Source organism: Thamnophis elegans, chromosome 13, assembly GCF_009769535.1.
Source record: "Thamnophis elegans isolate rThaEle1 chromosome 13, rThaEle1.pri, whole genome shotgun sequence".
NCBI classification, from domain to species: Eukaryota; Metazoa; Chordata; class Lepidosauria; order Squamata; family Colubridae; genus Thamnophis; species Thamnophis elegans.
This window is the reverse complement of record NC_045553.1, coordinates 31,928,562-31,999,702: the sequence shown is the minus strand read 5'-3', so window position 1 is coordinate 31,999,702 and position 71,141 is coordinate 31,928,562. Positions and strand designations below refer to the sequence as shown.

The window sequence follows — 71,141 nt, the reverse complement described above, 5'->3', positions numbered from 1 at the left end:
TGAAAAGAAAGAAACATGTTTTAAAAGACAGAATAGTTGCCTGTAGCTTCCTGCCCATCCCCACTGTTAATGGGCCATTAAGACGGCCAAGCTAGTCCACTTTACATAATAAAGACTTCTCCACCAGCTACAGGAAAGCGTAATATTGGCCCTTTACTCTACTTACTCTACTCACCACATGGCATCTGAGAACTCATCCATACCTGGATTCAAAACACAGCCTAGAGAATTGCCCCTGCATGGCCCCATGGGAGTCTGACAACCAATCAGAAAACATTTCTTACACAGGAACAGGAAACAGAGAGATGGGACTGAACAGGTTATAAAAAGCCTAGCAAGCCCCTCCCTCAGCCCTTCTCTTCTTCTCCACCAACACTGAAGCATGTGATCACCTTTTCTGTTCAGGACTCAAGCCATGTGGTCCTGTCCACCAATAAATCATCTTTCCAAGCAGCCTCCATGTCTCCAGTGTCTTTTCCCCCACTTGGAGCCGAACCCAGAAGGACATTTCTTTCATCACGATTATCTATGTCCTTAGCTTCTTATGACTATAACTATGTTTGTATCTTATGATTTATGTTGATTGCTATTGCTTTTGTTTGGTATCCCATGACTATCATTGAGTGTTGTGTCATGATTTATGATGATTGAATTTTATGATCATGATTTATCACTTGTTGCTTGCACGTACACTGAGAGCTTATGTACCCGAGATAAATTCCTTCCATCACATTTGGCCAATAAAGAATACTATTCTATTCTATTACCCAAGTAGGTAATGCCATCAATAATCCCAATTATGTTACCTAATTTGGGTGATGAAAGATCTGGAAGAAAAAACCATCCAAGTCAGAGAGTACCAGGGACTCCTTAGAGCTGATAACAGGCCTCATAACCTCAGCCAAGCTTGTTGGCCAAAGCTATCTGCCGCTTAGCCAACTTGTGTGAATGCAGATATTGTGGTTTTGCAAAGAATTATGGAGATTGTGACCTTCCCAACAGTTAACTGGGGCTTTATTCAAGCAGGTTTATTTATATCTATATCATCTATTCCAATTAAAGAGATGGTCTATAGCAGTGGTCAGTTTCAATTTTTTTTAGAACCTCTTCTGTAGGTGTGGCCTGCTTTGTGGGAGTGGCTTGGTGGTCATGTGACTGGGTGGGCGTGGCCAACTTGTAAAATGTGGTGAAACCCACTTAACAATGCTCTTGCTTAGCAACCAAAATGTTGTCTAAGAAACTCTGGCATTTGAAGCACTCAAGTCTTAAAGCTGTCAAGTTACAAGACCCTTGCACCCCTAACCCTTTAGAAAAAAAAAACCAGGGATGTTCAAACTTAAGACTTTAGATAGGACTCTGATAGGTGGGCGGGGCGATTGGTGAGCCAGTCAATCAGTGAGTGGTGGGCGTGGTAAGCGTGGTGCGGACGGGCGGGGGGAGGGAGCTGGAACCGGTAGATTTGTGGAACCTCTTCTATAGAAGAGGTTGGAACTGGCAGGAACCCACCCCTGGTCTATAGCTCCAGGGATGAACTGTGGAGTTCTTGGTGCCCTTTGAACTTAGTTGTTGACTTGGAGATGTTTCATTACCTGATACGATAACATCAGAGCAAGTGAGGGTGGGGTTTGCTATAATGAAATGACTGATCAACTCCATAAATGTGCAGGTTACAACAGTTCATTTAGTGATGGTCAAAGTTACAATGGCACTAAAAAAAGTAACTTATGACCATTTTTCATTCTTACTACCTTTGTAACATCCCCACGATTATCTGATCAAAATTCAGATGCTTGGTAAATGGTTCATATTTATGACCATTACTATGTCCCAAGATCATGTGGTCCCCTTTTGCGACCTTTTGACAAGCAAAATAAATGGGGAAGCCAGATTCACTCAATAACTGTGTTACTAACTTATCCACTGCAGTGATTCACTTAACATCTGTAGCAAGAAAGGTAATAAAATGGGGCAAACCTCAATTAAAAAGGTCTCATTTAACAACAGAAATTTTGGGCTCAATAGTGGTCGTAAGTCAAGGACTCCCTGTATACAGTAGTAGCCTCTCTCGTTGATAATCCATGGTTAACCAGAATACTACCCGAAAGGGGCAACAATCCATTGACCACTAGGTGGCCCTATTGACATTGCATAAAGCAGTGTTTCTCAACCTTGGCAACTTTAAGTCCTATGGACTGCAGCTCCCAGAATTCTGGGAGTTGAAGTCCACAGGACTTAAAGTTGCCAAGATTGAGAAACACTGACATAAAGGAAGAGAGAACCTACAGCTTCACCTGGTGGATCCAAGGTCAGGGAGGGAAGGAAGCTCTAATTCCGGCAACATCTGAAAAGCCAGTCTGGCATTTAGTTTTGTTGCAGCTGTTGCTGAGATGGCACTTCTCTTCTTCGGAGTTAATCAAATACTAAATTCATGATCTGTGCCTGATTTCAGTAGGTGGTAGCATCTGGTCTTCTATGTCTGAACTCAAGACCTAAATAGGGTTAGATTCTTTCTAAAAGCAGCATTCAGAATTGCAGTTTCCTTATAGTCTGAATTGGTCTAATACATTTAATATGGGCTTCTTAAAATCTTTTATTGCAAGGAATTGAAATCCTGATGTATTTTAACCACTCTTTGGAAGTGACCCACCCCATTTTATTCACAACACATATAGTTTGGACAGAAGTCAGAGAAGCACTATTCTAATTTCTAATTAACGGTTGACTGCCAAGCATCTTTGCCATTTATCTAAAAAGTATTGATGTCTTTGGGGGAAAAAAGGAATTGTATGTGTCTATTACTTTTGCTTTGAACCTAGATTTCTTATACGCAAACGCTCGTGGTACTATATTCCATACTGATTTCTGTCACAACTGACCACTGTCAAGGTGTCTCCTATTCTTCTTTGTGCAGGTAGTCCTCATCTTACAACAGTTCATTTAATGACCTTTCAAAGTTACAATGGCACTGAAAAAAATGATTTATGACTGTTTTTCACACTTCCGACTGTTGCAGCATCCCCATGGTTACATGATCAAAATTCAGATGCTTGGAAACTGGTTCATACTTATGACCATTGCTGTGTCCCAAGGTCATGTGATCAGGTCATCTTCTGACAAGCAAAGTCAATGCTTGTCTTAATAACCTTAACAACCATGGTATTAACTTAGCAATTGCAACAAGTCACTTAACAATGGTGGCAAGAAAAGTCATCCAATGGGACAAGAGAAAATTCATTTAACAGCTGTCTCATTTAGCAACAGAAGTTTTTGGCTCAATTGTTGCCATAAGTCAAGGACTACTTGTAGTATCTTTCCAGCTGGATGACTTCAACAAGCCAAACTGGGCTGATCTCATGAAAGCTAACATTCAGATATGGTGAATAGGAGATGGGATGGGAGATCACCAAGGAATGGGATGGGAAATTATCAAAGACTCTGATAGGTTACACTAGAAAGTAGAATAGAATAAAATAACAGTGTTGGAAGGGACCTTGAAGGTCTTCTAGCCCAACCCCCTGCTTAGGCTGGAAACCCTACACCACTTCAGACAAATGGTTATCCAATATCTGCTTTCAAATGGTTGACATCAGATTTTATAATCAAATGTAAAAAAATATAACCCATAACATCACTGTTATTACATGCAGACCACTATTGGGTCCTTGGTGCTCTCTGAGCTTGCTGGCTTTCTTGCATATGTTTCATTACTAAGCTAGGTAACATCATGCTAGCATTGATAATGTTACCTATCTTGGTCAATTAAACAATTGAACAATTGCAAGAAAACCACCAAGTTCAGAGAGTACCAAGGGCCCCCCAGTTCAATCCTGAGCTGCAAATATTCTCTTATATCAGTATCCAGACCACTGCTTTTCAAGTACAATAAATGAAGATGGCAGATGAGGAGGTCTTTGGTAGAAAATGGGGCCCATGCCAAATAACTCAAAGTGTTTGCTTGTGTCTTCTTTGTGGTGTATCTAATGGATGCTATTCCACTGAGTACTTAAGAGATAATGGTTCAGTTAATGGGAAGGAAAGTTCTAGCCAATGAAGACTCTGATCAGAAAGACAAGATTATTGGGTACCTTTGTCAATAAAGCCATCCTATTATGATGGATGGAAAATGAAGAATCAGGCTTTCTATTACCTACACAAAAAAGCTCAAAGCAAATATCAGTGAGGCATCCACTTATGGACAATTTGTAGGAGAGGGTTTAAAAGGGATGTCTCTTTTATATGGCCAAATCATAGTCCATGAAAACTTCTCTAGTCCCTGATGGTTGCTAATATTTATTGTAAACTGAGTTGATGCATTGCACTAAATCAAATTTTTCTATAACTGTTACGGTATTTATTGATTGCATCACGATCGATTGGATTTGCATAAGGCCGTGAGCCAAAAGCAGACTAATCCCAAGATGATCATTCATAACCTGGCCAAGTTAATCAAGCATTGTGGTCTACAAGTTGAGAATTATGGTCTGCTTTGTGACAATTGGTTCATGCCACATTTGGCTGTGATATTTAAATTAACCAAATGGATGGTATGGATACCACAATATTTTATGTCCAAAATATTAAGATCAACCTTGGCCTGATCTCAAACAGCAGGGTAAGACTTGGTTACGATTCGGAGAGGAGCTGTAGGCTGACCTGAGAATTTGAAAGAATATCTGGCATAATTCATTGGCAAATCACTTGTGGTCAAGAAAACTATAGAGATGTCCATGAAGTCCCAATGCCCTGAGAAAGGTAAAGCTTTCCATTTTAAAGATCTAAAAGTTAAGACCAGTGAAAAGAACATGATTGAGAAGGAAAATAGAAGTCTATAGTTTTCTTTAAAACCTGAGCAGTTTGTTTTCAGGATCCACCTCTCTTTCATCCCTTAAACAGGACAGTTCTGGATCAGATGAAGATCTGATTTTGAGCCTTCCCAATTTATTATCATTTAAGTTAAAGGAAAAGTATATATATATATATATATATATATATATATATATATATATATATATATATATATATATATATATATATATATAACATATTTAAATATATATATAACATATTTAAATATAAATATAACATATAGTATTACAGTGCGATGCTTTGTAATAGGAAGTATTGTAATATAATGAAATACTTTGTAAGGTTTGGCAAAGTAGTACAATACAAAGTGTATCTTTTGTACTCCAAGTGCATTTCTAATGTGCATGAAATTGTATTTGGAGATTAAAACAAAAAAATTGCAGTCTTTTCCATCTCTTGGGGGTAAGTTAGAAAAACATTAGTTGTGATGGAAATAAAAAGAAGTAGAAGCATTGCCTGCAAAGATGGTTTTCTTAAAGGGTGTTTTTTCTTCCCTTTTTATTGATAACTATGGTGGAGCTTCTGTTCACATGTAGAAATCTAATGAATAAATTTAGGATTAATGAGAGCACCATTATTATTCATTTTTATTCTTAATTTCACTGGATCTGAGGAGACTATCCCATCTTGGTTTAGACTAGTGATAAAGTAATTTCATCTTACAGATAGACCTCAGGCTTGGAACAAAAACTGCCCCTTGTCTTATTTTTACAAACTCAGTTGTAGTATATAATATATTGTGATTTATAAATTAGTATGGCATTCAATATGCCATGCATAAAATAACTTAATATGAGTTTTGAATCTAGCTACTCATCTGTAGTTTATATTTGTTATTTATTGGTGTTATGCCTTTTTTAACTTTACTATTTTATTTTCAAGCCACCTAGAGTCATGTGGTTGATATTGGCATATATACATATACATGTACATGTACATATAATTAAGGTGACCAGATGTCCCGCTTTTGGCAGGACAGTCACGATTTTGCACAATTTGTCCCGCGGCGTTCTTAAAAAGTCCCGATTTTTAAAATATTTTTATCTTTACCAATGTAAAGAGGCTGCAAGGCCGTGCCAGATACGGGCTGCCAGCGGGTCTTACTGATTTTCTAGAATACATACAAGTTGCCCACTACATCCTCCATATTCGGGGAGAGACACTTGCTCCCGCGCAGCACAATCACGCCACAGGTTTTCAAAGCCACACTCTTGATTGGCTCGCAAATGGCCGGATGGTATTTTGTCCCTTCTGTCTCCCCGTTGCTCAGAAAAGCAACTTCGGGAAGGTCCTTTGCTAGCAGGCAGGTTCTAGGATGAAGGACCTTCCCGGAGTTGCTTTTCTGAGCAACGGGGAGACAGAAGGGACAAAGTACTGTCCGTTTTCCCCGTGCCACGAGGGCAGCAGGAAGACTAGGACAGGGATCTCCTCTCAGATTCAGCCTGGGAGAGAAGCAGCAGAGAAAGGTAAATCAGCATTTTATATTTTATTTGCTTTCGGCCCAAGCGGGGCGGGGAAGACACCTTGCCAGAGGCTGCTGGAGAACTCTTTCCGAAGAGAGGGTTTGGGAACTGGGCGGGCGAGATTGGATCAGGCAAGCAGGAAGTGCACTTGCTCCCCTTTCCCATGGCCCACCTTTCCCCACGGAGTCTGTGGACGTGGCTGCTGGCTGTGCAGGTGGCTTGGAGGGAAGCCCCGAACCTCCTGGCATGGACCTGGCATTGGAGATCCGCGTTTCCAAAGTGTAGCATTATTTCACTCCTCTCCCGTTTTCTAGGGGGGGGAGAGCTACGAGAAGTGGGTGGTGGCCACTTGGGGAATATTTGTGTCCGGGGAGATCTGCTCTTCCCCGCCCCTTACCTCTGAAGGGGAGGCCAGGCATAGGAGAGAGTGCTAATGATAATGACCGATTCCCTCCTGTTTCTGTGGGTTTGGGACGGGGGAGAGAAGGTAATTGCAGAGCCTGGACTGAAGTTAGGAGGCTGACTCGCTACAATAAGCGGTGACCATTATTTGGAGGAAGAAAAAGCTTAGACGTGCGACGGAGATTCGCTCTTTCAGAACCTGCATCATCTTTTTTTTCCAAATTAAAAAACAAAAAGCCTTTTAAACATTCTTATTCCTAAAGGCAAAAAAACCCTATGAAGCTTGCTGGAGAACAGAGCGGAGGTGACGTGTGAGGGGGAGGCGGGCTGCCGTGATGGGGCGAGATGTTGCTGAAATAATTCAATCTGTCAGGAACTCGGAGGTGGGGAGGGAGGTCAGTGGGAAGCCTTTGCTGGCCTGACGCCAGCTGTAGCTCTGAAGTTGCTTTCCTTTCTACTGAAGCAACAGATGTTTCCCTTGCTTAACATCTCGGTGTTTTTCGCATCGGGGTAGGCTGCAAGAGGGAGTGAGTGAAGACCTTTTCCGGATTGCTGGTGGTGGGGTGCGGGCCCGTCACCCCCGCTCAGCAAAGCAAGTCCGGGGAAGTCCTTTGCGCCAGCTAGAAAAGGTCTTCACTCCCTCCCTCTTACAGCACGCCCTGATGCGAAAAATGCCGAGATCGGCGCACTTGGGGCTGCTGCTGCTGCGACATCTAGGGAGGCTCCGCTGATCTGGAACCCAGCCACGGGGGGGGGGGAGGGATCCCCCTTGTGTTACTCGTCTTCCCAGATGGGCTGGTAAGGGGATAGAAAAGTTTTTTCTCCAGTCCCAGGTTTCAGCTTCTTGGCTTCAGTATCTCTTTCCAGCTTCTTTTGTTGAGCCTGTAATTAAAGTTCTTTTTTATGTCTTAGGAAAGATCACCTGGTTAAAAAGAAGGAAGAGGCTCCGCTGGTCCGGAGCCCATCTGCAGGTTGGGAGGGAGGGAGAGACAGACAGAAAGACAGACAGACAGAGACACAGACACAGACACACACACACACACACACACAGAGTGAGTGATTGAGTGAGTGAGTGAGTGAGTGAGAGGCAGACAGACAGACACACACACACATATACACACAGAGTGACAGAGAGAGAGGATGTGAGGGGAGAAAGATAGAGAGATAGAGAGAGAGGGGGAGGGAGAGAGACAGAGAGGGACACACACAGAGTGAATGATTAAGTGAGTGAGAGACAGACAGACAGACAGACACACATGCACAGAGTGACAGAGAGAAAGGAAGGGAGGGGAGAGAGATAGAGAGAGAGGGAGGGAGAGAGCTTTCAATTTGTAGGGATGTAACCTTGCTGTTTTTGCCTGCTCTCAAAAAGATGAGCAGGGTTGAACCTGGCTAATAATTGGAGGGGAACCCACCTGGGAATCTCAGTACTGTATATTTAATAGGAAAATATTAAAAATTGTCCAAAAGCAACAATGACAATTTCCATACTACTGCTAAGAAAATTATGACACATCAATAAAATTATAGGAGCTGAGTTTAACTCAAGAGAAACTTGTCTAAAGGTAGACAGTTATATAACAATTCCACAATTCTGAAAGAACAAGCTTGTTCTATATGAAATTTAATGCTACAGCAGAATGAAGTAACACTGAAGATAAGTGCAGGTAGTCCTCAATGCATGACCACAATTGAGCCCAAAATTTATGTTGTTAAGTGAGAAATTTATTGAGTTTTGCCGCATTTTACAATTTTTCTTGCCACATTTGTTAAGTGAATCATTGCAGTTAAATTAGTAACATGGTTGTTGAGTGAATCTGCTTTCCCCATTCTTTGCTTGTCAGAGGGCCGCGAAAGGGAATCACATGAGTCTGGAAAACTGCAACTGTCATAAATCTGTGTCAGTTGCCAAGCATCCGAATGTCAATCTCGTGACCATGGGGATGCTACAATGCTCATAAGTGTGAAAAACAGTAGAAATCCTTTTTCTGTGCCATTGTAACTTTGAACTCTCACTAAATGAACTGTTATATATTGAGGACTGCCTATATTACATTTTATTTTTAAAAAATAGCCAATAATTTATATCCTTGAATAAGACTGCATTTAATTCATATAATTATATTTTATGATTATTTACATAGAGATAAATCTTACTAATTATTATGCTTATAAACCAAGGCAGAGGAACTTGTACTATACTCCCTTTCACAGCAACATTCCCTTGGAAGTAGATTAACTTGAGACCTAATGAGGTAAAGGCATCTGGAGTGAGTTGGTAGTTAAATGACTACATTTTATTTCTTCATAGCTTCACTATCATGGCAAACAGGTCTATTGGTAAACTGTAAACATTTTGCTAATTGGTGCCATTTTTAAGAAAATATACACAGGATTGAAGTACTAGAGAAAATTTTTATTAGAACTCCAATAAGAACAATAATACTGCATTATGTTTTTATTTTTGTTTTTTTAAAGTGACAAGTAATGTGAAATTAATCTCATCAGACAATACATATTTAATTCCCATGGTATGGCAAACATTAATACTAGATTTGTTACTTGTATCTCATTAGAATATAAAATACATATTTTGGTGGAGGGGCTTGTATAGAAATTTTAAATATTTACAAATGAAAGACACCAGACTATTTTGAAGTATTTAAAAGCAAGTCATCCTCCAAAATTAATGACATAGCCCTCCTAACAGGACCCTTTTAAAAAACAAATATATAAGTATTATTGTTGTACACAGAAAAATTTACAAAATGTTTGAAAATCATAAAATGACATCATAAAGCAGTTTGTCATTGTCAGTAAGTATACTTTGTCACTGTGCACACAACTGTACTGCTGATATTGAAGAATACTGTGTCTCACATATTCCTGTGAAATACCAAGATTGGCAGAATCTCCCTTTGAGTGATTTAATTGCCCTGAATCCATTCATCAGCTTGATAGCAATAGCAGTAGACTTATATACCTCTTCATAGGGCTTTCAGCCCTCTCTAAGCGGTTTACAGAGAGTCAGCATATTGCCCCCAACAATCTGGGTCCTCATTTTACCCACCTCGGAAGGATGGAAGGCTGAGTCAACCCTGAGCCGGTGAGATTTGAACCGCTGAACTGCTGATCTAGCAGTAGCCTGCAGTGCTGCATTTAACCACTGCACCACCTTGGCTCTTATTGCAACATTCACTTCATTTTTGATCATACAAATCAGCTCTTTCTGGTTCACCATATTTATATTTTTGGCCCAGCAATAATTATACTTATGGCAACATAATCATCACCATAAAGAAGCTGCTTTCAGCAGTGAATTTCAGTTGAAGCGACTTCAGCACTCAAAAATTCAGTTGTGGCACGTTGCTTAAAGCATGCTTGAGAACCTGTCACAGCCTTCCATTTCACAACAATAGCAACCCAATGTTTTTTCAAAACTACTTCTCAACAATCAAGACGGAAATATGTTTCAGCATTTCTGACATGTCAGTACTACCTTTTATGGCAATTGACAACCTCGGAGCCATTATTTTTCACTCAATCCTTACACTATGTAAGCGGAGATCAAATAAATACAACAGGCAGGAGGGTAGGAAAGGTGATAATTCTGAGGGAAAAAATGCCTGGGTCAACATTAATTTAAGAAGCAGCTATGATCCTGCCATGAGATGCTAGTACAACATTTCTTTGGTGTTTTACACAATCCATGTTCAGCTGACACATGTATTACATTTGCCTGTTTTGCCCACTTTGAGCCATCCACTAACACACTGGTAAACTCCACACAACACTGATCCAAGATTGCATAGTGTGAGAACAGAGTGCACTGCTATTTATACAAAGCAGGTGCACAGCTTTAGTGCACATATAACACCCATATGGATGTTTATATGCCTACAAGCAGTGTTTAATACAGCATCACTCTATTTCAAGTGTTTGAAAAGCAATTTTTTAAATTTTCAGCCCCACTCCAAGAACCTTCCCACCTCAGATCCCAAGCTACTGTTCAGTTATATATAGAATTGTCAGTCACATGCTTCCGTTTGAAGGAGACATCTTCATCCTCCCCCTCCTCAGTCAGCACCTCTAGTCTAAGGTGACCAGACGTCCCGCTTTTGGCAGGACAGTCCCGATTTTGAACAATTTGTCCTGCGTCCTGCAGCGTTTTAAGAAAGTCCTGATTTTTTTTTAAAAAAATTAATCAACCCCCCACCCCCCCGTTCAATGGTGTCGCTCTTTACCAATGTTAAAATCTGGTCACCTTAATATGCATATGCATATGCATATGCATATGCATATACATATACATATACATATACATATACATATACATATACATATACATATACATATACATATACATATACATATACATATACATATACATATACATGCATATTAAATGGAGATCTGAAAAAAAAGACAACCAAGCTGTGTTCCTAATCATCCAGAAATCTTTGAGTAGATCCCAGTCTGCCTTCCTGCATAGATCTACAGTAATTTCTCTAAGCTGCCTTCTAAAATTCTACCATTTATGCCTGGGCATCAATTATAATTCCCAGAGATGTCATTTGCATAACTGATACCAAGTGATGCAAGTTATGTAATGCTCATCATATGTGCAATTAGTATGGTGCACATGATAGCAGTTGCCTGTCTTCTTTCCCTGATAATATATGTCAATCACTAGTACAGGGCGGGGCATAACCTTTTCCTAGGGGGTCACAGCAACACTTGTAATAACAACACAAATAATTCATACACCATTCGAAAGCCCATCAAAAACTGAGTTTATTGACACGATTTAATAGTCAGTATGACCACCATTAGCCCTTCGAACAGCATTCAAACGAGGTGGATAAGAACACAACAAATCTTCAAACAGTTCCGTTCGATTTTCCAGATTTTTCAACACAGTTTCCAAATTCATTCTCAAAGTTTCAACCGAATATCGATTTTGACCTTGCTCCTGAATCATCAGAGCTTCCACTTCATCCTTAATTATGGCCCCAATGTTCTCTGCCGGATTGAGATCTGGCGAATTTCCCGGCCAGACGTCATTGCCCCAAAATTCGACATTGTTTTCCTTTAACAATTGCTGAGTCGCATTTGCACGCATGCAAGGAGCTTTGTCATGAAGAAAGACAGCCTCACCAACCACCAAGACATTGTCTGGATCACTGAGAAATGGAATGACATTCTCCAATAAAATTTTCTCACGGAAATAACTGCCATCCCAGGATTCCCCTTTATCCTTCAAAACCCAATGCAGTTTCTTGGCTGTGAAAATGACGAAAATCCCGATGCAAGTCGGATTGCGAACGATTTGTCGATATCGTTCATGTTTGGCGATGTCGTCGACGTCTTTAGCCCAAATTCGATCGTTCTGGAAATTCGGTTTTCGAATGGCATAAACGAAGAATTCGTCAGATGGTGCCAAATGAAGAAAATCTTCCTCGGTCCATTCAGACAACCAATCGCACAACCAAAGCCGATCTTGAACGTGTGTTTGAGTTTTCAATGGTTTGCAAATGACGTGGAATGGCTTCAAACCTTCTCGTTCTCGATATCGGCCGATTGTCCTTTGATCAACTCGTTTTCCACGAATTTGAAGGATTTCTTGGGCCACTTTTCGGTTTCCTTTTTGTTGTTTGCGACTGCCAGTTGCAATGATGGCTTTGCTTTCTTGGGACAGTTGCAGAGGACGCCCTTCTCCAAATTTTGTGAAACATTCTTGGGCTGTTTTGTTCCAATTATCAGTAACCCAATCCGGATGACGTTTCAATTTGTTTGCAATCCATTTTCGATTGATAAACGTCGCTCCAGCATCGCGAGCCTCTCGAAAGGCAATGCATTTTATTCTGTCAATGATCCTTTGTTCTTCCGAATTGAATTTTCCAGCCATTCTTAAAGCAAATTTAACATTTAATAGCTCATTCAATTCAGTTTTTTATGGGCTTTAAAATGAGGTGTCGCGGAAGTTGTAAACTGCTGTCGATCTTGCTGTGACCCCCTAGGAAAAGGTTATGCCCCACCCTGTACATGATGAAACTTGATAATATAAATTATCTATCTATCCATCCCATCCATCCCTCCATCCATCCATCCATCCATCCATCCATCCATCCATCTATTTGCCATTATTATTTTCATAAATAACTATATTATATTGTATTATACCTTAAATAAATATGGCAAATATTAATTGCAGACTAACTAGACACATCTATAAGTTGGCTATAGTTTTTACACACGATACAGTGAGATATAGTTACACTAATAGAACTGCACATATCTATAAATCAAATAAGAGATATAACATTAATATGACATGGTATTGTCCAAATATGTGTCAGCATACATTTTCAATATAATAACACATGATTAATAGTTTCAGATGTGCCTAGAAAGAGAAATATTTCAAATGTAATTCCACAGGGACCTTGATTGACAAAGCTGAAAGGCTGGTTAAAGATAACCTTGATTTTTCTGACATTAGTTAAACCACAGTTCTCCATATCATGCACACATTTACAACCCTGTGCATTTATAGCACACACTTTTTCCTCCGTTGTGGGGAGCAGAATGGGGAAGCTGATGGTTGAATGAAAATTGGAAATGTCTGCATATAATTGACTAATCATTTCCCTATCTGTAGAAATTCAAGCATGGGGAAGGAAGCTTTGCTATTTGCAAATCTCCTCTTTGGTTTTGATCGGGCTTTCTCCCATACTCTACTGTAAGCTAAGAATGGAGTAAGCCACAAGGCACATTATTAGAATTTGACTGAAGTAATGGGCACTGCTAACATTCAAAGATCTTGGGCATGGCAGGGCGCATGATTCATTGGCACACAAGTGACTGATCACATGCCACATAACCCTCTTCCTGGGATTGCTTGCATTCTTCCCATCAGGCAGGCTCAAGTTGCTCGAAGTGATGATGAAGTCAACACATTCCTCCATTTGAGTTTCTCTGCTCTCATTAAGCCAGAGGGGCAAAGAACAGTTGGGGTAGAAAACTCCATTGGGAAACTCCTTGGCATTATCCCTGTAAAAAATGGTGTCATTGGCCTCCAAGCTCATGTTTTCAATCATTGCACTGCCATAGCAAAGATTTTCCAGCGTGGTGGAATTTTTCTTGACATTTTTGAAGACCTTCCTCCACATCCTCCTCCTATGTAAGTTGCTCCACCTCACGCAGAGACCAACATCGCTGCAGAGGTCTGCAAGGAAGACCGCAACCAGCAGATGCTTCCACATTGCAAAGTCTTTGGGGGAAAAAAGATAGGCGCTCAAATATTGCATAAATAGCAGTACTGAAAAAGTATTATGCCTAAATAAATGCGGCAAATATTAATTGTAGACTAACTAGACACATCTATAAGTTGGCCATAGTTTTTACATTTTTACATTTGATACAGTGAGATATAGTTACAATAATAGAACTGCAAATATCTATGAATCAAATAAGAGATATGTGATTGAGATGTCGTGGGATTATTCAAGTATATATCAGCATAAATTTGCAATATAGTAAAACATACTTAATAGTTTCAGATCCCTGTGCATTTACAGCACATACTTTTTCCTCTGTTGTGGGGAGCAGAATGGGGAAGCTGATGGTTGAATGAAAATTGGAAATGTCGGTACATAATTGACTAATTGTTTCCCTATCCAACATATTGCATAATTAACAGTTCTGAAGAAATTTGGAAACCATTGCAATTGTAAGAATTTCATAGAAATTGCCTTGCATGAACCTTATTCCGGCAACGGATATTAGTTTAATCCTTGTTCTGCCTGCTAAAGAAAAAGAAACTTTCTTTGGCATGCAAGAACAGTACTAGACAAGAGCCAACAGAAACTCAATTTTCACTAAGATTCACATTCAAATAGATTCTTCTGCACTACTCAACCAAGATTAAATTAAAACCCTTTTACATTTTAGCCATAAAAAAAAAACCTTGTGTGTGTCGGCTCCAAAAATCAAAAAAGACCTCGTGATTCTTTTCAACAGATTTTTTTAATTTTCACTAACTCATAGACAGAAAGGATGCTAACAGTTGCTTAAGGCATATACTCTGGAAACTTAGGGACAAACTGTCTTCACCCTGCGTCTCTCACACAAACTCTCTGACCTGAGTTCTCTCTTGCTTCTCTGGAATGCCCTCCCTCAACTGGCAATCCTGACTATATCCCAGTGTGCTTGTGTTTGAAGGGAGGAGTGAGACTGAAAAGCAGATAACAGCAAAGACATAGATGAAATTTTGTATTTATTTTTTGGTCTAAAATAACAGAAAAGAAAAGGAATAAACACAGATGTAATTACGATGCAATTTTCTAGAATAGAAAATTGTTTTTTTTTTAAGTGAAAAAATGCAAGAGGAAAAAGGAATCAAGGCATAAGATATTGATAAAACAGTCAACAGTTACAAATCTACATATATTTATCTAATGCAAATATTATCCAAGTGCATACATACCCTGTTTCCTTGAAAATAAGCCCTCCCCAGATAATCAGCCATCCCCTAAAATAATTAAATTCACCTGCAGCGGGTCCCTGCCATTTCCTGGGGGTGGAATAACATGCTCCACATGCCCCTGCCATTCTCCCGCAAATGCTAGCTACCACGCCCCTTCTCTTAGTGGCGGCTGCAAAAAGTGCGGCAGGCCCAGTGATACTAGCGCTTGCAAGAGTGGGCCAGAAACAGAGACAGAACTTCCGGCCCTCTCAGGATCAGCTGATCCGCAGGCTGCGGGCTGAGGTTAAGGGGCCTCCTGCATCTCACAAATAACAAGACCTCCCCAAAAATAAAGCCAAGCGCTTATTTCAGCAGCCCCCAAAAAAGGATCTCTCTTATTTTTGGGGAAACATAGTATTTATTTCTAATACAGTTATATAACTATTTTTAATCTACCGTATTTTGCAGAAATGCATTCCTTGTTTCAATATACTTGTCCACACAAAGCCTATGTCTATAGCCAATCTGCTCATAGGTGGCCATTGCAATCAGGTCTTCAATAAATTGAGTGAATGGGACCATACATTTATTTTTCTACCGTGTTTTCCCGAAAATACGACAGGGTCTTATTTTCTTTTTACTTACAAAATATGGCATTGGGCTTATTATAGGGGAGGGCTTATTGTTTTGGGGTTGCCGGGCAACTGCTCCCTTGCGAACTGCTCCTGAAGAGCTGGGCACAGCCTCAGGGGCGAAGCAGCCATGAGGTGACCAAGCTCACAAGCAACCGCCCGGCCAAACCCCCTCTCCAGCCGGGCAGAGCGCCATTCACTGACCTAGGGGGTATCCCTAAAGTGCCAGCTCCCGTGAGCTGGCACTTTAGGGATACCCCCTAGGTCAGTGAATGATGCTCTGCCCAGCTGGAGAGGGGGTTTGCCGGGCAATTGCTCGTGAGCGTGGTCACCTCATGGCTGCTTCGGCCCTGAGGCTTTGCCCGGCTCTTCGGGAGCCAGTTCGCAAGGGAGTAGCTGCCCAGCAACTCCCCCCTCTGGCCAGGCAGAACGCCATTCCCCAACCTAGCGGTATCCTGAAGGCGCCAAGCAATGTGAGTGCCTTTCTCCCTGGCTCCTGCGGCTTGGTGCCTTCAGGATACCATTAGGTCAGTGAGCGGTGCTCCACCTGGCCGGAGGGGGGGCTGTCCAGGGGATTTATTTTCAGGCTTATATTTTTGCCCACGTGAAAAATGTGGCAAGGCTTTCATTTCAGGACAGGTTGTATTTTGGGGGAAACACGGTAGTACTGCAATATCAGTCTGTTGGCCACAGTAGGCGTCTAGAGAATCCATTTACAGTGTCCACTAATCAAATTCCATCTCCTAGGCCTGCAATTCAAGATAATATCATTTGACACCTTTAGCTTTTGTAACACAAATGCATTTATATAGTCCAACCCTTTTTCTCAACACTTAATAAATGTTAGACATTGTTAGTTTCCTCAGCATTTTGTTAAGATTACATGTAGCTCTTAATTAAACTCCATCTGAAGATGCCAATCACAATGATCAGCAACGTATCAGAAAATCTGTTGTCTAGATCACGGTGATGAAACCCTGACATTCAGCACTCCAACAGATACCAGCCATGAAAACCTACCCAGTTTCACTATTTTATATACTTTTATCTTTTTCAGTTGGACATTTCTTTTTTTAATACTTTAGCCCTTGAATTGTTGGCTTAAAAATGATCTCAAAGGTAAAAGCATTGTAACTTGAAGAACAGAATCTAAAAAGAGATCATATCTTTTCCTGGAACAAGCCAGCAGACACACCCAAAGCTAACCAGCTAAAAATGGATCCTTATCTAATAGGCAAAGAACTAAAGATCCTTATGGAAACTTTTCTATCCGCTAATAGATTTGCTGTGCTGGGCTCTCAGCCTTTATCTACAGTTCTAACAAATTCTGCATGATCTCTTCCTCCAAATGTTGGAAGAAAGCTCTCTACAACCACCTTTGGAAACTCACCATGGAGGTATGTTTGTAAATGCATTCTTTTATTCAGCAGAAAGAGTTATTTCTTTTCTTTGAGAAGCTTCAGATAAGTCAACAAGAAACTTGGTTGCTTTGAAAAGTTGATTGGCATCCTGGGAGAGAGTCTTCATAGGTATTCATTTGATTCTCCAGATAATTTTACTTGTTTGTTTCTGGCTAGGCTCCCAAATGGTGTAATAAATCATTTAGCAAAAGTTCCTAAACTGCACACAGTCAGAATGGATAGCTTTATTCATACTATCTGGGGATGAAAAAGAATTGTAGTCCAGCCTATCCAGGGAGGAAGGCTGCTACAATGCTGTTTAAGCACTATAAAGGCTGAATATCTTGGGAGTAACTTACCCCTCAGTAGGAATTATTCCTGGTGGGCTTCTCCGGAGGTCTGTTCTTTGGAAAGGCAAGTCTCTCTATGCCTGAGGATTGATCTCTCCTGAAATTTATAATGGCAGGAGGGGTACTTTAATTGCCAAGTATGGCTAATATCCCAGAGGATCTGCCATCCCTGAACTCTGCAGTTACCATATTGTGATTCATTTGTTAGTTGAATTTTTTTTTTCTAGTGGGAAGTTCCAATACAGGGGAAAGAAACCCCTGAAGCCCATCACAGACTTCAGGCAGAAGTTGTGTTTTTAGTGATGATTGCAAAGAAAAAATATAGAATAAATTGCACCCCTTAACATTAGTTTTAAAACTAGGAGTCTATGTTCATTACTCAGGAGTGTCTGAAGGTCTTTTAGTTGAAGTGCATATGCCTCTGAATACAATTCTAGCAAAGTCAGATTGATACAATATGATGTCAGCCCAACCAGCTAGATCTGACTAAGAAATCAGTATATGTATAAATCAGGATCTTTTATTGTAACAGCTATAGTAATTGATTCCAGCATGTTGACAAAAAAGCTGGAACATTCAGTCACATTTTTCATTCGTCCTGAAACTTCAGCAAGCAGATGTCCGTTGCTATGGAAACTTTTTCCTCGGTAAATAAAACAGAATAAAACTAAAGCCATTGTTCTTCTCCCAATTGAATTATAGTGGAGAAAAGAGATGCAGATGGATATTTTGGTACCAATCAATTGTTTTCTTTTCTGTTTCTGGAAAGGATATTTGCAAAGAAGTGATACATCCCTTCACATATATGATTCTGAAGAAAAATAGCAGGCTGGGAGGCACAGTAGGAGGGTGATAACATCCTGGTGAGCTAAAAAGTAAACCTGAATTTAAAAATTGCCAACAGAAGGAAGAAAAAACAATTCCATTTATTGATAGTTGCTGAATTTCTTTTACCCATGCAAGATTCGGTGCATCATTTAAATTACTTTAATGCTCCCAGGATCAGTCCAGGTGGACATTGGCTGCACTAAAATGAACCTTTTTAAAAGATACAGTATTCAACTTTATATTCAGAAGCTAATATTGAAAGGGTAGGTTTAGCTAGAAGCTACTGAGCCATCTGCTTTTCCTCAAAAGGCTGGGAATTACTCATCGAAATATCTGATTTCCAAATCCATTTAGCAGAATGGTAACCTGTTTCAAAGGCGGCTCTTATTTGTTTTGCTTTCCAAGCTAAGCCATATTTGACACTGAACATGCACCACTGAATTTGACACTGAATGTAATCCAATACCTGCTTATTATCAGACAGTTGGATAAATATATAGGGGGCCACAAACGTCAACTAGATTAGTTGATCGTCTGTAGAGATTCTCAGTCATCCAGGTCATGGTTGTCCTAAAGGTGCTTTTTCAGGAGGCAACTGGACTTTCTTGTTTTTTTCTTTTGAAGACTTTCCGCTTCTTATACAAGGAGCTTCTTCAGCTCTGAATGGATGGTGGGAAATGGAAAGATTTATATTCCTTGCAGACATCTGGTCATTTTCATCCTTTTAGAGGGTCATTGAAGCACTTGGAGGTTTGTCTGTGTCCTCAGGGTCACCTTGAGATTATAGATGATCTAATGCAGTTGCCCCAATAACTTACTTTCTATGATTATTACTATTGTGGCTTTGCTGAGATGAAATTGGGAATGTTACATGGTCAAGTTGAAATCATATCCATAATTGTAATTTGTGTTCTGTTCCTCAGATTGGACGAAGGAGAAGAAAAAAATAGAAAATTTGCACCGGCTGTAGATACGAAGCACATCTTCATATATGCGAGGCATTGATGTTTGGAAAAAGAGTGATTAATTTCATACTAAGAGACAGAATCCAGAAATGGAATCAGATGTTCTCTCATCTGTCAAACACTCAATGGATGTTTGGCAGATGACCCAAAACATTTGCATCATTAGAAACAGAATCCAGAGGCAAATGTTTTCTGCTTTGTCACAGCACTCAAGCCTTCTCATTTTCTAATCCAATTAGTAGAATGTGGTGCAGAGCTTTTATGGCAAATTTGCAGTCATAAACAATGGTCTCTTGTTTACACCAAACATGCCACACCCACTTTTAAAGAAGAGAACTGAATTTGAGGATGCTCACTTTAGAAGGAGACAGGCAGGGAAACTGACTCCAATCCAATCCAATCAAAGTGGATGTAGCTACTAGATTGACAAGAAACCCCACTCTCCCCCTGCATTACCTGCTTCCCCTGCCCATCTTTTAATCTCATATTACGGTATTTTTATTATTTCATTGTTTTATTGTTTCACTATGTTGTTACTGTTACATTTTCCTTTTTATTCCTTGATTTTTACCGTGTAAGTCACCTAGAGTAGCTCCATGGCGAGATACATAGAAAATAAATTCAACAAATAATAAAAGCAAGCAAAAGTAATACAAATAGTAATAGGTGTCTTGGGTGCAATCCCAAAACAACGGGAGCATCACTTGAATGTTATTGGCATTGACAAATTCACCATCAATCAATTACAAAAGGTGGTTTTATTTAGAATAGCTGATATCCTACAGTGATATCTTAACACTATCAAACATCCACATCTGCCTCTCCAAGTTCCTTGGAAAATACTACTTAGGAAAGGTGCCAAATCCAGTCCAAACATCTGGCTGACTAAATAAAATTCCAAAACAACATGGGCATCACTTGAACATCATCGGCATTGACAGATTTATCATTAGTCAATTGCAAAAAGGCAGCTTTACTTGGAACATCTTATATTCTGTGATAATATCTTAATACCATTAAATATTTACATCTGTTTATCCCAGTTCCTTGAAAAGGACTCAATAGGTGAACAAAAATGCCAAATCCAGTCTGAACATCTGTCTGATTGTGCAATAAATCATCATAATAAAATTATTCCTGAGGCTTTACACATTACATTAGAACACTCAGAATTATTATATCTTGAGTAATTTAATATCCTTTGCCGAGAATAAGGTTCATGCAAGGCAATTTCTATGGAATCAGGAGTTTGCAGGGACTTGTTAATTTTCTTTGGGAGTGGTAGGAATTAATTAAACCTTTTATTCTTTTGAAGGTATCAGCAAATACACACACACACACACACACACACACAGACACAAATACACACACACACACAGATACTGTGAATGTTTCTAGGGTGAAGAAATGTATACCATATGGGTGGAAGCCCAGTTTTATTTCTGAACTCGAATATGAGTGTTTAGAATTGGAGGGGCCTTGTACCACTGTTGACATATATGGCAGATTGCAGAATAAGTGAAACCAACCACACCCCTGATTTATTTGTAGTCTGACTTCAAAGAAGAAAAGAGACAATGGACTGGGGGAGACAAATGAGGCGAAGGTTACAAATGCTGAATATGAACAAGCTTTTGTAATGCTAGTTACATTGGAAATCCATCTAAGCAGTATGGGAAAGCTGCATGAGAGCCACTGTACTGGTTAAGGTATCAGGCTAGAAACCAGAAGACCATGATTCTAGTCTGGATGAATACTGCCTCCAGTTTTGGTCACCACACTATAAAAAAGAAGTAAAGAGAAGAGCAACCAGGATGATTAGGGAACTGGAGGCTAAAACATACAATGAATGGTTGCAGGAACTGGGCATGGCTAGTCTAGTGAAGAGAAGTGTTGAAAGAGAAGTCCTTCTGGGTTCAACTCCAAGTGGGGAAAAAGACACTGGAGACATGGAGGCTGCTTGGAAATATGGTTTAATGTGGGGGCCAGGACCACATGGCTTGAGTCCTGAACAGAAAAGCTGCAGGGAGCTACTTTGTCTTTAAAACATGTTTTTCCCTTTCCACATCCAGGGAAATATAATATTCTGCCTTTTCAATATTTCCTAGGATATTTCATTTTTCTAGGAGAGGGACAGGTTTTAACTTCCTACAGAAGGACCAGGGGAGACAGGATAGCAGTCTTCCAATATTTGAGGGGCTGCTACAAAGAGGAGGGAGGGTGTCAAGGTATTTTTCTAAGACACCTGAAGGCCAGACAAGGAATAATGGATAGAAACTGATCAAGGAGAGATTCGAACTAGAAATAAGTAGACATTTTCTGACAGTGAGAACTATCAACCAGTGGAAGAGCTTGCCTTCAGAAGTTGTGGGAGCTTCATTACTGGAGATTTTCAAGAAAAGATTGGGCTCCCATTTGTCAGAAAAGGTGTAGGGTCTCCTGCTTTGGATGTGGGGCTGGATTAGATGACCTATAAGGTCCTTTCCAATTCTATTAATCTGTAAAGTCTGAGTTAGTCTCAGGCACAAATCCAGGTTGGTACCTTGGGCCAGTCATTCCCTCAACTTCAGGAAAGAGACAATAGCAAACCACTTCTGAAAAACTGCTGTTGCCAGGAATCAGAAAAAGCACCCTCTCCTACAACACACAATGGCAGATGGTACCGCTTCCTGCCAATGTAAAGATCTGCATTTTTAGAAGGGACAACATTGGCACCTCTAAGATTTGATATTCTAGGGCAGTACCTACCTAGTCATGGCCAAAAGCTGTCCATGACCATGACTAAAATTTATGTTGGGACCATGCACATTTTACTCCAATACCTCTGGAGAATCTCAGAGTGAAGTTTCTTCTGTTTTTAAGCAACAGCAGTGCAACATGTTTAAAAACTGGTATGCATACTAAATGTGTATGGGCTTGGACTTCTATCCCGATGGATGGGATAGTCACGGGATTATTCACTTTCTTGTAGAGTCAGATGACAGAATCCTAATATATTTCCCTCTATATACCGTATTTTCCGGTGTGTAAGATGACTTTTTAAACCCCCCAAAAATATTTCAAAAATTGGGGGTCGACTTATATGCTGGGTATAAGAAAAGCCATTCCAAAAAACGAAAACAAAACCATCAACCGGTGTATAAAAAATAAAAGAATGATATTAACGTTGATTAAAAATGTGTTCATTTGAATGAGGTTGCTTGAGGGAAAAAATGGCTGCCCTTCTCAGCTCGCCATTCGCTCCTCCTCCGCTCCGTCATCCCTGCCAACCTGCACCGTGCCTTGGGGACCCAAGCACCACCTCACTGCCTGGCTGAGCTGTTGTGCTGCAGCTAGCAGGTGGAGAAGCCGACGGACTGAGTGCTGGTGCGGGTTTGGAGCGCTCCGCTGCTGCTGGTCCACCTTGTGCTTTGCCACCCCCTTCCTCTTTGCAGGGGCCCAGCAGGGAAAATGGGGTGCTCATGGCCTTGGAGAGGAGTGCAGTAGAAGGGGTCCCACCCTTAGAAAGCATAAGACTCGGATGTCTTCCCAGAGGAGACCTGACGTTGCGATGTCACTACGTGCAATCTTGGTGCTCTGAGATTGCAGTTGAATTTCTGCTACTGGATGGTCCATTTGGATCTAAATTGTCCCGCAGAGATGGTGGTTGAGAAGGACACCTCCTGCTGACACCGCAAAGTCCCTGAAAGATCCAGGAATAGTCCTTTTTTCCGGCAACAGAAACACAGCTAATGAAGCTGCTGAAGTTGGGACAGCTCCGGAATGGGAAGAAAGCAGAAAGAGAAAGTGTATCGAATTGGTGAGGAAATTTTATTATTAGAGGAAGAGACTACCCAAGAAAAAAAAGTTAACCTAAGTTAAGATTGAAGACAGAAGACTGTAGGCGGTGAGATTGATCTGTATTTAACTTAGTGTGTTATCCAGTTTCTAATTTTTTTTCACGGATGGAACTTTTGCAGGGGTTCTCTATTTTTAAACTGAATGGATTAGTTCTTTCTTCTTTTTTCACTTTTGCTTATACCTATGGATTAAAATTCTCCTTTTTTATAATGCTGGATTTAATTGATTGGATTGTTTTTGATCTCCATTTAAGAGTTTTCTTCTTTCTTAAGCTTGGAATATAAAGAAGATGAGAAGGATTATAAAGAGGGTTGTAACAACAGGAGGAAAAGCAGTTACACTGCCACTTAGAGGCTGGAGGCTGGATACATTGTTTTTTTTCTTTCTCTTTGATCACTTGAGATTCAAGGTTCTTTCAGTTTGTTTACTGACAGTGATAGTAGGAAGAGCACAAGTTGTTTATACAGGTGCCTTTTGAAAGTTCTATCACTAGCTATTGGAGGGAAGACAACATTTTGACTTGAAAGATAATAAATGAACCTGTTTGAAGTCTATTAAAATAGCCTTGAACCCTATAGTGGCAGTGTCTGCAAAATTGAAAGAATGGCTCAGCAGGAAAAAGAAACTGTAACATTGCAAATGATTATGTTTGAAATTCAAAATCTATTACTTGTGACAGAAAGAATTGAAAAGATATTGGAGAATATGGAATACAAAACAGAAAAATCTGATGGAGAAACTGAGGATGTTTACCAAATGAAGAAAGTGGAGGACAGAGTTCAAAAGATGGAAGAAGAAATATGAGCAAAGAGATAAGAAATGTGTGGATAGTGACAACAAAGTGAGCGTGGTTGGTAATGGCAAGACCGGAATATGGAAAGGGGAGATAGATGGATTGGAACTCTACCCCAGACTTTAAAGCACAGAAGAAGAAAAGAGAGAAAAATTGACGGAGATAAGGAGAGAAATCTTGACAGAAGCACTAGCGATAACCAAAGATAAGCTGATGGAAAGAACAGATGTTGGGTTTCAAGCTTTTATGAGATATGAAAGGAATAACATGTTGCCAAGAGAAGTTTATACAAGATTTATTAAGAAAGTAACTAGAACATTAATGCTACAAATGGCAAGAGATATAAGACCGTTCTATTACTGGAAAGATACAAGTTGATGTAATGAAAATGTATAATAAAAAATTAAGCTAAATTTAGTTTACTAGTAGTATATATAAAATGAAGCGACAATAGCTATAGTTAAATAATGATTAATAATGATAACTATATATATATATATATATATATATATATATATATATATATATATATATATATATATATATATAAGTTTGATAATATGAAATTTTATGTAAATTGCACATGGAGATTATGAGAGGAGTTTTAAAAGTTTTATATAGAATATGTTATAAAGATGTATTGTGATTGGATGAATTTAGGATGATTTAATGGAATGTTATCATATAATCCTATTCTAGATTTTGAATATTATATATAAAAGGATGTAAAAACAATTATAGTCAAATTAAGATTGAGCTGTAATAATTGTGATATACATGAATATAGGGGAATTTAAAATATGTGATTTGATATGAAAAGCAGGTGGTGACTATGGCGGGCCTGTTTTCACATTAAAAGTTTGGTGACTGAAATAATAGGCAAGGAGAGTTTGGCCAGGGATTAAAAATGAACAAGCTGAACTTTCTCCTATAGTGGAATTTCATAGATAATCAAAACAGCCTTTCCTGATCTGCTCTGTCTTCACATTAAAAGTTTGGTGACTGAAATAATAGGCAAGGAGAGTTGGGCCAGGGATTAAAAAGGAACAAGCTGAACTTTCTCCTATAGTGGAATCAAAACAGCCTTTCCTGATCTGCTTTTGGGACCTGCGTGACACAATACAGCTGGAAGGTACAGGTAGGCTTCCACTTACAACAGTTCCTTTAGTAACCATTCAAACTTCCATCCTCACTGGAAAAAAAATGAGTTCTGACCATTTTTTCAAAGTTACAATCTTTGCAGCATCCCCCATGGTCAAGGGATCAAAATTCAGATGCTTGGCAACTGGCATAGTGCCTCATATTCTGTTTTTTGGGCATATAAGAGACAGAATCCAGTCTAGTAGCCTGGGAAGCCCTATAATACAGGCAATGCTCGTAGCCTTGGTGGTTTGTGGGCCTTTCACTTCTTGAGCGAGGAAACCCGCTATTTGGTGGGAGTGGGGAGTATCCACATCCTGGCATTTCCTTTGGCTCCCTGCCTTTTTCCCTGTCAGCTGAGGCAGTGGGGAAAGTTGCTGGGCAGGGAGAATGCTTGCAGTGGCTTCTCTCTCCGAAGCACTGGGAAAAGCCCTCTGGGTATGAATGGTGGCCTGGAGCCGCCTTTGCGTTCAAAGCAGTGATGCGGATATTTGTCCTGAATTGGACTGAAGCCTGTTTCCCCCACCTCACCCCCGTTGCCAGAAGAAGCCAAGCCGACTCATCTGGGGTCCAGTTTGGGGAAGGGGAGTGTTGGAAGGAAAAACCACCTGGTTCAGTTCCAAGCTAGGAGAAAGGCAATAAAATGGAGGCTGATTGGTTATTTGGTGTGCCACAGAAGAGGGGTAGTCTTATACGGCGGGTATAGCCCAAACCCTTTATTTTAACAGGAAAAGTAGGGTCTTATACACCCAGTTGCCTTATATGTCAGAAAATTTGGTATTATACACTCTCTATAACAGGGTTTACTTAATGTCATTCAGAGACATATATTAAGTCTGCTTAGGCATCCACACACAATCTTTCATAGCCAGTGGGGGTATGTATCCATTTCCACTCTGGCATTGCTTGCCTGAGAGCATGGCAACTAAGTAAGAATCAGCACACCATATTGGTGCATTGTGGAGAACCCTAAGAGAACCTTCCACACATTCACTCAGTGGACCAACCCTTAATCCTAAACCTAATCTTTTATCCCCAAAATTGACCCCTATCTAGAGCTCTACCTTTAATGGTTTAACCAAAACCGTGGTTCTTCATGGCCTACCTGAAACAAGTAATCCAGAAACATAGTAGAACAAGATAAAGATGTCTCTCTGAAGACACACAACGAAAGAGGGACCACAACCCTCACCCATACTTAACCATTCTTGGATTCAAGGAGTTAGTGTAACTGTACTTACTACTGAGGTGGTCTCACTTCAGAGTTCTACTCAATCCAGAGAGACATTCCATGACCCAATCATGAATCATCCTCAAAGTACCAAATACTTTGCTACTTGTAGTGAAGCTGAGGATTACTCTCTTGTTTAAAGATCCAACAGGATTGGCTGTTGCATTTTCAGTCTTGGCCATAACAATTTCTTCTTTCTCTGAAAAAAGGCAATAGGCTACTTGCTAGGCATAAGGCAGGCTATAGAACACAATTTACTTCTCTAATGCCTTTCAGTTTCTACTCCTGTCTATCATATACTGCATAATAATTTTGTTGACTCTGCTAATTTAACAGAAAATAACTTGATGTAATGGAAGTCCTGGAAGATTGCCAGTCTCCTTCAATAACACTATTCTTCAGTGGAACTCCACAAGAGTATAAGCAACTGTTATTGTGCAATAGCCTATTCTGATTATTTGGATTGGTTCTCAATCTACCACATTCAGCTTTTGGGATATCTCCAGACTGATAAAATCCAGTAAACAACCATGCTAGATTGAAGTGTGAATACCACAAGAATACATGTCAGAGGTTGGTTAGAAAGACCAATAATAACTTATGGATTTTGAATAAATTCATAGCACAAAAGCTAATTATAATTTTAGAGAGGAATGGAAAGAAAGGGAAAGCTGTCAGTAAATGATAAGTAATGGTCATTTCATTCTAATTCCTTCCAGATTTACAAGTCTCTGCCATCTGGAGAGTTTGGAACACAGTATTACAGATTGTATCACGGGACCTGGAGAATGAGGCATATGGGTAGTTCTTGGGTTAGGACCACAGTTGAGCCCAAAATTTCTGTTGCTAAACAAGACAGTTGTTAAAATGAGTTTTGGCCATTTGATGACATTTCTTGCCACATTTGTTTAAGTGGATCACTGCAGTTGTTAAGTCAGCAACATGGTGGTTAATTGAACTTGGCTTCCCCATTGCTTGTGAGAAGATTGCAAAAAGGAATCACATGAGCCTGAGACACTGCTACCATCATGAGTCTGTTGCCAAGCATCTGATTTGTGAACATCTGTTCATGGGGATGATGCAATGATCATAAGTGAAAAAAAAATGGCAATAGCAATAGCAATAGTTAGACTTATATACTGCTTCATAGGGCTTTCAGCCCTCTCTAAGCGGTTTACAGAGTCAGCATATTGCCCCCAACAACAATCCGGGTCCTCATTTTACCCACCTCGGAAGGATGGAAGGCTGAGTCAACCCTGAGCCTGGTGGGATTTGAACAGCTGAACTGCTGAACTGCAGTCAGCTGAAGTAGCCTGCAGTGCTGCATTTAACCACTGCGCCACCTTGGCTCTAAAATGGTCGTAAGTCATCTCTTTCAGTGTCATTGTAACTTCAAACGGTCCCTATGCAAAGATTTGCAAGTCGAGGTCTACCTGCATTAAAACTATTCATTTGAAAACTGCGTAACAGCCTGCTGTACATCAAGGTGGGGAACCTGTGATCTTTAAGATGTTAATGAATATAATTTCCAACTGCCTCATCCCCAACCATAATAGTATAGAAGGCAATGAAGTTGGTCTTGTGAAAAATAGCTGCAGTTAGACGTTTTCCCCATGCATTCATTAACTCACAACTCTACTCACAAGCATTCAAGGGTTGCAGCTGCTTATGATATTTCAGCCGCACCCTGGTGTTTTCAAGAACACGCTGATGTTCAGAGGCAGCGTCACCCTGTCGAGCCCCACAGCTTACTAAAGCAAACTGTAAGACTTTGTGGGAAAAAGCGGCTGTAGAAAAACATGGTAAACAAATGGCAGAGAATTGGGGAAGTGCAGATAACGTCTGGAGATTAACAGCTATTAACAATCAGACAAGAGGACTATTATTCAACTGCCAGAACCACAAGGTACGGGAAGCAGCAAATGCTGTTGGTAATCTGGTTGGAGCTTTGCCAAAAGCTTGATAGTAATCCAGAAAGGAATGGAAACAGCACCTCATCCCAACTAGTACAAGAACTTTTGGGAAAAAGCAAAGGTTGTATGCAAGTTTGAGATTTTTGTTTGAACCCAGTATTAAAAAAAACTACGGTAAGTCATCCCAAGCATGCTTTTTCAAAAGGCAACTAGACTTTGTTTTCTCTTTAAGATGTTTCGGTCTCATCCAAGAAGCTTCTTGAGCTCTGATGAAGCTTCTTGGATGAGAAGCAAAATGTCTTCAAGGAAAAACAAAGTCCAGTTGCCTTTTGAAAAAGCACCTACGTCACTGAGAATCTCCATAAACATTTAAAAGACTTAGTATAAAGGAATGAGTATTCCAGAGATGCTGAGGTGACAACATCGCTTTGTAAAATCTAGAAGGGCAGAATTGACCCAGAATAATACCCTGTAGTTGGGGTAGGGGTGGGCTGTAAACAGTGCGTACAGATTTACTACGTTGTGGTATGTCCAGTCCTTGGAAACCAAAAAACTTTCAAAAATGGCTAAGTTGGTTGCAACATTATGCAAAAGCTTGGATGACTATGGTTCTTGTAAACCAGGAATAGGGGCCATGCCTGTTCACTAATCACTCCATTGTCTGTCTATCATCACAAACTGTTCTTGTAGTTTATTTCACAGGTGATAAACATTTTTCTTGTGGTTGTTTTGGAATACAAAAAAAAAGAAGACAACTAATTAAGATGCTTTGTAGGCTTCATAGTGGGGATTTCTCTAATCCTTTAAAGTTGCTGTCAGGCCTGCAGCCAGTTCTTTTTGGGATCTTTGGCCTGCCACACTAATATTCTATTCTACTATGCTGTTTCATTAGTGGGGAATGGGAGGGGGAATAATAAGGAGTAGAATGTGATGCTGTCAAAATAAAATTCCTGTCTAGAATCCAAGCTCATCCTTTGCCTCTACACCTCTGCACCTGACTGGAACTGGATGGGTGGAACTGCCAGTATGGCAGTGGAGATTGGGCCATGTGATGGACTTCTGTGGGGCCAGTATCTTCAACTTCCAACTGGGTGGGGAAAGCCAGGAAGCTTTCAGATTTGGGTTTTCCCAGATGTGCCAGCATGGCTTTCTTAATAAATTGGAACTTTGAGCAAAACTTTGCCTTGGACTCTGATTTAATTTTGGATGTTATTTGGAACCCTGACAGTTTCATTTTATAGGGACTTCAGAATAGAAACCAGCAATCGACTAGTTACTGCAGGAGTTCTCCTGTTTTGTCTCCTAAAATGAGAAATGAATTTGAGCAAACATTTCATAGGTTAAATTTAATTATTTCATTAGATTAGGTTTGGTCCAGAAATCAATTTACCACCTACTTTTAATGTTTACAATTTAATCTATTTTTGTAGATGTTCTCAAGCTTTACATGCTTGCACAGGTAAAACTCAGAGTAAATATTAATAGTGCTCAAACTTTCCCGATCAGATTTCAAATATTTTAGCAATTCTCCCTCTAAATTGTTCACAAAATCCTGGGGTTTATCACCATAGCTTAGGAACATTGAGATTTATCAATATGTCCCAGTCATAGCTCAAGGAATATTTTTTCAAGCCACACCTGCCCTCCTGAAAATGGGCTTGATAACATTTATCATTAGATTGGTCAACACTACAGGTAAAGAAATGGCAGTTTCAAACAAACCATCCCTCTTTCCACAAGTCCACCCTTTAAAGCATGGGTCGTCAACCTGGTCCCTACCACCCACTAGTGGGCATTTCGGGATTCCAGGTGGACAGTAGGGACTTCAGAGGTTAAAACCCCCTTTTGAGCGAGTGCGCGTGCACTGAAACAAGCAAACACGTGGGAAGAGGAAGGGGAGGAATGGAAACTGATAGCAGAGACAGGCAGAAGCGGAGCAGAGCAGTTGCAAAATAGGAGAAAGAAAAGTTATAGGCAGGAGAGTGCGTGCACGCAAACAAGCAAACATGTGGGAAGAGGAAGGGGAAGAGTGGAAACTGATAGCAGGGACAGGCAGAAGCTACCACATATCTTGTAGAATCAGGCTTTAGTGCTGTTAATCATATTATGAGCAAACAGAGAAACCATCTGAATATCACCGAAAGAGGAGACCTTCGTTTGTTCCTTACGAAAATCGAACCAGATATCAAATATTTAGTCTTGCAGCATCAGCCTCAAAGATCTCATTAATCACTAGTAAGGCTAATTTCAATTTACTTTATTGTTTCCTAATTAAACTTTATAAAGTTAAAAACATTATTAACATGCATAAAGTAGAAATAAAAAGATAAATGTATGACATTTCTTTTTTTTAAAAAACACCCTCCTTTCTAAAAAATATTCTGCACTTGTGCAAAAACTGGTGGGTGGTAAGGAAATTTTTCCATCAAGAAAGATCCATTAGTGGGCGGTAGGTAGAAAAAGGTTGACTACCACTGCTTTAAAACAATAAACCACGAGTACAGATATTCCCCTACGTATGACCACAACTAAGCCCAAACTTTCCACTGCTAAACAAGACAGTCTTGCCTCATTTTATTATCTTTCTTGCTCTGGTTAAGTGAACCACTGCAGTTGTTAACCTAATAACATGGTTGTTAAGTGAGTCTGGCTTCCCCATTGACTTTGCTTTCCAGAAGGTTGTCAAAGGTGTTTCACATGACCCTGGGACACTGCAACCGGCATAAAGACATGTCAGTCGCCAAGTGTCTGTATTTTGATCATGTGACCTAGTCACATGATTTGGTCATGCAACAGTTCTAAGTGTGAAAAACAGTCATAAGTCACCTTTTTCAGCATCGTTGCAACTTTGGATGGTCACTGAACGAATTGTTGTAAGTTGTGGACTACCTCTAGACAGCCCAGCAAGAGTAGTCACCATTATGCTGAGCCAAGGAGGTTCCCCCTCCTTCTCGGCAATCCCACGAATAAGATGCATTTGTTCCTCTTTTGGGTAGTCGCAATCAGTTTTTTGACATGGTGGTTTCACATTGCTCCTCCAATTTGTTCATGGTAGAGATGATTGAAGCTATTATGGATTCATCGTTTGAATTTTGAGGAGGCTGCTGTATTTGCTATGTCAGAACTTAGATCTGGGATGGAAAAGAAAGGCAGCCCGAGTTTAAAATATGGATGCCGAAATATTTGAAACAACAAGCAATTTAGTCTTGGAAGGAGGACCTCTTGTAAAAGTATTTCTCTCTCTGAGAAAGAAGATTGCTCTATAACCTATCTGTTGCCTTCCTTTCTCTTTGTAAGCTGATATATATTGCCAGTCATAAATAGAATATTTGCCACTTCTACTGCTCAAATAAAATATTTGCAATAGTGTTTGATTTGCTAATCTGCACATATTCATCTTGAATGCTCCACAAATGTCTATAAAAAGACATCTCTTATTTGAATAAACTGCATTTGTTTTATTTTTTCCTTTCCCAATACGTAAGGTCATTTTTCTAGATATAAATGCCACATTTTGTGCACGAATGTATTAAAGCAGTCATGTAGCCCTGGATATTTTGAATTACAATAGTACACGAAAATCAGCAGAGATGGCATTTAGTAATATTTTGCAGAATTCATGTTTCTTTCAGCGAGATTTTATACAAAGAAGCTAATTTTAGATTATGCACGTGCTCACATTTGCGAACCAATAGTGAAGGTAAGTTGATTTCACCCCTGCTGAAGACCCTCTGCAGAGAGATTAGTGGGCTTCCATGTGCAGTTGATTGACCACTGTGGGAACAAACTGCTGGACTAAATGGGCCAGAGGTCAAAAGCAACAAACCACTGCTTATGTGAGTCAAAACTGGAAAATAAAATAATACAGGCAGTTCTCGACTTACAACCACAATTGAGACCAAAATGTACGTAATTAAGTCAGACTTTCGTTACGTGAGTTTTGTCCCCTTTTGCAACCTTTCTTGCTGCAGTTGTTAAGTGAATCACTGCAAATGTTAAGTTAGTAACATGGTTGTTAAATGACTTCCCAATTAACTTTGCTTGTCAGACTGTCGCAAAAGCTGATCACTGGGACACTGCAACCGTCATAAATACATGCCAGTTGCCAAGCATCTGAATGTTGTTCACGTAATCATGGGGATGCTTCAAGTGTGAAAAATGGTCATAAATTACTCTCAATGAAGGCAAACCTCTTTTTTTCAGTGCTGTCGCACCTTTGAACGGTCCCTAAATTAACTGCTGTAAGTTGAAGACCACCCATAATAACATGATTGGATAAGGCTAATGGAGATGGTAGCAATTGAACGATCTTACCTTAATTCTGCAGAAGAGAAACTTCCATCGTCTTTTCTGGCTATTGCTGGCTACAGCTGCCGTTTCTGAGTATGTTTTGGGCATCAGCTCCTTTTATTAACCCTCCTTCTAGATTTTCCTGAAGCTTAGAGTCAGAGCTTAGAAACACAGTAAAAGGTCAAAGGCCCTTAAAGTTGAAAAATGGTCACTTTCCCTCTTGTGGTGAATGAAAATCTCTCCTTTCCTTTCTATCTTCTGTTTCAAATTCAGAAGGAAGGCTGGAAGTCTTGGCTATATGCCCAGGACTGTTAAAAGATTTCCTGCCCTTTCTGGGAACAGCCCCCCTAGAATGTGTCATTTCTTCATTCAATACAACAGAGGGGTTGGTTCAGAGGCGGTTCTCAAATTGCGTAGATTCTGGTATAAACAACAGTCCATAATAGGCACTGAACATGCTCCACCTACTGTTAGCCACAGCATCTGGAGATTTGCGGAGTTGAAAAAGAACACGACCAGCTCTTTGAGAAAACAGAGTCTCCAAACAGCCTCTCCTCAATTTGTCGACACACGGGTAAGTTTCTTTCATTGATTCACAACAATTAAATGCATAAATGCAGACACGGCAGCCCTGTTAGAGAAGCCACGGGGTTCCTATTTGGGTAAAACGCCTCTGCCTTGTTTGCTGGGAAGGAGCATGTTTCCATTCATGTTATACAATTCTCTTAAGGTTATAAACTGCCTGGCAGAGCGGAGATGATTTCATGGGATCCAGAGGAATTCTGGAGGCTATTTTTTCACTCGGAGGACATTGTGTTCTCCTTACATAATGCCATAGAGGAAAAGCGGGTGGAAGCATCTGAAACTTCTACCCAGGGTGCTCTGCAATTAAGGGCAATCAAAACAGGCACTTCTATTAAAAAGGCTTTTTGGCTGTCTTTGATCTGGTATATTTTCTTACTAGCAGCCGCTATATTTTGGAATTTCCCCTGCCCAGAGAAGCAGAGACTGTTTTGATAGATAGATGTTCCGGTTGCCTGCACTCTGTCTTTTTGATAGAGCAAAACTACTCTTAGATGAAAGGGAAATGGAGGAAGAAAAGAATCACAACATCAAAAGTAGTTCTGGGTGGGATGCAGACATGTTCTTAAGATTTCTGTGTATGTGTGTTTACAAACCGGCCTGTCAAGATGCTTCTAAGTGTTGAGGAAAGAAGGAGCACCCTCTCCCCTTTTATATACAAATAATTTCATGGGGGAGACAATGTTTTCATTGGGTTGATGGAACATAGAATAACAGGCTTGGAAAGCACCTTGGAGGTCTTCTAGTTCAACCCTACATCATTCTGAAATGAAATGAAGTTGGCATTTAGTTTGCATGATTTGGCACAGTGATATGATCAGCAACGGTATTAGGCAGGAAACGGATGGCTGCCTTTATCAATACATCTATAGCTTGGATCAAATCCACTGCAGATTTTTTTTATTTTCTTTTTTTTTAATAAAGATTTTTATTGACAAAGATGTAAAATACACACACACAAAAGTTAGACGTACACCACATTTATACAATACAGTGCAAACAGGAACTTCCTGTTTTTTTATATAATAGTAATCATCAATCGATACCGCTCACCTTATATTATTTCCCCTTCTATTGTATTTTATTTGGATTTTACCATTCTTAACCCTCTTATTTTACTCATAACTATTATTTTTGAGTTTTGTTATATTCTTTCATTGATTTTTGTTTCTTTCTTCCATCCATTTATTCCATATCTGGTAGAATTCTGATTCTTCCTTTCCCTGGATTTCTTTAGTTAGTTTATCCATTTCGGCACAGTCCATAATCTTTCTTATTATTTCATCTTCACCTGGGATTAATTTGTTTTTCCATTTCTGGGCAAAGGCAATCCTTGCCACCGTAGTTATATGTAGTATTAAATACTGGATTTCTTTTTTGTATTTCACCAACATAATTCCTAATTTATTCCCCCAAAATTTTCCCATTTGTCTAATTCAATATTATAGCCAAAGTTCTGTGCCCATTTTATCATTTGTTCTTTCACAATTTCCTCTTCCATTTTATACTTCAGGAGGAATTTATATATTCTCCCTATCATCTTTCTATCTGGGCTTTGAATAATTTTATCCAATTAGTGTGGTTCTGTTACAATGTCATGTAATTTAGTATCTTTATTGTATTTAGTTTTGATTTGGAGGTAAGTTAGCCAGTCAACTTTCATGCTCTGATCTGCCAATTGTTCAATTGTTTTTAAGTTTCCTTGTTTATCAGTTAAGTCTCTGTATCTTAGGATTTTGTTCCAATCTGTAAAATTTGGGTGAGTCATCCTTTCTGTCGGTGATAGCCAATTTGGGATTTTCACATAGTGGATTTTTTTGAGTTTGAGCCATTTTTGCAATAACGCTCTTCTGATTATATGATTTTGAAAGTATTTGTGCGTTTGTACAGGAATGTATGCCAGCCTGCCTGCAGGTCATGGCCTTCTAAGGTCAACATTATTTTGTTCTTTAGCTCTATCCAATCCTTCACCAATGTTATTGTTACTGCTGATGCATATAAATCCCAATTTGGTAGTGCTAAGCCTCCCCTCTCCTTGCTGTCTTGCATTGACTTTAGTTTAATCCTCGGTTTTCGTCCCTGCCAAATGAACCTAGCGGTTATTTTATTTAATTCTTGAAAGAATTTTTTACCTGGATTAATAGGTGTGGCTTGCAACAGGAATAGGATTCTTGGTAAGATATTCATTTTAATTGTTGCTATATGTCCCATGAGTGATAACTGGATATTTTTCCAATTTTCTAAATCTTTCTTTATTTGTATCATTAATTTATTATGATTATCGTCTTTATTTTCTATCTAGTTGTTCTACCTGATAATTCTGAGGTGATGAAAATGGGAGCAAGTTGGTACAGGCCATTTTGAGGAATCTTCCCTACCATGTACTAGCCACACCCATGGATGACTATGCTACATAGCATGTACTTTTACAAACCTTGGTGGATCCCTTTCAAATGAATTGTCTTTGAAGGAATTGCCTAAACCTAAAAACTTAACATTGAAACCTGGTCAAAAACTGAGTGTGCAGCCTTGCATGGGGTGGGGGAGATACAGAGGCCCACACAATTGTGGGGCTAGTTGGCCCCATAAGAACCCCCCACCCCCACCCCATCTGTTTTAACAGCTGCTAATCTCCACTTTGGAATGTTTCACCTTTTGAAATTTTATCATGTTATTTTTAAAATAATTTTACACTTTTTAACCTTAAATTATTCTGATTTTACTTTTACTTTTAATTTGGTTATATTATACATTGCCCAGAGCCTCTCTCTGAGCGATGTAAGTGGTAAAGAAATATGAAAAATAAATGCATAAATAAATAAGATAAAAAATAATTTCAGTGGCAGGATCTTCATTGAAACATGCAAAATAATTTGAGGAGAACAGTTTTCCATAATGCTTAGTTGCTCTATACTCACTAAGCATATCATGGATAGGATAGGATAGGATAGTACAATGTCCACTGTAACTGCAGAAGGTGTGCTAAAGAGTGCTAGAAGGACCAGTCCTTCAATATCATCTAATTGTTGGCATAATAACCTACCGTTTGGGTTGTTTGATTTACTTTATTTTTTGTGGAAAATGTACACAGCTCAAGCTATAATTTCTTTTTGTAAATTCTTTATAAAATAAATTAAATTCTTCCTATGTATTCTTTGGGGATAGGAAGATGCCTCTCCTTGTTCTTAAAGTTGCACTGAGATTGGCATTTAGTCCATTTTCAAAACTTTAGAGAATTTAATCTAGTTCAATGTCATAACCTTTATATATATATATATATATATATATATATATATATATATATATATATATATATATATATATATATATGAATGTATGTGTGTGTGTGTGTGTGTGTGTGTGTGTGTGTGTATGTATGTATGTATGTATGTATGTATATATATATATATATATATATATATATATATATATATATATATATATATATATTAGTGTCACAACCCCTGGTAACCCCCAATTATGGGAGGAAGCTAACTGCTTCCAACATCTGTCAATCGGCTCGTCACAAGAGTCCATCACGACAGAAACCCAATATTTTTACTGTTGCCTTTGTTACACAAATAAAAACACACACACACACACACACACACACACACACATATATAAAATTTTTGATTTTTGATTTTTGAATAAACACAGACAAACAAAACCATCTTCCATTACAAATTGTAGAATGTGTATCAATTGGTTACAAAAAACTTTTGTGCATCCCTTCCACAGTCATCACCTACAATTCATATCAAGTTATATATTTTATATATATATTTTATATTCAAATATATTTATATATATTACTATCATCAAACCTGAACTTTCATTTGACTATAATTGTTTTTACGTCCTTTTATATAAAATATTCCAAAATTTAAAGAAAAATCTCATAATGGCATTCTGTTAACTGTTTCCATTATCATCCAGTAACATTATATCTTTATGACATGTTCTAAATAAAAAAATGATTATATTTAATAACAAAGTCTAGACCTCCTTTATTAATCACGGTTTACAATTTATATCCAATTTCCTTTCATCAAACCAGTAGATATGTATACATTGTTATCATTATCAATTATTTATCTAGCTATATCCATTATCACTTCATTTTTTTACATAATGCTCTAAATTTAATTACACTTGACTAATTTTTTATTATAAGCTTTCATATATCAACCTGTGTCTTTCCAGTAATAGTGCAGTCTTATGTCTTTTGCCATTTATGAGATTAGTCTTCTGGTTGTTTCCTTAATAAAATTTGTATGGACTTCTCTTTGCAACTTGTTGCTTGTTGCATATCTTATATAATCTGGAAACCCCCCATCTGCTTCTTTAATCTTATCTTTGGTTATCAATAGTGCTTCTGACAAAATTTCTCTCCTTAGATCCATCAATTCTTCTCTTTCTTCTTCTTCTATACCTTGAAATCTGGGGTAGAGTTCCTGTCCATCTATCTTCCCATTCCATATTCCACTCTTTCCATTTCCAACCACGCTCAGTTCACTGTTGGAATCAACAATTCTCTTGTCTCTTTGTTCATTTTTCCCTTCAGTTTTTAGGACTCTAATCTCCCCTTTTTCCATTTGATGAACATCTTCAATTTATCCATTAAATTTTAATGTTTTACAATCTATGTTTTTCAATCTCTTCTCAATTTTCTCTGTTACTTCTAATAATTTTTGAATTTCAAACATAATCTTTTGCAATGTTAAGGTTTCTTTTTGATGTCGAGCCATTCTTCCAACTGGCAAACACTGCCACTCTAGCATTCAAAAGTTTTTATTAAATTTGACGCAAGTTCATTTATAATCTTTCAAAACAAGGCTTTGTTTTCACTTCTCTCCAGCTGCCAATGAAGCTTCCAAAGAACACCTGTATAAACAACCCATGCTCTTCTCCTTATTACTCTATATAAACAAGCTGAGGAACCTTGAAGTGCAAAGTCAAAATGATCCAAGCGAAAAAGGAAAGGGCAATGTTTCCAGGACTTAAGCCTCCAGCCTCCAAGTGGCAGTGTTACCTCCTTTGGACAGAGAGGAGTGCTGGTTTGAAAAAGGTTTAAAGAGTCCATCTATGTCAAAATTGAACAGTCCTCTCTCAACAGGGGGGGAAGGGATATGACATCCTCTATCTCCAATCTACAACACAGGTCTTTCAACAGTTCTAAGAAGGCTCCACAGCAATTTGCACCACTGGGGGTACGGGACCCTGATGACACAGATAAACCTCCAGCTGGCCTTAATGACTTGCTAAAAGAATACAAATGAACAGCTGACTTCAAGGAGTATAAATCTTTTCATTCCGCACAATCCAGTCAGAGCTGAAGAAGCTTCTTGGATGAGAAGCTAAATGTCTTCAAATAAAAAACAAAGTCTAATCGCTTCTTGAAAAAGCACCTTTGGGGCTACTCTGCTTGATAAATTTGTATCATTTGTATCATACTTGCATGTCTCTCAAACTAGATGTCTTCCTCATTTTATCTTGCAGAATTGTCATCATGGGAAAATTCCTGTTGACCTGCTCAATCGTGATTCTCTTCATTTTGCTCCAGACTGAGGAGATCATTTCCATTCCTAGAATAGGACGGGGCAGGCCGAGTGGCAGCAGCAGTCGATATTCAAGTCGATCTAGCAGACCCTCCCATAATCCTAGCAAATCTTCCTATCACTCTAGTAAAACCTCCCATCATCCTGTAGAGAGACCTAAAAACATGGCACCCAACCCACCCGAGAACAGCCCTCCACTTCCAAACTGGTTTCTCAATCCTGCAAAACATCCTCCAAACCACGCAATCTTTCATTCATATATTCCTGCCAAGCCACAAAATCCAGAACTCTTTCTACCTTATCATGTCAACCCTCGTAATCCTGCCCACTCCCCAAATAATCCTTTTAACCCAGGGAATTCCCCTCCACACAACCCTGCCCACCCCCCAAATAATCCTTTTAACCCAGGGAATCCCCCTCCATACAACCCTGCCCACCCTCCAAATAATCCTTTTAACCCAGGGAATCCCTCTTCACACAACCCTGCCCACCTCCCAAATAATCCTTTTAACCTAGGGAATCTCCCTCCATACAAACCTGCCCACCTCCCAAACAATCCTTTTAACCCAGGGAATCCCCCTCCATACAACCCTGCCCACCCTCCAAATAATCCTTTTAACCCAGGGAATCCCTCTTCACACAACCCTGCCCACCTCCCAAATAATCCTTTTAACCTAGGGAATCTCCCTCCATACAAACCTGCCCACCCCCCAAATAATCCTTTTAACCCAGGGAATCCCCCTCCATACAACCCTGCCCACCCCCCAAATAATCCTTTTAACCCAGGGAATCCCTCTTCACACAACCCTGCCCACCCTCCAAATAATCCTTTTAACCCAGGGAATCCCTCTTCACACAACCCTGCCCACCTCCCAAACAATCCTTTTAACCTAGGGAATCCCCCTCCATACAACCCTGCCCACCCCCCAAATAATCCTGTTAACCCAGGGAATCCCCCTCCATACAACCCTGCCCATGCCCCAAATAATCCTTTTAACCCAGGGAATCCCCCTCCACACAACCCTGCCCACCCTCCAAATAATCCTTTTAACCCAGGGAATCCCTCTTCACACAACCCTTCCCACCTCCCAAACAATCCTTTTAACCCAGGGAATCCCCCTCCATACAACCCTGCCCACCCCCCAAATAATCCTGTTAACCCAGGGAATCCCCCTCCATACAACCCTGCCTATCCATATCCAGTCAACCCCAAAAACCCAGTCCATCCTCCACCATATCCAGGCAACCCTCAAAACCCAGGGTATTTCCCACACCAACCATATAACCCCGAAAATCCTCACCGGGAACACTATAATCCCAAACCCTGGAAACCTAAACCGCCCAAGATTAAGATGAAGCATGTGGCTGGAGCGGCAATTGCAGGTTCAGGGGAAGGAGGTGTTCGGGGCTACTTCCTGGGACGTACCATGTCTAAGCTGCATTTTAAATTTAACAACCCGAATGAGGAGCGTTGGTGGTATGAAAATCGCCATCGTTATTCTGATCAAGTTTACTACCCACGGTACAAGCAGCCTGTTCCACAAGATACCTTTGTGAGAGACTGTGTGAACATCACAGTGAAAGAATACATTGAGCCCACAGGGAATACAACAGAGGACGAGATGGAAGCCATGGTGGTGAAGCATGTGGTGAAGGAAATGTGCATCGAGCAGTATCGTACTTTCTCCAGATCTCCAGGAGGCGGCAGTCCCAGACCCAGTGATGGCAACCCAGTGGACCCTAAGCCAAAGGATGATGAAGTGAAATATGTGGTGGGGGAACCTGTTGTAGATATTCCAGTGGAAGACCCTGAGAACTATATCTTAGGCAGCCCCATAGGCAAGATGAATTTTTATTTTAATGACAGTGAGGAAGAACGTTGGTGGAATGAAAACCGCCACCGTTTTGCCACCCATGTTTACCACCCAAACTCTACCCAACCAATTCCAAGAGATGTTTTTCTGAGTGAGTGTGTAAATATCACCATAGGAGAGTATGTGAAGCCCACTGGAAACCAAACTGAAGATGAATTGGAAGCCAGAGTGGTGACACAAGTGGCAAATGAAAAATGCATGGAGATCTACTATCGCATGACTGTTCTCACAATGGCAGGCAGCTACTATAATAATAAACCAGAGACAGATACTACACTGGAAATCAAAAGTGAGTTCAAACATGGACAAGGAGCAGTTTTGGCTAATAGTCCCAGAAGAGCCAGTGGACACAATCCAAGAAATAATGCTGTGACTAATTTGCATTTCTCTTTTGAGAATGCTTTGTTTCTCCTTCATCCTTTTGCCATTCCAGTCATTACCTTAATCACTCCTTTCCTGATCTTCTAAGGGCTGTGCTTTCTAAGTCTCTTCCATGGTTGCTATTGTCAGAGGTCTGGAATATTTCTCTCTTCAGCAAGAATTTAGTTGTGATTTTATGTTTTTCTGGAGACTGCATCAGATGCAAAGAGCTGCAATACATAGGCTACTTATGAACGAATTCCAAGTGCCATCATAAATCAGTCTAAAGTGATTCCTTTTTTGTATTTGTCAAGTCTAATTTAAGAGGGAGACAGTGGATAATTCCCCTATTCCTGTTGCCTCGATCCTTCAGTGGAATCTGCTCAGTTTTCAGGAAATATTTTAGCAGGTCACATGATAGTAGAAGTTGCTTTTAAAAAGGAAGGAAGGAAGGAAGGAAGGAAGGAAGGAAGGAAGGAAGGAAGGAAGGGGACTTCTGAGATTTTTTAAAAAATGAATCCATCAAGATTTGAACTGAAGGTTCCATTCAAACACATCTGAAGTCCAGTCTTGGGACCAAACTGACTTTCTGAACAATTGGGATCAAACAACTGAATAGGTTTGGATGCCTTTTGTTTGACTATTTCCAAAATAGCTCTCCTCTAATGGGAGCTTATAATTCCAACACGTATCTGACTAGTCAACCATTTTTGCTGAGTGGTGAAAACTGTCACACACCTCAAAAGAGAGGCAGGCAGCATTTGATGGCAAACATGTTTTACAATGTCGCAAACTTGGTGATGAAAAACCATGCATCTGGATGGGCTGCAAATGTTGAACTGAATACTTTTTTGAAACTACGTTCCTTCTGGTTCCTATTGCTGAATGTTGGAAAGCTGAATTATCACTTTTCAGGAGGGGTGGGTTGAGGGCTGCAGAAAGAAGACTTGAGGTCACTTGTGGCCCTGGGATTGCACGGACTCCTGCTTGATAAACTGCTTTTGTGCCTTCTTTGTCTAAATTGTCATCCTTATCCTTAAATATGACTGGGAGGTTTTGTCTAATCATTAGTAATTTGTAGACAGAGAATATTGTTTGAAAGCCACATGGTTCCATGTTGTTTTCCATTCTTTGTTTTCCTTGACCTCTTAAAGGTTATTGAATACCTAAGTGGGTTTAAACTCTAATTGTCTACAGAGATTTTCAATCATCCAGGTCGTAGTTGTCCTATAGTTGTTCCAAGGTGCTTCACCCCAAAAAAGGCAACTAGACTGTTTTTTTCCCTTTGAAAACACTTTAGTTCTCATCCAAGAAGCAAAAGTTTTTCAAAGAAAAAAAACAAGAAAGTCCAGTTGTCTTTTTGGAAATAAAAACACTTTTGGGGTTAAGCTCTAATTCTATCTTTAGTATTCTTTTCTGCCATGCTGTGATGATTGTCACAAATCAGAAGTGGAAAGAGATTTGGCTTGGATTGAAATTATTCCAAAATTGAAAAGGCAGTTGACTTCAGTATTAATGTGCTTTTTCTCTTGAAACAAAGGATGCAGTTGGATTTATTCCATTTTCCTTCCAGCCCTAGGATTCTCAAAAGGAGTCTCTTTAGAAAAGAAAAGCTGATGGATTCTCATCTTCAGCCAAAACTGCCCTTTTTAAACAAGATGTGAAGTTGAAGAATTTTTGTATCAATTCTTCATAGAAAGGTGTTGATAAGCACTCCTTGGACATCCTATTGGTAGGTGTGGTTAAGCTAGTAAGACTAATGAGGAAGAAAAATCCTTCTGTTATTTCTGAATTTGGATCTTGCCTTAATTCAGCTGTAAAAGGTCAGAAAGATAATTTCAAGCTAGCTTTAGCATCTATTTTGTTAAGAACAAAGAAATCCTGAAGGCTAACTGGGATGTAATACAGTGGTTGCATTTCTGTTTAATTTTCCTTCTTTGTGTGGTGGAAGGCGCTATGCTAAAACAGCTGGGAAGTTTATCTGAGCATGAGTGTTGTGAACAGAAGCTAAAATTTTAAGCTATTGTGATTATTCGTTACAATCTAACATGAGGACCCAGACTGTGGGGGTAATATGCTGACTCTGTAAACCGCTTAGAGATGGCTGAAAGCCCTATGAAGCGGTATATAAGTCTAACTGCTACTGCTATTGCTATACTCCATATGATATATAGTGCTCAGGTTTATTTCCTTGTGGTATGCTGATCACCTAATGTTCCAACACAAAATTTATTTGAAGATTACTTGTTAACTGATGTTTGACCTGCTAATCTCCATTTATTCTTCGCACACTTTTAGCTAATCTGCCAAATAAAACTGTAATAAACACCAAAATAAGTCTGTTGTCCTTGTATTTGGTCCTTGTTTGCAAATCAACTGCTATAGTAAGGAAGAACTTGGATTGACTTGCTACCTTACTCCTGATGTTAGCTGAATCATTAATATTAGCTTTCTGATAAGCTTATCCCATTTGCATCAGAACAATTATCATTTAAAAGGAGAGAAATTGAAGTCCTCTTTGGAAAATATATGTGTATTCTTAGTCTACTTATAAGGTAATTTTTCATATATCCTTGGACTCTGAAGTGCCACTATGGCAATTAACAATTTTCAATAGCTTTAGATTTTCTGGAAATCTAGGCTCCTCCGTAGCCTCCTCCATGCCCAGGAGTGTATGTATGTGTGTTTACAAACCGGCCTTCCAAGATGCTTCTAAGTGTTAAGGAAAGAATTAGCACCCTCTCCCCTTTTATATACAAATAGTTTCATGGGGGAGACAATGTTTTCATTGGGTTGATGGAACATAGAATAACAGGCTTGGAAAGCACCTTGGAGGTCTTCTAGTCCAACCCTACATCATTTTGAAATGAAATGAAAGTTGACATTTAGTTTGCATGATATGGCACAGTGATATGATCAGCAACGGTATTAGGCAGGAAAGGGATGCTTGCCTTTATCAAGACATATATAGCTTGGATCAAATCCACTGCAGATTTTTTTTTCTATCTAGTTGTTCTACCTGATAATTCTGAGGTGATGAAAATTGGAGCAAGTTGGTACAGGCCATTTTGAGGGATCTTCCCTACCATGTACTAGCCACACCCATGGGTGACTATCATGTACTTTTACAAACCTTGGTAGAGCCTCACCCCTTTCAAATGAATTGTCTTTGAAGGAATTGCCTAAACCTAAAAACTTAACATTGAAACCTGGTCAAAACCTGAGTGTGCAGCCTTGCATGGGGTGGGGGAGATACAGAGGCCCACACAATTGTGGGGCTAATTGGCCCCATAAGAACCCCCCCCCATCTGTTTTAACAGCTGCTAATCTCCACCTTGGAATGTTTCACCTTTTGAAATTTTATCATGTTATTTTTAAAATAATTTTACACCTTTTAACCTTAAATTATTCTGATTTTATTTTTACTTTTAATTTGACTATATTATACATTGCCCAGAGCCTCTCTCTGAGTGATGTAAGTGGTAAAGAAATATGAAAAATAAATGCATAAATAAATAAGATAAAAAATAATTTCAATGGCAGGATCTTCATTGAAACATGCAAAATAATTTGAGGAGAACAGTTTTCCATAATGCTTAGTTGCTCTATACTCACTAAGCATATCATGGATAGGATAGGATAGGATAGTACAATGTCCACTCTAACTACAGAAGGTATGCTAAAGAGTGCTAGAAGGACCAGTCCTTCAATATCACCTAATTGTTGGCATAATAACCTACCGTTTGGGTTGTTTGATTTACTTTATTTTTTGTGGGAAAATGTACACAGCTCAAGCTATAATTTCTTTTTGTAAATTCTTTATAAAATAAATTAAATTCTTCCTATGTATTCTTTGGGGATAGGAAGATGCCTCTCCTTGCTCTTTTTTTTTTAATTTTAATTTTTATTACATAGACAACACATACACACAATAAAAAAAAAACAAAGAAAAGAGCATCATCACATACAGCATGTCGTTTGGTTGCAGGTGTTTTAACATCCATATTCTCGAATAACATTTACCATCACAGATTTTTCATTTAGTATAACTAAATACCTCACTTTCATTGTGCAGTATATGTTCAATTACATTTAGTATTATTTTTTTCCGATAAATCATAATTCCCTTACATTCTTGATTGTCTATTGGATGACAGTATACCTTTATATAATCCCCTTTTGAAAGAATTTTTTTTTTTTACCAACCATTTATATTTATATATCACTATTTTCATTTATGCATAGTTCTACCAATCAACTATCAGGTATGCTTATGTTCATTGTTATCCTTGTACCTCATACATTCAAACAGAAAACTTATTCCTTCATTTTTTCAACAAAATATTCTAAATAGTCGCTACATATATATACCAATTTTTAATTATTCTCGAAACCCTCCATCTGCTTCTTTAATCATCATATCTTTGGTTATCAATAGTGCTTCTGACAAAATTTCTCTCCTTAGATCCATCAATTCTTCTCTTTCTTCTTCTTCTATACCTTAAAATCTGGGGTAGAAGTCCTTTCCATATTCCACTCTTTCCATTTCCAACCATGCTCAGTTCACTGTTGGAATCAACAATTATCTTGTCTCTGTTCATTTTTCCTTCAGTTTTTAGGACTCTAACCTCCACATTTTCCATTTGATAAACATCTTCAATTTATCCATTAAATTTTACTGCTTTACAATCTATGTTTTTCAATCTCTTCTCAATTTTCTCTGTTACTTCTAATAATTTTTGAATTTCAAACATAATCTTTTGCAATGTTAAAGTTTCTTTTTGATGTTGAGCCATTCTTCCAAATGGTAAACACTGACACTCTAACATTCAAAACTGTTTATTAGATTTGACACAAGTTCATTTATAATCTTTCAAAACAAGGCTTTGTTTTCATTTCTCTCCAGCTGCCAATGAAGCTCCCAAAGAGCACCTGTATAAACAACCCATGCTCTTCTCCTTATCACTCTCCATAAATGAGCTGAAGAACCTTGAAGTGCAAAGTCAAAATGATCAAAGCAAAAAAAGAAAGGGCAATGTTTCCAGAACTTAAGCCTCCAGCCTCCAAGTGGCAGTGTTACCTCCTTTCCCTCTGATATTACCTATGTATCCCTTTGTATTCCTTTTATATCTTCTTTATGTTCCAGGCTTAAAAGAAACAAAATTCTTAAGTGAAGCAAAATAGAAAAAAACACCCATCTAAACCAGTATTATAAAAATAAAGAAAAAGATTTTAATCCATAGGTAAAAAAAGAAGCAGTAGAAGAAAAACTAATCTGTTCACTTTAAAAAATGGGAAATATTTGCAAAAATTCCATCCACAAAAGAAAATTAAAAAAAGATAACACACTGTCCAATGTAGCTTAATTTTGCCGTTTATTGTCTTCTGTTTTCAAATTTAATTTAGTTTTAATTTTTTTGGGTAGTCTCTTTTATAACAATAAGATTTCCTCACCAGATGGACTCACTTCTCTTTCCACTTTCCTCCTGTTCCGGAACTGTCCCAACTTCAGCAGCTTTTGGCTGCACTTCTGTCACCGGCAGGAAGAGATTTTTTTTGATCAATCAGGGACTTTGCGATGTCCATGAGATCAGCAAGATGTACTCTTCCCTGTCACAATCTCTTTGGGACGGTTTAGGTCCAAAAGGACCATCCAGAGGCAAAAGTATCGACTGTGATCTTGGAGCTCCGAGATCGCATGTTGTGTCATTGTGATGTCAGCTACTGTCTCTCATCATAACCTTTTCTTTCTTTTTTTATTAAAAGTTTTAAAAGCTTTTACAAATATTTACCTCCCCTCCCCCACCCGAACCCACCTCCCCCCCCAACCTCCCCCCCCCCAACCTCCCAAAGCACATACAGGGTATAAATCTTTAACAATCATATTCTAAAGCAAACTAACAGACTTTAGCATCATCCCTCACTTGTACTTTAACTCCCCTTTTGTTAAACTAACTCTAAACAAATTATATCATTCCTTGCTTCTTCAATCATAACCTATTTGGAGTTTCTTAGTCCCATATTTATTTTGAATATAATCAATCCATCTCCTCCACTCCAGCTTATATTTCTCATCTGAATGATCCTTGAGATATGCTGATATTTATCCTCTTTTAAAATATATTTTGCATAATCCACCATATTTTTATCCAAAATGCTTTGACCTTTTTGCAAGTCCACCATATATGATAATATGTAGCATCAGCACAATCACATCTCCAGCATTTAGGTTGTAGGTTCGGATACATACAAGCCAATTTTTTGGGTTCTAAATGCCATCTATAAAACATCTTGTAGAAATTCTCCCTCAGATTTTGGGCTTGCGTAAATTTTACATTTCTTACCCATATCTTTCCCCATGTATCCATCATTATTGGTTCTTCAAAATTTTGTGCCCACTTTATCATACAGTCTTTAACTATTTCTGTTTCAGAATCCATTTCTATCAATATATTATATAACCTTTTTATATGCATTTGACTTTGATCCCTAATTTGTTTTACTAGATTGTCCTTATTTTGCGTAATACCAATTTTCTGATCTTTTTTCCATCTGGCCTATAACTGAAACCATGTTTGGATTACCTTTTCCTCTTTTAGTACATTCAAAGGTTTTAGCTGTAAAAGACCTCTTTCTATAGTAAGAAGCTGTCTGTATGTGATTACATCCTGTTATTGTGCTATGCTTATATTCTCTATTGCATGTCTGGAGATTGCCCACATAGGTATCTTATCATTTAATTTATATTGATATTTTTTCCAGACATGCAGTAAAGCAGTCCTTAAAATATGACTTTTGAAAGTCTTATCCACCTTCTTGTCGTATATCAAATAAGCATGCCAACCATATACCAAATCATGCCCTTCGATATTCAGTATTCTATCCTCTGTTGAATTAATCCAATCACTAATTATTGATAAAACTACTGCTTCATAATATAGTTTTAAATTTGGCATTTTCAAGCCTCCTCGCTCACATACATCTTGCATTATTTTAAGTTTTATTCTCGGTTTCTTCCCTGCCAAATGAATTTATTAATATCCTTCTGCCATTCGAGCAAGTTTGCATCTTTTTTAAGTATTGGTTTCATTTGAAAGAGAAATAAGAACTTAGGCAAAACATTCATTTTTACTGCTGCTATCCTTCCCAACAAAGACAATTGTAGTTTCTTCGCAACTTGTTGCTTTTTGCATATCTTGTAAAATCTCAAGACCCTCCATCCACTTCTTTAGTCAGCTTATTTTTGGTTATCAGTAGTGCTTTTGTCAAAGTTTCTCTCCTTGGATCCATCAATTCTTCTCTTTTTTCTTCTTCTAAACCTTGAAATCTGGGGTAGAGCTCCCTTCCATCTATCTTCCCTTTCCATATTCCACTCTTTCCGTCTCTAACCACACTCAGTTCACTGTCAGTATCCACAATTATCTTGTCTTTGTTCATTTTCCCATTGGGCTTTTAGGATTCTAACCTCCACTTTTTCCATTTGCTGGATACCTTCCATTTTTCCATCAAATTTTACTGCATTACAATCTATATTTTCCAATTTCTTCTCAATTCTCCCTGTTGTTTCTAATAATTTTTAAATTTCAAACATAATCTGTTGTAATGTTATGGTTTCTTTTTGTTGTGCCATACTTCCAACTAGTAAACACTGCCACTCTAGATTCAAAATAAGATTTTGTTTTCACTTTACTCCAGCTGCAAAGAAACATCCAAAGAGCACCTGAGTAAACAACCCGTGCTGTTCTCCTTATCTCTTCTGTAAACAAGCTGAAGCCTTTGAAGTGCAAAGTCAAAATGATCAAAGAGAAAAAAGAGAAAGCAATATTCCCAGGACTCAGCCTCCAACCTCCAATTGGCAGTGTAACTTATTTTCCCTCTGATGTTACTACCCTCTTTATATTCCTTTTATATCTTTCCAGGCTTAAAAGAAACAAAATTCTTAAATGGAGCAAAATAAAGAGAAAAAAACCCCCTCCAAACCAGTATTATAAAAATAAAGAAAAATATTTAATCCATAAGTAAAAAAAGAAATAGAAGAAGAAAAACCAATACCTTCACTTTAAAAAGTAGGGAATACTTGCAAAACTTCCATCCATAAAAAAGGATAACACACTATCCAATATAGCTTAATTTCACAGTTTATTTATCTTTTCTTTGCAAGTTTAATTTAGCTTTGATTTTTTGGGGGGCAGTCTCTTTTATAACAATAAAATTTCCTCACCAGATGAACACACTTTCTCTTTCCGCTTTCCTCCCGTTGCGGAGCTGTCCCAACTTCAGCAACTTTTGGCTGCACTTCTGTTGCCGGCAAGAAGAGATTCTCTTGGATCAATCAGGGATTTTGCAATATCCCTGAGATCAGCAAGATGTACTCTTCCCTGTCACCATCTCTTCGGGATGGTTTAGGTCCAAAAGGACCATCCAGCGGCAAAAGTATCAAAAGTATCGTGTCGTTGCGACGTCATCTGAGACAGCGTCGCAGCGTCTCCACATTTTTGTGTTTTCTGTGGATAAGAGAAAAATCACTCTGATGGGAAATAAAGACCCTGTTGGCCCACCATCTGATACAGCCTTCTCCATTATGGTCAAATGTTCTGTATTAAATTTGCAGATTTGTTCTGCATTAATATAACTTATTTCTGCCCTGTTGCTCTTCCTTTCAAGATGTGCAAGTGAGAACCCAAATAAAGAGATTAAGAAAGAAGGCTTTCATTTGGGCCTAACAAACAAAGATAGAGACAGGATGCAAATGACTCTTTTTGGCAAGAAAGACTCAAAATCAATTCTCCAAATATGGTGGAATGAAGTTTGGGCATTTGGAAACGATCCCAAAAACTTAAGGAGTTATGGAGGATAATAGGAAGTCTTTGTTTGAAAAGGAAAATTCCTATTTCTGACTTCTCTTACTGTTTTCCAAGCACATAAATATAAAAAGGCTTCCTTTTTCATTTTTTAAAAAGTTATCAGTTTATTGTAGAAGGAAACGGGATATGAAGCAGACCTATTTTGCCAAATCTGCTGAAAAGCCAGCTCAAGGAATTGCTTTATTCTCTCTTCTTCCCTAAAGTTTCCTAAATTTTGAAATATCTACTCCATTCTAAACCTATCATTCATTATTATTTTGAATACTAGCCATTCTGGAAGCATTTCTTATTGAAAATCAGAATTAAATATAATTAAGTAAATACATGTAAACTTTATAAAGAAAATCTTGAATCCAGAAATGGAAATATATGTAATCTACTATTGCATGAACAAGACAAACTTTTGCATGGAGTAGGAGAATTATCAAGAGCTACAAATAGATCTGGCGGCTGGAAGGATTTATTGTGCTGTGATTTGTGTTTTTTTTTTGTGCCTTTGAGTCAATGCTGACACCTGGTGACAGCCTGGATAAGTCCCTCTATTTTCTTTGGCAAGATTTTCAGAAGTGGTTAGTCCTTACCTTCCTTCTTCTAAGGATTGACAGGTCCAAGGTCATCCAGCTGGGTTTGTTGATTCCTGGGCTATGGGCAAAAACATATGTGTTACATTGAAGTAGAAGTAAGGATTGTATTGTAGGAAGCCACCCCCACTCCTAGAAGAATGAAATATTTAAGAATTAGGCTTACGTGAGCTTTTATTTCCCACCCACCCCAGTTGTGTAACTACCTAATCCTTTTCACAAATTTAATGTGATTCCTGAAGTATATAATTCTCCTGGGTTTTGGGTAATTTCCTAAGGTGACTAGATTTTCAGATTGGTAAAGAGGGACACCTTTGACTGGGGGGGGGGGGGGCTTGATTAAAAATTTTATACGGAGCAACAAAAATTTTCATACAACGCAAAAATAGTATTGTAATATTTTTTTTTATTTCAACATAACTACAATTTACAAATATAAATTGTAACTGTTGCCAAACATCAAAATTTTGATCACGTGACCATGCTGCAATGGTCGCTAAGTGTGAAAATGGTCGCTAAGTGTGAAAAATGGTTATCAGTCCCTTTTTTCAATGCCATTGTAACTTTGGTCACTAAGCCCATTATATCACCTTTCTTGCCACAGTTCTTAAGTGAATAACTGCAGCTGGTATTTTGTATTTTGGATAGAATCTTTTTTATAATAGTCTAAGACAATTTAAAAAAAGATTCTATCCAAAATACAAAACACCAGCTGCAGTTATTCACTTCTTAAGCAAATCCACTGGGCTTTCAACATGAAGCCAGAAAATGATCGGGACTTTTTTTAAACGCGGCGGGAAACGGGACAAATTGTTATAAAGCGTGATTGTCACGCTGAAATCGGGACGTCTGGTTACCTTATAATTTCCTCATCAAAGCTAATTGGTTAAGGAGGGCAAGAAGCGCTACAATTTTTTTTGACTGCTGATTCTACAAGCTGTCTGCCATGAATAATTTTGGAGAAAACACTGCTCTCCTTAGTGTCTATGGAGTTTCACAGTTATTCAGGTCATGGTTGTCCCAAAGGTGTTTTTACAAGTTCTTCTGCATTTAAAAGACGCAGGCCACTCTTTTGAAGACAAAAAGTCCACATTTTGGACAGAGAGGAGCGCTGGTTTGAAAAAGGGTTAAAGAGTCCATCTATGTCAAAATTGAACAGCCCTCTCTCAACAAGGGGGGGGGAAGGGATATGACATCCTCTATCTCCAATCTACAACTCAGGCCTTTCAACAGTTCTAAGAAGGCTCCACAGCAATTTGCACCACTGGGGGGACGGGACCCTGATGACACAGATAAACCTCCAGCTGGTCTTAATAACTTGCTAAAAGAATGCAAATGAACAGCTGACTTCAAGGAGTATAAATCCTTTCATTCCGCACAATCCAGTCAGAGCTGAAGAAGCTTCTTGGATGAGAAGCGAAACGTCTTCAAAGAAAAAACAGAAAGTCTAGTCGCCTCTTGAAAAAGCACCTTTGGGGCTACTCTGCTTGATAAATTTGTATCATTTGTATCATACTTGCATGTCTCTCAAACTAGATGTCTTCCCCATTTTATCTTGCAGAATTGTCATCATGGGAAAATTCCTGTTGGCCAGCTCAATCGTGATTCTCTTCATTTTGCTCCAGACTGAGGAGATCATCTCCGTTTCTAGAAAAGGATGGGGCAGGCCGAGTGGCAGCAGCAGTCGAAGTTCAAGTCGACCTAGCAGACCCTCCCATAATCCTAGCAAAACTTCCTCTCACTCTAGTAAAACCTCCCATCGTCCTGTAGAGAGACCTAGAAATCCGCCACCCAACCCACCCAAGAGCAGGCCTGCAATTCCAAACAGGCATAAAAATCCTGCAAAACATCCTCCAAACCATGCAAACCCTCCTCCACATAATCCTGTACAGCCACCCCATAATCCTGTTAACCCAGGGAATCCCCCTCCATACAACCCTGCTTACCCCCCAAATAAACCTGTTAACCCAGGGAATCCCCCTCCATACAACCCTGCCCACCCCCCAAATAATCCTGTTAACCCAGGGAATCCCCCTCCATACAACCCTGCCCACCCCCCAAATAATCCTGTTAACCCAGGGAATCCCCCTCCATACAACCCTGCCCACCCCCCAAATAATCCTGTTAACCCAGGGAATCCCCCTCCATACAACCCTGCTTATCCATATCCAGTCAACCCCAAAAACCCAGCCCATCCTCCACCATATCCGGTCAACCCCCAAAACCCAGCCCATCCTCCACCATATCCGGTCAACCCCCAAAACCCAGCCCATCCTCCACCATATCCGGTCAACCCCCAAAACCCAGCCCATCCTCCACCATATCCGGTCAACCCCCAAAACCCAGCCCATCCTCCACCATATCCGGTCAACCCCCAAAACCCAGCCCATCCTCCACCATATCCGGTCAACCCCCAAAACCCAGCCCATCCGCCACCATATCCGGGCAACCCCCAAAACCCAGCCCATCCGCCACCATATCCGGTCAACCCTCAAAACCCAGCCCATCCTCCACCATATCCGGGCAACCCCCAAAATCCAGGACGTCCACCATATCCAGTCAACCCCCAAAACCCAGCCCATCCTCCACCATATCCAGGCAACCCTCAAAACCCAGGGTATTTCCCACACCAACCATACAACCCCCAAAATCCTCACTGGGGACACCATAATCCCAAACCCTGGAAACCTAAACCGCCGAAGACCAATATGAAGCATGTGGCTGGAGCGGCAATTGCAGGTGCAGCGGCAGGGGCTGTTGGGGGCTACTTCCTGGGACGTGCCATGTCTAATCTGAATTTTCAATTTAACAACCCGAATGAGGAGCGGTGGTGGCATGAAAATCGCCATCGTTATTCTGATCAAGTTTACTACCCCCGGTACAACGAGCCTGTTCCACAAGATACCTTTGTGAGAGACTGTGTGAACATCACAGTGAAAGAATACATTGAGCCCACAGGCAATACAACAGAGGACGAGATGGAAGCCATGGTGGTGAAGCATGTGGTGAAGGAAATGTGCATCGAGCAGTATCGTACTTTCTCCAGATCTCCAGGAGGCGGCAGTCCCAGACCCAATGATGGCAACCCAGTGGACCCTAAGCCAAAGGATGATGAAGTGAAATATGTGGTGGGGGAACCTGTTGTAGATATTCCAGTGGAAGACCCTGAGAACTATATCTTAGGCAGCCCCATAGGCAAGATGAATTTTTATTTTAATGACAGTGAGGAAGAACGTTGGTGGAATGAAAACCGCCACCGTTTTGCCACCCATGTTTACCACCCAAACTCTACCCAGGCAATTCCAAGAGATGTTTTTCTGAGTGAGTGTGTAAATATCACCATAGGAGAGTATGTGAAGCCCACTGGAAACCAAACTGAAGATGAATTGGAAGCCAGAGTGGTGACACAAGTGGCAAATGAAAAATGCATGGAGATGTACCACCGCTTGACTGTTCTCACAATGGCAGGCAGCTACTATAATAATAAACCAGAGACTGCTACTACACTGGAGATCAAAAGTGAGTTCAAACATGGACAAGGAGCAGTTTTGGCTAATAGTCCCGGAAGAGCCAGTGGACACAATCCAAGAAATAATGCTGTGACTAATTTGCATTTCTCTTTTGAGAATGCTTTGTTTCTCCTTCATCCTTTTGCCATTTCAGTCATTACCTTAATCACTCCTTTCCTGATCTTCTAAGGGCTGTGCTTTCTAAGTCTCTTCCATGGTTGCTATTGTCAGAGGTCTGGAATATTTCTCTCTTCAGCAAGAATTTAGTTGTGATTTTATGTTTTTCTGGAGACTGCATCAGATGCAAAGAGCTGCAATACATAGGCTACTTGCCATCATGAATCAGTCTAAAGTGATTCCTTTTTTGTATTTGTCAAGACTAATTTAAGATGGAGACAGTGGATAATTCTCCTTCCTGTTGCCTCGATCCTTCAGTGGAATCTGCTCAGTTTTCAGCAAATATTTTAGCAGGTCACATGATAGTAGAAGTTGCTTTTAAGAAGGAAGGAAGGAAGGAAGGAAGGAAGGAAGGAAGGAAGGAAGGAAGGAAGGAAGGAAGGGGACTTCTGAGTTTTTTTAAAAAATGAATCCATCAAGGTTTGAACTGAAGGTTCCATTCAAACACACCTCAAGTCCAGTCTTGGGACCAAACTGACTTTCTGAATAGGTTTGGATGCCTTTTATTTGACTATTTCCAAAATAGCTCTCCTCTAATGGGAGCTGATAATTCCAACACGTATCTGACTAGTCAACCATTTTTGCTGAGTGGTGAAAACTGTCATACACCTCAAAAGAGAGGCAGGCAGCATTTGATGGCAAACATGTTTTACAATGTTGCAAAATTGGTGATGAAAAACCATGCATCTGGATGGGCTGCAAATGTTGAGCTGAACACTTTTTTGAAACTATGACATACTGACGTTTCTCCTGGTTCCTATCGCTGAATGGTGGAAAGCTGAATTATCACTTTTCAGGAGGGGTGGGTTGAGGGCTGCAGAAAGAAGACTTGAGGTCACTTGTGGCCCTGGGATTGCACGGACTCCTGCTTGATAAACTGCTTTTGTGCCTTCTTTGTCTAAATTGTCATCCTTATCCTTAAATATGACTGGGAGGTTTTGTCTAATGTAATTTGTAGACTGAGAATATTGTTTGAAAGCCACATGGTTCCATGTTGTTTTCCATTCTTTGTTTTCCTTGACCACTTAAAGGTTATTGAATACCTAAGTGGGTTTAAACTCTAATTGTCTACAGAGATTTTCAATCATCCAGGTCGTAGTTGTCCTATGTTTGTCCCAAGGTGCTTCCCCCCACCAAAAAAAGGCAACTAGACTGTTTTTTTTCCCTTTGAAAACATTTTAGTTCTCATCCAAGAAGCTCCTTGGATGAGAAGCAAAAGGTTTTCAAAGGAAAAAAAAATAAAAGAAAGTCCAGTTGTCTTTTTGGAAAAAAACACTTTTGGGGTTAAGCTCTAATTCTATCTTTAGTATTCTTTTCTGCCATGCTGTGATGATTGTCACAAATCAGAAGTGGAAAGAGACTTGGCTTGGATTGAAATTATTCCAAAATTGAAAAGGCAGTTGACTTCAGTATTAATGTGCTTCCTCTCTTGAAACAAAGGATGCAGTTGGATTTATTCTATTTTCCTTCCAGCCCTAGGATTCTCAAAAGGAGTCTCTTTAGAAAAGAAAAGCTGATGGATTCTCATCTTCAGCCAAAACTGCCCTTTTTAAACAAGATGTGAAGTTGAAGAATTTTTGTATCAATTCTTCATAGAAAGGTGTTGATAAGCACTCCTTGGACATCCTATCGGTAGGTGTGGTTAAGCTAGTAAGACTAATGAGGAAGACAAATCCTTCTGTTATTTCTGAATTTGGATCTTGCCTTAATTCAGCTGTAAAAAGTCAGAAAGGTAATTTCAAGCTAGCTTTAGCATCTATTTTGTTAAGAACAAAGAAATCCTGAAGGCTAACTGGGATATAATACAGTGGTTGCATTTCTGTTTAATTTTCCTTCTTTGTGTGGTGGAAAGCGCTATGCTAAAACAGCTGGGAAGTTTATCTGAGCATGAGTGTTGTGAACAGAAGCTAAAATTTTAAGCTATTTTGATTATTCGTTACAATCTAACATACTCCATATGATATATAGTGCTCAGGTATATTTCCTTGTGGTATGCTGATCACCGAATGTTCCAACACAAAATTTATTTGAAGATTTCTTGTTAACTGCTGTTTGACCTGCTAATCTCCAATCATTCTTGTCACACTTTTAACTAAACTGGCAAATAAAACTGTCGCCTGTATAACACCAAAATAAGTCTGTTGTCCTTGTATTTGGTCCTTGTTTGCAAATCAACTGCTATAGTAAGGAAGAACTTGGATTAACTGATCTAAAAAAGTCCTTTCAAATTCTTACATTCTCTGACTATGTAAATATGATTACCGTATATACTCGAGTATAGGCCGACCCGAATATAAGCCGAGGCACCTAATTTTACCACAAAAAACTGGAAAAGTTATTGACTCGAGTATAAGCCTAGGGTGGGAAATGCAGCAGCTACCGGTAAATTTCAAAAATAAAAATAGATACCAATAATGTTTTTGAATATTTATTTCAAAGAAAAACAGTAAACTAGCGGTGTATTCAATGAAATACTTCACTCACCTCATGATGCTGATGTCCCGCTGTGATGATGATGTCCCGTGCAGCCGCGGGAGCGATGTCCCGCCTCCTATGACACACGGCACAGTGATTCCTATCATTGGATCACTGTACCAGAGGAGGCGGGACATCGCTATGTGGCTGCTTGCCATAACAAGGAGGAGGTGGGACATCGTTGCAGAGCGGCAGGAGGGGGAGGAAGGGGAATCGTAAGACAGCCCTGCATTACATTAGAACGTGAGGAGGGGGGATGGTGCGGTGCGCGCTGCGCGGCAAACTGACACAGAGGGAGGGGAAACTCACAGGGGCACTGGGCCATTCACGAGTGTCACCCAGCGGCATGGCCCCGCCCCTTTTTCTCCTCCATTTCGGGCAAATTTTTCACTGACTCGAGTATAAGCCGAGGCGGCTTTTTTCAGCCCAAAAAGTGGGCTGAAAAACTAGGCTTATACTCGAGTATATACAGTAAGTTAAGTTGCTTAGTCTGAATTGGCTTTTCACACCCTGCTAAAATAACATGCATTGATTTAATTTTGGATTAACATGACTAGCATCTCACCTGCAAGCTTCATAGTATTTTAAATTATAAGAATGGTGTGTCTGTGTGTCTGAGTGTGTCTGAGTGTGTCTGTGTGTGTGTGTGTGTGTGTGCGTGCATGAGAGAGAGAGAGAGAGAGAGAGAGAGAGAGAGAGAGAGAGAGAGAGAGAGAGAGAGAGAGAGAGAGAGAGAGAATGAATTACATTCATTTTCCCAAACACTTCTGATATATACACCATAACCAACTTTATTAGCAAAAGTTGATAGGACTTGGTTGAGGGGCTTGCCATTGAGATGGGCAATGTATACATTTAATAAATTAACAAACCAGTAAATAAATGAGTAAATAAAACTAAGCCATGAATCATGTTTATCCATTTTAAAGACTGTTCTGTCTTAGTGAGATGTTCAGATCAAGTGTATGCATGGTAAAGAAGCACATTATCCAAGACCATTCTAACTTATTTGAGATGATGATGAAATACCCACAAACAATTTTTCTCAGAAGCAAAAGCACTATTGGTCAAATGTTATACTAATTATTGTAAATCCTATCCAAATAATTATTGTAACTATCCCCAAAATGCAGTTTAAAAATCTATTTGCTTTCTTTTCCTAAAACCAAAGTCCAGCTGCACAGATTGAATTGGATTTATTAGGTTTCTATGCCGCCCAATCCCGAAGGACTCCGGGCGGCTTACAGAATAAAAAGAAATTAAAAGAACTTAAAAACAATAGGACACACACAGTTAAAAAAGAACACAACAAACACCAATCAGAAGGCCTGCCGGAAAAGCCAGGTTTTAATGGCTTTGTGAAAGGCCATGAGAGTGGGGATGGCCCGGAACTCTGGGGGCAGATCATTCCATATGGCCGGAGCGGCAACAGAGAAGGCCCTACTCCTAGGTGCTGCCAGCCGGCATTGTCCTGCTGAAGGCACCCGGAGAAGGTCCATCCTATGTGATGTTATTGGTCTAAGGGAGGTATGTGGCAGGAGACGGTCTCGTAGGTACCCAGGTCCTAGGCCATGTAGGGCTTTAAAGGTAATAACCAGCACCTTGAATCGTGTTCGGAGACCAATGCACAGCCAGTGCAGCTCGTGGAGGATAGGTGTAATGTGGGTGTACCTTGGCACACCCAGTATCGCTCGCGTGGCTGCATTCTGGACCAGTTGCAGTCTCTGAACACTTTTCAAGGGCAGCCCCAAGTAGAGCATGTTACAGTAATAATTTATTCCACTAATAAAAAAACTGGACCCATTTGGATCCAGAATCTTGGATTTTATTCTGTGACATCTGATATTCTGGGAAAGGTTATTTTTGTATATGTATAGGAACAATATGTACTTATATTTTTAGGAATAATTTAACATAGTCCAAATGTTTCATTTCTCATATTTTATTTTTAAATTTATATCAAACATTTAAGTTTTTAAAAAATGCAAATCAAAATGAAGCCCATGCATAGTTACAGAGTTACAAAATATCCTGATGACAACTGATATGTCACTTCAAAATCGAACATTTCCCCGCCCCATTTAGTTTTTTTGCTCTTATAGTAAAACAACAATATTTAAAGCTGGCCTTTACAATAATCACCTGGCAAAATATTCATATGTACCAGATGTACTCACAAGATGAAGAGCATATCCCATTATATTTTTACTGCACTTACAATTTTATATCTGGTACAAACACAGTGTCAATCAGCAAATCAATTGAAATACACCATAGTTTTTAAAAAGTACCCTTTATAACCACCGTAGGCTGAAAGCATTAGGACAGACAAAATTATTACAGCCCAAAGTACAATTTTCAATTAGGTCTTAAAATTAAATGACTATAGGATCTTCAAACGAGCTGAATTCCAGTGGCTGTTGTGTTTCTAGCAGTAATATTTCTAAGCCTTGCTGTATACAATGGAGAAATAACAAACACAAACTCTGCTAACAAATATATGGTCAAAAAATGTAACACTTTTGGAGGCCACGTCAGCTTTTGCATCCTAAACCTCAAGGAAATAAATAAAACATTAAGAAATCAAAAGCGAAGTGTGGAAAGAGTGACGCATTTGTAGCAACCTTGTTTAAAGAATCATTCTAATATAGTGCCTCAGTATGCCAGATCTGGTTCCACAAACTCAGTTCACAAGCTCAACATTAGGTTCTTGCTCTCAAAGTTCATTAGAAGACCATCCATGAATTTCTTATTCTGGACTGTAGCTGAAGACAAAGGGGATCACTCCCTCTTGCTTAATAGACCAGACAACCCTTTGACTGGGATGGTATAAGGTTTCCTGCTTTGAGCAAGGGGTTGGATTTATAGTCCCTTCCTGCCCTATGATTCTGTGTTTTATGTTCTAACTACAAGTATTGGGGGCCAGCTGAGACATCAGTGTGGATGGCATGAGTAATTTTCCCACGCACACAAATGTTCTGTGAAATAGTAGCACTGTCAGGTTCTGCAGTTGTTCCAGAGACAATTCTAAATTTCAGTTTCTTTGTGAATATTTCTTTGACTTTCTAAAGAAGCCAATGAAAGGGACTTTGGTGCTGGAAGTGGAAGTTAATTTCAAAGTTCTCCAGGGTTAAAACCTTCAAATTCCTAGTGATTTTGTGGTCCAAGGATCTATTGGATGCTACCTTACTCCTGATGTTAGCTGAATCATTAATATTAGCTTTCTGATAAGCTTATCCCATTTGCATCAGAACAAATATCATTTAAAAGGAGAGAAATTGAAGTCCTCTTTGGAAAATATATGTGTATTCTTAGTCTACTTATAAGGTAATTTTTCATATATCCTTGGACTCTGACGTGCCACTGTGGCAATTAACAATTTTCAATAGCTTTAGATTTCTGGAAATTATTTCAGAAATTTCTTATTTCTTAACAGAAATACTATTTCAACCTGCTCCTTCACTTTCCAAAAATGACTTTTTTCTTTTGCTCTGAATAAAGTATTTCCACCAGGGGATTTGTCAATTTGTCAATTTTAATAGATTTGTATGCCGCCCAATCCCGAAGGACTCCGGGCGGCTTACATAAAAGCAGTTTAAAATATATTTTTTAAAAAGATTAAAAACACAAGACAGAACGACTTAAAAACAAAACACAACATGCACTCAGTTGTAATGGGGCTGAAGTTCAATCAAGATCAACAGCCCCAGGCCTGCTGGGATCTTGGTTTCAAGGCTACTTGCCTTCAGCAAGATTAATCACATGCTGTGTATCTGCAGCAATTGTGCTTCATAGGCAATATGTTTTTTCTTACATGTGGAATAGCCTTCAAAATGTCCATGTGTGAATCAGTCATGGTGGATGGGTCACTCAAGAGCTCCAAGGCTATAATACCGATCAGCTCTGGTTGTCAAAGCCCTTTAAAAATGCAAACCCTTCCCTTGTGAAGATACACTTGGTCCTTTGGAAAGACAGACTTTGTGATAATGCAAAATGACTGCTGCATTAAATATAAAAATAAAGTTTTCTAGCAAGGTGCAGAGTAATAGTAGCTGGCCAAGAATTACTTGGCCATTCTTATGTACTGTATGTTACTATATTGGGTGTAAGCGCAGACTCAATGGTCAATATTTGAGAATGGGCAGGGTTTGTTATAAAATGTTCTTATGTCCCTCCTTTCCCCACCCAAAACTGTTTTGCAGCTAAAGACAGAATCACAGGTGGTTATGAAAGGACCATGTATGCTCAGAAGAAGCCAGTATGTTCAAGAATACTTAAGAGATAGAACAACTCTTAAACACACCCACTAAAAATTGCATGCACAAGAATGTATTCTCCCACCAGGTGTATGCTTTTTAGAGGTCCCTTCTCCACATTGCTAGCTCAACAAGAGAGAACCTTCAGGAAAACAACTCAGTGTATCAGGAAACATAAAATCAGTGTAACCATTACAAGCACAGAAGGGTTGGCAAGCAGCAAAGTGACACCTGACATCACCCTGTATTGCTCAGTGCACATCTGGTGTACCACTTGTGTCACTGTCTTTCTCTCCATCTCATCTGCTGTCCTGTTCCCACTGGGCTCCATGTACTGGGTCACCGTGACGTTCGTGCAGTCTCTCACGAAGACGTCCCTCGAAACTGGTTGGTCATACTTCGGGTAGTAAACTTGGTCGGAGTAGCGGTCGCGGTTTTGATACCACCACTGCTGCTCTTGAGGATTGCTAAACATAAACGGCACGTTTGACATGCTACGGCCTAAGAGGTAACCACCCAATGCACCTGCTGCAACTCCGGCCACAGCTGCTCCTGCCATATGCTTCATCTTGGGTGATTTGGGCTTCCAGGGCTTTCCATACTGGCTGCCCCCATAGCCGCCCCCATAGCCACCTCCGTAGCCTCCTCCGTAGCCTCCTCCTTGCCCAGGATAACCACCTTGAGGGTAACCACCTTGTGGATAATTAGGTCTGTTTGGAGGATGTTGCTGGGGGTAACCAGGTGGGCGTTGGCCCCCAGTATTCCAGCCACCACCAGGTTTAGGCTTCTTCTTGGAAAGAGAGGGCTCCATCTGGAGCAGGAGAAGGAGAAGTAAAATCCAACTGGTCGCAAGGGATTTCCTCATTGTTGCTTATTCTACAAATCAAACAGAAGAAGAAGAATCATTAAGGGAAGAACAGTTTGGAGTTTAGGGTCCCTGAAATTAAGAAGGCCTTCCTATACTTTACATTTGAGCTCACACCAGAAGTTGAATTGACTTGCTGTAGAAAGGTCTACGTTTTAAGGATAGGGAACAAAGTTAATAGTGTCCCCTTTTACCTGTAGAGCTTGTACATTACAAACAAATCTTAGGGGCTCCACTGATTATTCAAACACAGACTGTACAAATCTTCAGATCAATGTAGGTCAGTGTGGGAGTCCTATATGCATTTTTTATCTTATTAGCCACCAATTAACCACAGCACATTGACTAACTCACAATTCATATAGGAGAAAACCAAACAAATTGCATTATGGCTCAGCACATATCTTTCTATACATGTCAGTATGTTTTAGAGTGTGAGTGGTGTCTATCCAATTGCACTGGATTTAAAAAAAAAAAAGTGAGCCTGAATTACTCTAGCTAGAAACGATGAACTTCTATTTGTCACGGTGTCAGAGATACGACAACCAACATTGCAACAGGAAGATGTTTAGCCAACAACTCTTTTGCAAAAATTGCAAGTAAATAAATAAATATCTGAACATCTTGAAAAGGCCAAACACAGGATAACCCAAAAGGAGAGAATCCCACAATAGCATGCTGGCTGGGGAATTCTGGGAGTTGAAGTCCGGACATCTTCAAGTTGCCAAGGTTGAGAAACACTGCAATAGCAGTTGGAGGCCAGTGTGATACAGTGGTGGGTTGCACTTAACTTCACTATCAGTTTGCTGATTGCGCACAAACATTCCGTTCACGTGCGCACGCACAATCCACCACCCCTGCGACAACCAGCTGATTGTCAGGACTCGCACAGGCGCCCGTGTGCAAAATTGCCTTTTGCCGTAAAAACAGGTATAGAGCATGGGCAGACGAGCAGGCCAAAAGAGCCACCATACCAGTTCGCTCTCAGCTGCTCCGGGGCCGAACCATGCTGAACCGGCAGCAACCCACCTCTGGTGTGATAACAATAAAGCCATAATTTCCTCCGAAGATTTAGTTTCTGCCACTGAGCCTTTAAGAGCAGATCTTTCTGAAAAAGCCATGGATCTCCCACTTTCAAACACGACCAATCTGTAGAATAATTTTCCTTCCAGCCCTAGGATTCTCAAAAGGAGTCTCTTTAGAAAAGAAAAGCTGATGGATTCTCGTCTTCAGCCAAAACTGCCCTTTTTAAACAAGATGTGAAGTTGAAGAATTTTTGTATCAATTCTTCATAGAAAGGTGTTGATAAGCACTCCTTGGACATCCTATTGGTAGGTGTGGTTAAGCTAGTAAGACTAATGAGGAAGACAAATCCTTCTGTTATTTCTGAATTTGGATCTTGCCTTAATTCAGCTGTAAAAAGTCAGAAAGGTAATTTCAAGCTAGCTTTAGCATCTATTTTGTTAAGAACAAAGAAATCCTGAAGGCTAACTGGGATATAATACAGTGGTTGCATTTCTGTTTAATTTTCCTTCTTTGTGTGGTGGAAAGCGCTATGCTAAAACAGCTGGGAAGTTTATCTGAGCATGAGTGTTGTGAACAGAAGCTAAAATTTTAAGCTATTTTGATTATTCATTACAATCTAACATGCTCCATATGATATAAAGCCATGGATCTCCCACTTTCAAACACGACCAATCTGTAGAATAATTTCTTCACCATTATGACCAAGAACATATATAGTGAAAGCCATGGTAGAAAATAAAGAACTTACTAAAAACATTTGGGGAAGATTCAAACAATTGTTTCATTGATGGTCAATGAGTACACACACACACACACACACCATATATATATAATTTATAGCATGCTTGGAAACCACAGGCAAAAAATCTACACTATAACATGGGCTCATGAAGTTGAAATAACAAATTTTTGCTGCGCTTCTAAACCTTGACAATGAAAACACAACAAAGAGATCCTTTGATAGGTGTGGTTTCTACTTCATTAGGGAGTATATGAGTATATGAGAAAAGGATGCGCAAGCGATTCCTTTGCCCTTGAGGTATCTGATCTCCTAGGCAACCAACCTTTCTCACAGACCAAGAATGAGGCTCTGGAAGTTCCCTAGCTATCTCTTTTATAACAATGCCATTAAGCCTTATCATTTTCAAGCAAAACAAGCACTGCACAATTCCCAAAGCTTTTGAGGATCCAACGGAATCATGAGCTGTTACAGACGCCATTTAAGTGGAACTGTTCTGACTGACAGCCCATCTGGTAAAATCTGCAGGGCCTGCTGAAGCTGTTTTATGAATGCATTTGAATTGTTTTTAAAATATACACCATTTGTGATAACAGAACAATAATTTCAGCCTGGTATATTGACTTTACCAAGGATTGGGCGAGGTTTTCTAGGAATGCTACATACATACACTCTTCTAACAAAAGGACAGGACTAAATTTGCCAGCAAGAATGCCTATGCATCTGTAGAATGATAGAAAGAAAGCAATTCAATTGGAGCCACATGCCTTTTTAACCCTATAGCTTTTGCACGATAGCACTGCTTGCTTTTCATCATGCAAGGGTTTTATTTATTCCTTGCTACACCTGCAATGGACCCAGCTGCTCACTAAGTAGATCATTGTGGTGCTTTGTGTGCACAGCGAGAGACAGCACGATTGCAAAACTGAATGCTTTATGTCAGCCTTTTATACTTCTCGCTGATCTGGAAGGATCCGATTTTCCGTTTAAGCGGATGACACGAAAACAAGGCACTCTGGCATTTTTAGTATTATTGTGGTAAAATGCTTTGCACACCATATCCAACTTTATGATGCCCCATGCTCATTGCTTGTAGAAATGAACCCAGTGCTCCCCAACCCCCAGCCCTGCATTACGCAATACCACAGGGACTGTATAACCAGCAAGGGGTTTATATTGCCAGCGAGTTAAATTATCTCAGAAACAAATCCCTAATTTGGAGGAGTCACAAATGCAGATCTGGCAATCTAATCAGGTCAGCTAGAAAGCACTTTTTTCATGCTTCCCTCATTACCTAGGGACGTTCACCTACTCTTAAGAAAGCACAGCACATTTGTGGTCCTCATAGCAGCTTCTATTCTGTCTCTGCTGTATCTGTTTTGAGTCACTATGGAATGGTGCACTTCTGCTGCATTGGTTTCCCCCTTGGGCTCTGTTTCCTGTCAATTGTCACCAGCCTAGAAGATCCATCAGTTAGAGCAGCAGAAATGGGTGAGTCTCATTCCTAGCCTCTTCCTGTCTCATTTGTCTACCCTACTTGGAATTTCCTAAGCTAAAGTAGGAGAAAGAGGAGGGAAGAAACAACCCCAGGGAGGAGGTAGGCAGAGCCTGCCATGACTAAAAGTAGCTAGGTCCTGTGGGTTCCAACATGGGGGACCAGCAAATTGAAGGTGAGTCTAGAAATTGAGTCATGGGAACAGGACAACTTTTCTTTTCCCATTGTTTTGAAATATTTTGCTGCTTATGCAAGCAGCTTCTTCAGTCAGAGCAAGTTGGTTGTGGGGGGGAACCTCCTTGTATATATCCTCCAGGATCCTCCAACCAACTTACTCAAACTGATAGGCTACTTGCATAAGCAGAGACATGTTTCTAACCAACAGGAGTAGAAAGAAGTCCAGTTGCCATGACTCAACTTCTAGACATCTACTGGGATGATTGAGCATCTTCATTGACATATGAAACTGACTAGCTGTTAGCAAAGGGACTTTTACTTCAAGGATGGTGGACTGGAGTTGGCAAGAAGAGGGAAAGCACTGTCCTCCTAATTTTTGTGGAAACTGCAGTAAGAAAAGGCTGCTTTCCTTCTTGCTTCCTCTTTCTCCCCAGGTAAAGATTGTCTTCTCCTCAAAGAAGGAAGAATTGCCTACTATTCAAGAATGGACGTTAAAAGTAGTAAATTTAGCAGAGATGCCCAAAATTTCAGCATATTTGAAGGACCGTTCAAATGAGAAATACAAGTTGGAATGGAGAAGATGGATTGATTACATTCAAAATAAATGTCAGACTAAGAAATTTCAATTAGCTTATGAATGAACAAGGAATGTTATAATTTATCTAAATTTAGGTTAATAAAAGGGGAGTTAAAGTACAAGAGGGAGGTAGGATGCTATAGTTAGTTAGCTTATGTTAGTGTATGTTTGTTAAATGTTTATACCCTGTATTTTGCTCTGGGAAGTTGGGGGAGGAAGGGTTGGAGGGGAGGGAAGGGGAAGGGGAAATATTTGTAAAATTTATTAAAACTCTTTAATAAAGAGTTGCCTACTGAGTCTAGGTGGCGCAGTGGTTAGAGTGCAGTACTGCAGCCACTTCAGCTGACTGTTAGCTGCAGTTCGGCGGTTCAAATCTCACCGGCTCAAGGTTGACTCAGCCTTCCATCCTTCCGAAGTGGGTAAAATGAGGACCCAGACTGTGGGGCCAATATGCTGACTCTGTAAACCACTTAGAGAGGGCTGAAAGCCCTATGAAGCGGTATATAAGTCTATAATAGCTATTGCTATTGCTATTGCTACTGGAAGTTTCCAGGAAAGTGGGTATCAAGAGCAGAAAAGATGGAAGAGAAAGGTGAGGGTATGAAAGAGGTAGATTGGTGTGGTGGCTAAGACATCAGCCTAGAAGCTGACAGACCATGAGTTCTAATCCTGCCTTAGGCACAAATCCAGTTGGTGACCTTATCTAGTCCCTCTCTTTCAGTCCAAGAAAGGACAAAAGGGCAAACCATTTTTGAAAAATGTTGCCAGGAAAACTGCAGGACTTTCCAGATAGAATTGGAGAAGATTGAACAGGAAGGAATGAAATGAAGGGAAACATAAAGTGGGGGAGGTGCAATGTTAGGGAAGGTGGACCAAGTACCCTAACCTTCCCCAGGGACTTCTATAGTCACATCCACTATGCCTCTTAAGTCACTTTGAGGCTGTCTTGGAGAGAATCAAAACAAGGGGCAAAATATCCCCTAACGCAGTCCTTGATTCACAACCACAATTGAGCTCCAAGTTCCCATTGCTAAGCAAGACAGTTGTTAAGTGAGTTTCGCCTCCGTTTATAACCTTTCTTGCCACTGTTGTTAAGTGAATCACTGCAGCGGTTAAGTTAGTAACACGATTGCTAAGTGGGTCTGGCTTCCCCGTTGACTTTGCTTGCCGGAGGGTCATGCAAACTGATCGCATGACCCCTGGACACTGTAACCATCAGTTGCCAAGATTGATCCCATGATTGGGGGATGCTGTCATGGTTGTAAGTGTGAAAAAATGGTCACAAGTCACTCTATCCAGTGCCACTGTAACTTTGAATGGTCACTAAACAAATAATTTTAAGTCAAGGGCTACTTGTACTAATGCAGCCAAGAAATTAGGCGTATTTAACAATGGAGTGGAAGAAGGCTAAGCACAGTGGACCAAGGAAAGAAATTGCTGTCACCAAAAACATGATTGTGCTGGAAAGAAGAGTCTGATTTTGGTTGTAGTTTAAAGAAGCAGCAGCTGATGGCAGGACCTGGAAGGACCTTGGATCTTTTCTGTACAGCACAGAAAGCTGGAAGGAGTTTTGTCTACTTTTCCCTGCCACCCTTGATAAGAAGAATGAAGAAATAGTTTCTTCTATTGGGGCATATTCTTAACTCCCTTTCCCAGCCATCCTCATCAAGATTAAACTGGGCTGTGAAAAAGCACAGCAAGAAAAAAACAACCTCTTCGAAGAGCAGTCCTCAATTTTCCTGTGCATGAAAATGGGTGTCTAGTTATATTACAATCCCCTTTGCTCTTGATGGGCTGGTACTTGTTTTCAGACCCCATTTAAAGTCTTGGGACTGAGACATAATGGTCTGGAGCGCCAGACTTTCATAGAATCACAGGTCTGAAAATGACCTTGGAGGTCTTCAAGTCCAATCTCCTGCTAAAGGTAGGCGGCCTTTCTCCATCCTAGACAAATGGTTGCCCAATCTTTTCTTGAACATCTACAACTCTAGGAGATAAGCTATTTCATTGGCTAATCATTCCCACTGTCAGGAAATTCCTCCTTATTTCCAGGTTGTATTTCCCTCTGATGAGTCTCCATCCATTGCTTCTTTTCCTGCCCTCAGGTGCTGTGGAGAATAAATTGGCATCCTCTTCCCTGTGACAGTCCTTCAGGTATTGGGAGACTGCTATCAGGTCTCCCATAAATCTGCTCTTTGTTAGGCTAAACATATCTCATTCCCTGAGGCTTTCATCATATGGGTTAGCCTGCAGAAGCCCTAATTGTCTTTGGTGTCCTTTTCTCTTCTCTCAGATAAGACCTCCTCCAAGTTCTTTACTGGTGTTGTTCTGGATATTCCTGCCAAGTCCAGTGAGGCTGATGGCTACAAGCAAGATGGCCCTTTTGGCTGGAAGGAGCCACTTAAGAAATGGCCACTGTGAATATGAAATGCTGCTACCTTAATGGTGCCAAGTTAAAACTCTTCCTTTAGTTCTAACATTTGCAATCAGCTTGTTTTCATGTCCCTGTTCTATGCTGGGATAGTAGATGTTAGCTTGACATCACTCAGTGTTATTAACTTTTATTGTTTTGCTCTTTGTTTGGGGAGCGGGCATTCATGTAATCCACCCAATGGACTTGGATCACAAGGTAGAGGCAAAATACAATAACAAATTATAGGCTAGAGATAGGCTAAAGATACAAGGATCTTGACAAACTTGAACATTGGGCACTATCTAATAAAATGAAATTCAATGGTGAAAAGAGTAAAGTTCTACATTTAGGCAATAAAAATGAAATGCACAGGTACAGTATAGGTGGTACCTTGCTCAACAGTAGTAACTGTGAAAGGGATCTTGGAGTCCTAATGGATAACCATTTAAATAGGAGCCAGTTGTGTGCTGCAGCTGCCAAAAAAGCCAACACAGTTCTAGGCTGCATAAACAGAGGGATAAAATCAAGAGCACGTGAAGTGTTAATACCACTTTATAATGTCCTGGTAAGGCCACACTTGGAATACTGCATTCAGTTTTGGTCAGATGTAGAAAAGATGTGGAAACTCTAGAAAGAGTGCAGAGAAGAGCAACGAAGATGATTAGGGGACTGGAGACTAAAACATACGAAGAACGGTTGCAGGAACTGGGTATGTCTAGTTTAATAGAAAGAAGGACTAGGGGAGACATGTTAGCAGTGTTCCAATATCTCAGGGGTTGCCACAAAGAAGAGGGAGTCAAACTATTTTCCAAGGCACCTGAGAGTAGAACAAGAAGCAATGGGTGGAAACTAATCAAGGAGAGAAGCAACTTAGAACTGAGGAGAAATTTCCTAACAGTTAGAACAATTCATCAGTGGAACAGCTTGCCTCCAGAGATTGTGAATGCCCCAACACTGGAAGTCTTTAAGAAGATGTTGGATAGCCATTTGTTTGAAACGGCATAGGGTTTCCTGCCTAGGCAGGGGGTTGGACTAGAAGACCTCCAAGGTCCCTTCCAACTCTGCTATTGTATTGTATTATATAAATTAGTAAAAGAAGGGATCCAAATAATAACAATACAGGTAATCCATGATTTACAACCACAACTAAACCCCAAATTTTTGTTGCTAAGCAAGACAGTTGTTGAGTGAGTTTTGGCCCATTTTATTTCTTTTTTGCCTGTTGTTAAGCAAACCACTATAGCTATATAGCCACCCGGAGACTTCAGCTAGTACAGAACGCGGCCGCGCGAGTGATTGTGGGCGCACCTCGGTTCGCCCACATAACACCTATCCTCCGCGAGCTGCGCTGGCTGCCTGTAGATCTCCGGGTGCAATTCAAGGTCTTACTTACCACCCATAAAGCGCTCCATGGTAGTGGATCTGACTATTTGAGAGACCGCCTCCTGCCAATAACCTCCCTGCGTCCCATCAGATCGCATAGAGCGGGCCTCCTCCGTATTCCATCCGCCAGTCAGTGCCGACTGGCGACCACCCGGAGGAGAGCCTTCTCAGTTGCTGCTCCGACGCTATGGAACAATCTCCCCGTGGAGATTCGTACCCTGACCACAGTCCAGGCCTTCCGTACAGCCCTCAAGATCTGGCTAGCCCGTCAGGCCTGGGGATAAATTTTCTTGCCCCTCCCGAATGCTGAGTGAATGTTGTGTTTTAGTACTTTTTAGTTATCTCACATTTTTTTTCTGTATTTTGTCTTTCACTCCCCTTCCCTTACTATTGTAAGCCGCCCTGAGTCCCCTCAGGGAAAAGGGCGGCCTATAAATGCTAAATAAAATCTAAAAAAAAATCTAAATCTATTAAGTGAATCATACAATCATTTAAGTGAAACTGGCTTCCCTATTGACTTTGCTTGTCAGAAGCCAGCTGGGAAGGCTACAGATGCCAATCACATGACCCAGGATAGTGCAGCCATCATACATGCCAGTTTCCAAGCATCCAAATTCTGACCAAGCGACCATGAAGATGCTACAATGATTGCACTGTAAGTGTGAAAATCAGTCATAAGTCACTTTTTTCAGTGTGGTTGTAGCTCCGAATGGTAAACTAAATGAATGCCTCTAAGTCAGGTTCTACCTGAAAGGAAAGGATGCCCATTTCTGTGCTAGAGGGATAACGAAACATCTGCTAGCAAACAAGGAAGCTCAGAGAGCATTAAGGGCTCCATCCTTAAGCAACATCTATGTTTTTATTATGATTATAGAGGGATAAATGGTAAGATTGGAGAAAAGGCAGCTTCCTAGGATCCTGAAACACGAGCCTGAACCCCGAAGGGCCAGAATACTGCAATACATTTGGAATTCTATGTAACATATCTTTTTTTTTTAAAAAAAAAAGCACTGGCTACCTATTAGTCTCCGAATCCGCTTCAAGGTGCTGGTCGCTACCTATAAAGCCCTACATGGCATCGGACCTGAGTACCTGAGAGACCGCCTCCTGCCGATTACCTCTCTCAGACCAATTAGATCGCACAGGTTGGGTCTCCTCCGGATTCCATCTGCCAGCCAATGTCGGCTGGCGACTCCCCGGGGGAGAGCCTTCTCTGTTGCAGCTCCGGCCCTCTGGAACGAGCTCCCTGTTGAGATCTGGATCCTTACTACCCTCCCGGCCTTCCGCAAAGCCACCAAGTCCTGGCTGTTCCAGCAGGCTGGGGGGAGCTGAGAAGCATCTACCTCCATAGAAATTGTGAATGTTGGTTTTGTTTTTAATATGTTGTCTTTGTCTTGTTCCCCCCTTTCCCTTGTCTTTTGTGAGCTGCCCGGAGTCCTCCGGGAATGGGCGGCATACAAGACAAATAAATAAATAAATAAATAAATAAATAAATAAATAAATACATACATACATACATACATACATACATACATACATACATACATACATACATACCCTGGAGCTCCAGAAATAGCATCTTATATTATTAAGGGCCAAGAGTGGAAGAAGGAAAGGTTACAACAAGTGCAGCTTAGCAGTGCCAAA

The 71,141-nt window shown here is 39.8% G+C and overlaps 2 protein-coding genes across 6 annotated transcripts in view; one reads left to right on the top strand and one right to left on the bottom strand.

The window, feature by feature from the left end:
- Positions 1–33,037: 33,037 nt before the first annotated feature.
- LOC116516806 (sporozoite surface protein 2-like) lies at positions 33,038–56,224 on the top strand. 3 transcript variants are annotated; one of them, XM_032229432.1, is made up of 3 exons: positions 33,038–33,154; positions 42,531–42,689; positions 51,964–56,224. In XM_032229432.1, exon 3 carries the CDS (start codon positions 51,974–51,976, stop codon positions 54,098–54,100), a length of 2,127 nt encoding a protein of 708 aa, XP_032085323.1. In that variant the 5' UTR covers positions 33,038–33,154; positions 42,531–42,689; positions 51,964–51,973; the 3' UTR covers positions 54,101–56,224. The 3 variants fall into 3 exon arrangements, with proteins under 3 accessions (XP_032085323.1, XP_032085322.1, XP_032085321.1); XM_032229431.1 differs by lacking the exon at positions 42,531–42,689; XM_032229430.1 differs by lacking the exon at positions 51,964–56,224 and having other exon boundaries at positions 38,665–42,777.
- A 3,965-nt stretch (positions 56,225–60,189) lies between these two features.
- LOC116517201 (major prion protein homolog) overlaps positions 60,190–71,141 on the bottom strand; it is a 17,369-nt gene continuing 6,417 nt past the window's right edge. For all 3 annotated transcript variants that reach the window (XM_032230054.1, XM_032230052.1, XM_032230053.1), the window contains exon 2: positions 60,190–61,695. In XM_032230054.1, the coding sequence (XP_032085945.1) occupies positions 60,977–61,684 (708 nt within the window). In that variant the 5' untranslated portion in view covers positions 61,685–61,695 and the 3' untranslated portion in view covers positions 60,190–60,976. The remainder of the gene's footprint in view (positions 61,696–71,141) is intronic.

What these genes read in the sequence shown, in the direction of transcription:
- LOC116516806 (XM_032229430.1), top strand. Translation starts at nt 38,675, where the DNA reads ATGGGAAAATTCCTGTTGACCTGCTCAATCGTGATTCTCTTCATTTTG.